General features: G+C 41.1%; 1 protein-coding gene and 1 pseudogene across 3 annotated transcripts; both read left to right on the top strand.

Moving 5' to 3' along the window:
- Positions 1-304: 304 nt before the first annotated feature.
- Positions 305-28361, top strand: SNRNP48 (small nuclear ribonucleoprotein U11/U12 subunit 48). Of its 3 annotated transcripts, XR_009604825.3 has the most exons (10): positions 305-474; positions 3793-3906; positions 4158-4218; positions 5306-5380; positions 10442-10630; positions 11075-11196; positions 14639-14727; positions 15581-15745; positions 17994-19404; positions 20135-28361. XR_009604825.3 is itself a non-coding variant. In XM_060614847.3 (9 exons), the coding sequence occupies exons 1-9, from the start codon at positions 319-321 to the stop codon at positions 18040-18042; spliced, it is 957 nt and encodes a 318-aa protein (XP_060470830.1). In that variant the 5' UTR covers positions 305-318; the 3' UTR covers positions 18043-28361. The 3 variants fall into 3 exon arrangements, 2 of the variants coding, with proteins under 2 accessions (XP_060470830.1, XP_060470829.1); XM_060614847.3 differs by having other exon boundaries at positions 305-411; positions 17994-28361; XM_060614846.3 differs by having other exon boundaries at positions 17994-28361.
- On the top strand, positions 19897-20020 carry LOC132668115 (U6 spliceosomal RNA; annotated as a pseudogene).
- Positions 28362-60948: the final 32587 nt, after the last annotated feature.

Raw genomic sequence — 60948 nt, 5'->3', positions numbered from 1 at the left:
GAAGGACGGAGAATCTTAGAGGCAACTGAGCAAAGGGCGACATAAACTTTTTTGTTTGTTTGTTTTACAATTGTGGGGGCAGGCTGGAATGCAGTTCAGAGAAGCCCCGTCGCAAACGCATCCGGGAGCAATTACACAAGTTGCAACACCGGGAAGAGACCGGGGAACACCTCTCTAAATGACAGCTCTGCTCCTTCCGGGGCCTTTTCCTATAGGCGGTTCCAGTCACGTGGCGGCATGGCCCCGCCTACACCTCCCAGAGGCCCGCGCGCGGGGCGGGCTGTTCTGCCGCTTCTTTCTGGCGGGCCGGGTGCGGCCATGGAGGGCGAGCCGCCTCCTGTGGAGGAGCGGCGGCGGCTGCAGCTGGAGCTTAGCGAGTTCGTGGAGAGCTGCTGCCGGACGCTGGAGGAGGTGACGGCGTCCCTGGGCTGGAGCCTGGATCGGCTGGACCCCGGGGAGGAGGGGGCGGCAGAGGTGAGGGCGGCTTGCGCGCAGGGTCCTTTTGGGGGCTCTCCGCCTGCGGTCTTTTCTGGCGGGGGAGGACTCCGCGTGGGAGCCCCCGCCCGTCTGCAGCGCCGTGGTGGGCGCCCGGGACCCGGCCTGGTGCGCCTCGTCGCCGGCGGGCCTCGGGTGGGGCGCGCGGGAGCCGCCGGAACGACGCGCACCCGCCACCTGTGCGGCGCTCCTAGCGCGGAGCTTGGGTTTGAGGAGGTGAAAATGCGGTGGGTGGGGAGGGGTGGCAGGTCTGGGGTTTACCTAGAAAATAGGGGAGTCGGAGTGCTGCTAGCAGACGTGTTGGCCGTTTGCTTTGTCATCTGTCACATGGATGCCGCAGTTGCACCAGATTCGGCGTCGGGAGAGAGCTTGCGAGTTCAGCTGTCTCTGCCTTAAAGTTGTACGCTTCCGCCTGGGACAGCACCGATTCTAGGATTATTAGAGGATGTCACTAAGAGATGGTGACTAGCAACTCTTTTGAACGTTAAAATTGTTTTTAAAAATGTAGGCACGTGTATGAGAGTGAACAGTCCTGATTTTTGGTTATTTTTCATGGGATGGGAGGAACGGAAGCGCTTCACTCGGATAATTCATGATCTCTAATACTCTTTCTGGGTTTATCGAGCTCTATTAATTTCTCCCAGGTTTAAATTACATGACTGACTCCCCAAAGGCAGTTAGAGTATATTTAGTTTACACACAAACAATTCACGTTTCTTAAAGTCCTGGTGGAAATTTTTAAAAGATTTTTTTTTTAAGTTTATATAATTGAGAGAGACAGAGACAGCGCGAGTAGGGGAGGGGCAGAGAGGGAGAAAGAAAATCCCAAGCAAGCTCCCCTCTGCCAGTGCAGAGCCCTAAGTGGGGTGAGAACTAACTAAACTGTGAGATCATGACCTGAGCGGAAACCAGTTGGATGCTTAACTGTCTGAGCCACCCAGGTGCCCCTAAAAAGATCTTTGTTGTTTGTTTAGAGGGGTGTTTGAAGCTGTGAATTCCATTGCGTGGATCCTACCATGCCTTTCCTTACCACTGAAATTTCTAATAACACTTAAATAGCACTTTGCTTATGCTATTTATTATATAGGTTAGTTACCTCGTTTAATGCTTCTAATTACCCTATTAGCCACATGTTATAGATGAGAAAACAAAGCCAGAGAGGTGGTAATTTGTTGCCTAGGACACACTGCTAGTAAAGGGCGATTGGGATTTTGAACCCAGGCATTCTGGCTCCCGAGAGTCTGTGTGTTTAATTGCCATGCTGCCTCTCTAAAACTTCTTTGTAAAATTCCAAAATTATGACAATTAGCTGTGAGTGTACATCTAAATTTTACCGAGCCAAGGTCTGCTATTCAAGACAGCGACTGGTTTAAAAATCCTGGTACGTGATAGTCATCATTCCTGGAATAGGTGCAGTCCAGATAGTTAATGAAGCCTCACTTTTCTGCAGGAGTGTTTTAATGCTGAAGTACAGTGAACAGTAGTCACAGGTCCTGTCGCAGAGCTTACTGTCTGGGTGTGGTGACGGGGAGTGCAGAGAAATCAGCCTACATTATCATGTGACTCAGTCTATGACTAGCTGTAGTACAGGTTATTGGAGGCTGTCGTAGGACTGTGGAGGTTTCCTGGATAAGGTGAATTCTCAGCTGATAAAAGTATGCTAAATTAGCTGGGTGAAGCACAGGGGAAGCATCAACAGCAGGGGAAAAGGATGTGACCAGATCAGGAAACCTAAGGTGGTTAAGGATAGGTAAGCATAGGCTATAGAGAAAGAGGGGGATGATGGTGGGAAGGGTCCAGATCTTAAAGGTCCTTGTGTCAGCCATAGTAAAGAATCTGGATTTTTTTTTTTTTTTATGAACTATGGAAGTATTTTAAGCCATACTATATCATCATATTTGCCATTTAATAAAATAATAATTGCTTACATTTATTGACACTTGCTATGTTCCAGGCTCTGTTTGAATTGTTTTATGTGTATAAACTCGTGTATAACTTATTTAATCTTCACAATAGATCTGTGACAGAAGTCCTGTTTTACCCGTTTTTTAGATGAGGAAACTTAGGCAAAGAAAGGTTAAGTACCTGAACCAAGTTCATGTAATCAGTAAGTAGCAGACCTGGAATTCAAAGTAGCTGCATTGTGGAGAGTGGAAGGGACAACAGATCTGGAAGCAGAGCAGTTAGGCATTGGCTGTTGTAATCCAGAAGAGAGATGATGATGTCCTGAAGTGGGGAAGTGGCAGAGAGGATGGATTATGTGGTAGGATTTCAGAGTTATTTAGTGAAAAGGACTAGGTGATTGATTAGATGTGAGTGATGAGGGAGAAGAGACGGTTTTCTACTTGAGGAAGTGGGACCTTTCACTGAAACTGGGAAACCCAAGAGGAATAGGTTTGGGGGTCAGGAGACCATGAATGTAATGAATTTATTTTTGTTATAGTGGATTGTTAGTGTTTTTAGTATAAGGTACTCAGGAGAGAATCCAGGTCTAAAGATTTAGATTTTGGGAGTCCTTAGTATATAGTAGAAATTGAAGCCATGAGATCTTCTAGTAAGTGTATATCAAACGGCACAAAGTCACTGGTTTGACTTATATAAAACATCAGCATTTATAGGGGTACAGGTAGAACAAGGAAGGCATCTTTTTTTTTTTTTTTTAATATTTTAATGTTTATTTATTTTTGAGAGAGAGACGGAGGGAGGCAGGGAGACATAGAATCTGAAGCAGGCTCCAGGCTCTGAGCTGTCAGCACAGAGCCCAATGCGGGGCTCAAACCCAAGAACTGTGAGATCCTGACCTGAGCCGAAGTCGGATGTTTAACCGACTGGAGCCACCCAGGTGCCCCAAGGAAGACGTCTTTAGAGGAGACCAAGTAGAAGGAACCAGAGAGGTAGGACATGAAGACTGTATGAGGATGACAGAAATGAACAGTTGGATTGTAACCTTCTAAGAGTTCACATATTTTAAAGAGTCTGACATGTGCTTTGGCTATAGTAGTAAGATGATTGTTAGTAACCTCCTGACTGGTAGTTTGTCTGTAAACAAATCTTTCAAAGCGTTGGTCTTTGAAGGAGTGGAGAGGGGGCTATAAAGGAGAGAGAGATTGAAGGAGGGAGGTTTTTGTTTTTGTTTTTGTTTTTAATGGGCACATACATCACACAGGGGGTTGGGAAAGAGGCCTCCAGAAGAGATGAATGGATAGTACCACTTAATCGAGTAGTAAACTTTTAATGGTATAATCATTTATTTAAATATTATGTACCCCTTTTTTTGCTTCTGTTTCTTTTTTATAGGATGACGTTGTGATATGCCCCTATGATTCCAATCATCACATGCCTAAATCATCTTTAGCAAAGCACATGGTATCTTGTAGATTGAGGAAACTGGGCTATACCAAAGAAGAAGAGGTACCCTATATTAATTATGTATATATGTCATGTAATTCCTACATTAATAAATTTACAGTATTCGGAAGATATAGTGTGAGGTTTTCTGTCAAAATAATAGTCATTTGTGGGGTGGAATGGTACTTGCCTAATTTCGCAAACTTTATTAAGAAATATTTAAATGATATAATCTTTTGTTCATGTCAAATCTTAAAATAATCAATTATCTGTTACTCAAGAATACTAATTTTTTTTTTGTTTTTACCATTTAGGATAAAATGTATAATTCTGATTTTTTCTATGAGAATGTGAAGATACCTTCAATTACTTTGAGTAAGTATTAATTTCATTATAATTTAAATTTTTTTTTTTTTAACGTTTATTTATTTTTGAGACAGAGAGAGACACAGCATGAACGGGGCAGGGGCAGAGAGAGAGCATGAACGGGGGAGGGGCAGAGAGAGAGGGAGACACAGAATCAGAAGCAGGCTCCAGGCTCTGAGCCATCAGCCCAGAGCCTGACGCGGGGCTCGAACTCGCAGACAGCGAGATCGTGACCTGAGCTGAAGTCGGACGCTTAACCAACTGAGCCACCCAGGCGCCCCAAGTTTAATTATAATTTAAAAATATCTTACTATAGGCATTGATATTTCATTTTTGAATTATCAAAAGAATCGACTTTTTAGTAGGCTTGTGATTAAGAAGGACATTTTGTACCTTGAGAGAATGTAGGATTAATTAATGTACAGTGAAAGTAGTTTGCTTAATCTGAAATTTAGAGATGAGGCTTTTATTAATAGGTCATGGAAAGCTTTGTACAGTAAGACAGATACTTTCTTTCTTGGTTATAACAAAAATCTGGCCACACAACACAGTTTGCAGACTGAGTATGGAAGTGTGTTCCAGGTGTTAACAGCATAGATAGAGGTTAAAATTTCAGGCTGTAGAATCAGAATGCCCTGATTCAACTCCTGGTTTTGTCACTAATAGATTTGTGACTTTCAGAAAGGTAATTTAACATTTTTGTTGCCTAAATTTCTTCATAAAATGGGGGATGTGATAATAGCACCTTTGTGAGGATTAAGTGATATATATGTAAAATGCTTAGAAGAGTGCTTGACGCTTAGCTAGAGTCAAGAAATGGTAGCTATTATTGGTTGCTAAAATTTGCAACACCTACTGCAGTATGCCTGATGGTAATGTTTTCTGAACCGCTTGAAGTCTTGTTACTTACTGGGTTCTGGCTAGATCTGAAAGAATTCTGCGTTCAGATTACGTGGGGAGTGATGTGGGTGTTTTGTTCTTAAGATTCTGGAAGATTTGTCAATGTGCCCAAAGAGCTTGGATTAGAAACCAATTAGTTAATTTAGTTGTGGACACTGATGATTCATTCTGTGTTTATGGGTGCTTTTTTTGACAGATAAGGACTCACAATTCCAGATAATTAAACAAGCTAGAACTGCAGTTGGAAAAGAGGGTGATTGTTATAATCAAAGTAAGTAGCATCTTAGTTTGAGCTAATTAATGATTCAAACTATTTTTTAAGGACCTGTTACTAATTTTTAAGAAAAATCTTGTGCAAACAGTTACATGGGAAAAATTAAGTTTTACATTTAACATTAGGTCAATGTGTTTGGTGTCAGCTTCATTTGTTAGATATTTTCTGCTCAAATATAGCAGAATCTCACTGGGTTGCTGTCTTAGCTAGGGTTTCATGCCTTGGAATCACCTAATAGGTGAGATTATCTTGTAGATCATTTTTATTCTAGTTATTTGGTAACTAAATCCCATTGAGATTGTCTAACCCTGAGATTTCTTTCCTTTCTTGAGAATTAGCCCATTGTTAAATGTAAGGATATTGAAACACAATGTAAAAGGAAAGGCTTAGGCTGAAAGAGAATTTGAGAATAAAGCCCAAACACAAGGTTTTCCATACAGGTTCAGAAAGTTTGTGGACCCCTTCATGCCCAGTCCCTTCTTCCAGGGACTTAATTTAGCAGAGACTAAGTTAGAATTTTTAAGTATGAGCTTTTAGGAAATGAAAACGAAATCCATCCAAAACATAGAAGTAAATGAGTAGATAGAGTTAATAGATTTCTGAACCTAGATATAACATGTAGCCAAAGCATTACTGGTTCCTTCTTATAAGGGTTTCTGAGTTGTCTTTGAACCTTCTAAAGATAGATTTCTCTGGGCATCTTACCTTTTTTTTCCCTCCCCTCATTTTTCTTTCTAGCTCAATTATATTCATTAGCCCGTAGTTAGGATTTGTTTCTCCCTTGCTGAAGTTCAGTCTTTACCCTTTGTTCTAAGCCAATATCTGGACTTGATTTTTTCTTAAGCTGCACTGTGGCTTCAGGAGGAGGAACTCTCTTACCGGTGGTGTATATTACATTGGTTCCATGCAACAGCCAGAAGCACATTTCTTGTATTTCCTGTTTTAAAGCTCCCATTTTTATGTACTTTTTGCCAAATTCTAGGGTTTTTTTTCTTTGAGGGAGACATTTGACTCTTTCTTGAAGAGATTACTGAGCTCTGATCAATCAAGCCTTTTTTTGGCCCTTATTATTGATTCTGTCTCTTACCCCCAGTTTAGTTAACAAACCAATAAAAATGTAGAGGATTTTGCTATTGTCTTTTTGGAGGGGTTAATAGTTAAAGGCCTTTTTGACTTTAACTAGTCAGATAGATTTGCTGAATTTATTTTAGAGTTGAAAGAGAACTGGAAAATCATCTAATCTGGCATCTGATTTACAGATAAGGAAACAAACCCTATCTGAGAGTAATGATAAGGTTCTGGTGTGTTTGTTCTGAAGGCTCTCAATATTTTATTTTTTTTTAAAGAGATTCTTTTTTAAAGCTGTTTTATGTATTTTGTTTCTCTTTCATAACTAACTTGAGATAATCTGGACAAATATTTTCCCCTCCATATCAGGTGAAGAAATTAGAGACACACAGAAATGGGTTAACACTCCTTCGTTAGATAATAGCAAGTCTTGGTAATAGCAAAGCTGGATTGAGGGCCAAGTTCTGAATTTTGGTACACACTCTGAACTGAGTTACTCTGTTTTCTGTTAGAAAATTTCATTTAGTGAAATTTATGGACTAAGATTCTAGCTGTTGCTCAAATATATTCATTATTTATTGTGTCTATTATAAGTAAGTACAAGGTAATCACAGACTTCAAATCTGTACCTGCTCACTGCTATTAGTAATGTTCATTGTTTGTTCTAGTTTGTAAGCCTATTTTAAGGAAAGAAACTAGTTGCTTGGCCTGGTACAAATGACAGTTTTCCTGAGGTTTTGTTTCCTTTTCTGTAGTATAAAACTATCTTACAATGTTGTTTAAAACAATGGAGATAATGAATGCTAAACTAGCACTAGCTCTAATATATGGTAATTTCTATTGTCTAAGCAATTTAATTTCTAAGCACATTAATGTATAGAAAGCCATATTAAGATAATGAAATGGGTGAGAATTTTATATATGTGGGTAATTTAATGTTCTCAAGTTTTTTAATTTATATTAACTAAGTAATAAGGTGGATTAGACATTGAATTTAGTTCTGTACAGAAGCAAAGAATTACTTTGAATAGTTCTTTCAGTAGAAAAGTTAAGAGGAACTTTTGTTTTCACACTCCATTAAATTAAACTGTTAAGAATTTTTTCTTAAATGATCTGTAACCCTCTTTTTAAAACTTTTTTTCAGCTTGTGTAGAGCTCTGCAGTTTCTCAATAGACATTATTTTTGTGACCCACTTATGTCTTAGACATTTTTAAATCTTACAGCCTAGAACAAGAATCTTTTTTAATATGTTACTGATTTATTTACTTTGAAGGAAGAATGACTAACATAAGCAAATTTACATTTTCCCATTTATAATATTTTGTGTGTCTTGTACTAAGTTGTAAGTTTTTGATAAGTTATATTTATGTTTCCATTTTGTCAGTCGTACCAGGTCTCCACTCAGTGTACAGAATTCTCAATTCATGAACTTGTGAAAGCTTGATGCAACCATGAGATGTACTTACCTATTATCAACCATGAGGTGTTAATTTTATAACCAAGATGCTAATTTTAATCATAAACAATCATTTTACATTTAGTGGCGTATCTTTTTCTTTCAGTATTATTTGCTGTATATCAATTTCATGACTATATTTGAATCATGGCCATGATTTGAAGATCAGTGTATTATACTAAACCCTTGAGAGACCCTAGTAGATTGGTTCTAGGCCTAATCTGTTCTTACCACTTGTGTGACTTGGGCAAGTCATTTTACCTCTATGGGCCTTAATTTCTTTATCTCTGATGTTGGAAATTGACTCTGTATGTATTCTTCCTAAAATTCTGAATTTGTATCTTTGAGCCAGTACCTTCTGTTAATGTTTAATATTATATATGTCATACGTTTAAGATGCTCTGTGATGGCAAAAGTGACTAAAAAGAAAGAATTAGAGTTACTAAAAAGGTAGATTAGAGTTTCAGTTTGGGTGAAGAAAAACTTCTGGAGACGGACAGAAGTTATGGTTGCAAAACAGTGTAATATACTTAATGCCTCTGAGCTGTACACTTAAAAATGGTTAGATGGTAAATTTTATGTTATATATATTTTGCTACAGCTTTTAAAAGGCTACTACAAAAAAAAGTAGAGGATCATGGAATTTAATGATTACAGCACATCTAGGTGTATTTCTAAATCCTGTAGAAGCTTGTGTTTGAAAAGTTACATTTTATGGAAATGTAAGCTTATTTGTGTTTATCCTTTTTTTTTTTTGTCAGAAATATCTATGTTCTGAATGATTTGAATGCAGTTTGTTGTTTAACTTTTCCTGTACTTTTTCTTTTTCAGTAATTGGGGTGAGTATAAAGAGGAATTAGGAACCTGAATGTACTCCTTATTTAAAGATATGCAGTATCCTTTTTGCAAATGATATCCTTTTAAAAGTATCACTCAAATTTCTAAACTTGATCTTAACCACTGTCACAGTATTAGAGTCTTTGGAATTTTCGTTGAATTTCAAGGAATTTAAGTATCCATCATCACCATACAGAAATTTAAGATGAATGAAGACAACTCAGAATAATTTAAGGAGGAAATTATATTTCTTTGTCTAAAAATAATAGGCAAAGGTTTATGTGGATCTTGTTTGTAATATATCAGTGTTTTCTAATCTTTGTATTTTTCTCCCAGATTTTTATAAAAGCCTATATTCAAAGGAATTAGGCTTATCAAAGCTAATTCATTTTTATGGTACAAAATTAAATGTTTTCACATCTGCCTTCATAAAAAAGCTTTTCATAGTGTCTACCACAATTATAGTAAAATTGATTGACTTGAAAGGAAACCCTTCAATACTAATTCAAAACCCTTCGACTAATACAAATGACCCTGTATTGTTATCCGTATCTGTTCATGGACTCATATTCAGTGTAGCCCTCCTCCTAATGTAGACAAATGTAAAGTCATCTCTTTTTTTGTGTTGTAGTGCTTAGTTGGTAGTTTGCTCTTACTTGAATTTTTCTTTTGCCTCTTTATCTGGGAAGTTAAGGCTAGACTTTATCAAATAAAAGTATCTGGGAAGAGCTACTGATCTTACTTGTTCTGTGAACCAAAGTTATTACTTTAGGGTAGTAGCTCCTATTTATTGTTTGCATTAGTAAATAATGAAGGCTAGAAAGAATTGTGTTAAAACAATTGCTTTATTTACAGTTACCATAAATTTTTATTTCTTTGAGAAAATTTGAATCTCAAAACAAAAATTTTCTTCAATGTTTAATACATCATATCAAGGTATTGTATTTACTTTCTTTCATTAATGAGCAGATTTTAGAAAGTTCTGTGACTGTTGGGGGGGGCAGTGCTCTTAACTCTTTTAAATTAATTTGGTTGTGTCAATATGCTTCCTCTTCCGAAAATTAAAACAAATTTAGTTTCAGTTTTATCTGTCTTTCTCTGGTCTGAGGAAGTTTGGGATTTCTGCTACCTAATTAATTGTGTTTTGGTCCCTGGCTCTGAGTCATTGCACAAGTGGGGTATATTTTGAATACGGAGCATCTAACTTGATGTCTCATATAAAAAAGACATTTTTCACACATTTTTCATATTTCTATAATATATTTTCAGAGGGACTACAACGTGTATTACCTATTAAAAGCATTTTTTTCCCCAGCTCTTACGGGAAAAACCATATAAACAGAAAGGAAGTTACTATTATCATATGGGTAGCCTTTTAAAAATTGTTACCCAGAAGGTTTCCTTATGAGCAAATTATCTCATGGTTATTATTGCTTGCCTTCATGGGATGTGTCTTAATGTTTTTGGAGAGAATAGCAAACATCCACAGTACATGCTTTCTGTGGGTATGGCTTTGAGGATAAAGTCACTGTTTATTATTTATCACACAGACGGATATTTTTCGTATTTTAGGGATTACTGTGAGAACAATTGTGTTAATGTTGCATTATTACAGCGCATGTTTAAAGATAAGGAGTAAATTTTAAGTCCACAATGCTTCATGTATTGTTTATTCTTGTGGTTTTATTTTTACTAGGGATTTATTCTTCATTACCTGTTGAAGTTCCTCTGAATCACAAACGGTTTGTTTGTGATCTAACACAAGCTGATCGTCTTGCCCTCTATGATTTTGTAATGGAGGAGACGAAGAAAAAGCGCTCGGATTCTCAAATTATTGAAAATGACAGTGATCTCTTTGTAGACTTGGCTGCCAAAGTCAATCAAGGTTTGAGATGAATATAATAGTTTTATATTTCTTAATTGTCATTTCGCTCTTTGAGTGTTACAAAGATTTAGTTGTTAGGCCATTTTGAGTTGAAAGAGGATGGTTTTGCATTATCCGATATTCACATATATGTTAAGATATTTACTCAGGGCATGAAATTTTGCTCTCTGTCCTTTGCATTAAGCATGTTCTCCTTCTATAAGAATGTCACTTATAGCTGTGCTGGTCTTTTAATCTTTGTACCTTAACAATCTTAGGTTCAACTAATGGAGAAAAGGAATGATATAAAACTTAGTCTATTTGTATAATATGGAGTTTTTAGGATGTTTTTGTATGCATGGAAACATGTTGAAATATTGGATGATTGCGGTCTTTCTTCCTGCTAATTAGTAAGAATTTAAAAGCTTCCAAGGATATAATAATTTTGTTTTATTCTTTTATTAGATAATAGTCGAAAAAGTCCAAAGTCTTACCTTGAAATCCTAGCAGAAGTGAGAGATTATAAAAGAAGACGCCAGTCCTATAGAGCTAAGAATGTTCACATAACCAAGAAATCATATACTGAGGTAAGCTTTACATAATCTCTTAGAGCTTTGTTGAGAACAGAATGTCCCCTCGATAGTTTTCTAAGTCTGTTCTATGGATTTCCACAGTTCATAGAGGTTTTTTGAAAGAAAATAGCTTCAAGGTGGCCACCTTGAAATACAAATACCTGATTTGTATTTGCTCCATTACTTTCAGATCCACTGTACCAGGCAAATAAGGCCTTTTCAAGGTACAAAAATCTTTTGTAAAGAGGCTGTACAATCTTAAAAAATACCTACTTTTGAGAAAGCATTGTATCATGATAAGAGCATAGATTTTGGCCTTAGACCTGGGTTTGAGTGTTGTTGTACTCTTTATCATTCGCTATTTGACTTGCACAAATTCTTTGAGCTTTTTAAGTTGCAACTTTTTCATTTTATACATTTTATGTAGATTTTGTGGGGGTGTTATAAGAATTGATTGAGATAATGCATGTGGACACAGAAGTTGGTCAACAAACAGCCGTTGTCTTTTCCTTACAGAAATTTTAGCATGCTTTTATGTACTCTTCTAAATGTTTGGGCTTAAGAAATGTCTGGTATAAATTATTTCTGTATTAATCTCTTGATGTATATCCAAAGTTATTTTCAGATGTCCTTTAGTGGATAGTCAGTTGATGAATTTTTTGGTACATGAATTACCTTGCCCAAACTCTACAAATAATCTCCTTATTGAATCTCTAAATTCTTCCCACATTATTTCTTACTTCTCTCTATGATTTCTAAGACCTTCCATAATCTGACCTTATTTTACCAAGCATTTTCTTTTGCTTTAGTCAAGCATGTCTCTTAAACTGTATCTGATTACACACATTTATTCTTATCTACATGTCCAAATAACATGTTTTCTCACCTGAAATGCTCTTTATTGTTGTTTTAAATCTTGATATAAATTTTAAGGCCCATTGTTTCCATGAAGTGCTAGTTGACTCAGTCATTTGTTGATTTATTGTTTTAATGCTCTCTGTACCACATAGCTTAGCATTTAATCTTATGCTGTTCTTATGTAATTAAAGTATATGTTTCAGTTTTATCTCTTCCAGTAGAGGTCTGGGACCTCGTCATATTACCTAAGTATTTGTACAGTCCCCTCAAATACTTGGTGGTTCGTCAGTTGTTTCTTCTCTGGTCTCAGTACCTTGTAACCAAGGGTTAGTGTTGCTGCTAGTGTTCTTCATAATTTTATGGTTAACCTTTTTTTTTTTGTTTTTTTTTGTTTAAAGTTTATTTATATAAGTAATCTCTGTACCCAACATGGCCCTCAAACTTATGACCCAGAGACCAAGAGCCAGCCACACACTTTTGGGACTAAGCTAGATAGGCGCCCTTGTGGTTAACTTTTTATTATGGAAATATTCAAGCATATGCTAAAGTGGGTGGAATAGTCTAATGAACTCTTTTGTCCCTGTCACTCAGCTTCAACAATTATCAACATTATGACCTTGTCCTCACTTGCTACCTCCTTCCTCCACATTGGTAATTTTGGAAGCAGATCCCAAATACCTTTCATCTGTAAAAACTTCAGTGTTTACAAATCTTTCAGTGATTTATCATATTCCTGGTCATGAATTTTCCAACATTTTATCTATTTCTAGCTTCATTCATGTCCTCTATAATTTTTGTTTGGACTAAACCTGAACTTTGTCAAATTTCAGAAAAAAGTTACCTACTGTAGTTACTGTGCATAACACACTGCTGTTGGGTAGGTAAAGATAAATGGCACACAGACACCACCCTTAAGGAGCTTAGAATAGTTTATACAAGTGGAACAGAGCTTTCAAAATACAGCTTGCATTCAGTACTAAAATAAAGTGAGATCAAAGCATATGAGAGAAAAGAGCGATTATTTTTAAAAGATAAGATTGGTATGGGCTTCATAGAGAAGATAGCATTTGAAGGAAAGGGAGAAGCAGGAAGGATAAAGAATGTCTGTTCATCAGCTCTTTCCTATGGCGAATCTTTGCAAGGTTAGGTCTGTGGAAACTGTGTCCAGTAATACTTGGGCTTCACGGAGTTCATGTAGAGCTAGTCAGGGAGTCATGGAGGGCTACTCGGGAAGTGCTGGAGCTAGAATTGGAATTCAGGTGTCTATGACTCATGTCACTCTCTGGATTGTACTTGGACACATCTAAGATTTTCTCAGGAGAATATGGTGGAGGAGGGGAAGTGGTGGATGAGGATATTCCAGGTGGAAGGGTTAGTGTTCCTAAAAATAAATAGAGGTATAGTTTTTGAGATACCCATTAGTAGTCCAAGATGGCTAGCATTTAGGGTTTCTGAACCTCCAGTAGGAGATAAGGCTGGTTTCTGCTATGTGATGTAGTAAAATCATGAAAGGCTTCAAAGGCTCTATTAAGGAATTTGGACACTGTTCCATTTTACTTTGGGAGCCATTGAAAGTTTCCTTGAAGTAGGGAGAAACTCAGAACTGAACTTTTTAGTGTTTGTCTTTGAGATTGCCCCTTGTCCCCTGTACCTTCTTAAAACATTTTCTAATTAGGCATGAGGGAAATGTAACCTTCTATTTTAGTTTCATCTGTGCTTCTCAGTTCACTAGCCCTGTGCTTGATGGCATGGATAAATAGGAAAGAAAGAAACTTCCAAATGGTTCTTACAGGTAAGGGGTTTATATTAATCTTATAGGAAAGTATCTGTGAAGTGACTATAATGTTTCATATTTTGTCTCTCATTTTAATTACAAGATTTTTAAAAAGCTTTATTTGTAAATAATCTCAAACATACAAATAAGTTGCAAAACTAAAAATAGTACAAAGAACTCCTAAATATCCTTTACCCTGATCACCTGTTAACATTTTGTCCCATTTGCTTGTCATTTGCACTCTCTCTTAATTTGTATATTTTTCTCTCTCTTGATCTCTGTCTATGCATTATTTTTTTTCTAAACTATTTAAGTTTCATAACCCATGATTTTTTTGTCACTAAATACTTAGCATGTATTTCTTAAAAATAGGGATACTTTTCTTAATCATAAGATAGCAATCAACTAGCAAGTTTAGCAACGATTACAGTAGTTTCCTTTTTCTTTTTTAACATTTATTTTTGAGAGAGAGAGTGGGGGAAGGGCAAAGAGACAGGAGACACAGGATCTGAAGCAGGCTCTAGGCTCTGAGCTATCAGCACAGAGCCCGATATGGGGCTTGAACTCACAAACAGTGAGATCATGACCTGAGCCAAAGCCAGCCGCTTAACCGACTGAGCCACCCAGGTGCCCCTGTAGTATTTTCATCTACCATTCATGTTGTAATTTGGCCACAGAATTTTTAATATTCTCTAAACTCATATCCCACAGTTCATTCTGTCATAACTCTTAGTAAATATTTGGATGATTGTTAGCAGTGATTTTTCTAGCTTAATTTTTTGAAAAAGCTTTCTTATCTGAGACTGGGTGCTTATCTCTCCTAAGGTGATTCGGGATGTCATAAATGTGCACATGGAAGAACTCAGTAGTCATTGGCAGGAAGAGCAGGAAAGACCAGAGGATGATGCTGAAAAGTATGTCATGGTGTTTACTGGTAAAATATTCTCTTTTTAATCTGTTACTTTATAATCATTTGACTACATTTTAGCATTTCCAAGACCATTAATAACACACTGTAGTTAATTAATATGCTTAAATTGTTCCATGTTGTCCTTCCTCAAGATTATTATACCAGGGTTTCTCTGTGACATTGCCCTTTGACAGTTTTGGAGAAACAAATATATTGATGAAATATTAACACAGTAAGATATTTAAGAGCTAGATTTCTTTAATTGTCTTCTTATATGGAATGTAAGGTTATACCTATTTTTTTTTAATGTTTGTTTATTATTTGAGAGAAAGAGAGAGTGAGAACGAGCAGGGGAGGGGCAGAAATCAAAGGAGGCACAGAATCTGAAGCAGGCTCCAGGCTCTGAGCTGTCAGCATAGAGCCCGATGTGGGGCTCAAACTCACAAACTGTGAGGTCATGACCTGAGCCAAAGTTGGATGCTTAACCCACTGAGCCATCCAGGTGCCTCAGCTTATACCTATTTATATCGATTCTGTTGTTGTTCTGATATAGAATATTCAACTTTAAGCTGGTGTGTCTGTGTGTGTTTGGTGGAGACCAGTGTTTAACTGTTCTGGGGCACCTGGGTGGCTCAGTTGGTTAAGCATCCAACTTTGGCTCAGATCATGATCCCAAGGGTCGTGAGTTTGAGCCCTGTGTCAGGCTCTGTGTTGACAGCTCAGAGCCTGGGGCCTGCTTCAGATTCTATCTCCCTCTCTTTTGTACCCCCCATGCTCATGCTCTGTCTCTGTCTCTCTCAAAAATAAACATTAAAAAAGTTAAAGAATAAAACTGAACTATTCTTTCTGTTTTTCAGGAATGAAGAAAGGCGATCGGCTTCAGTAGATTCACGGCAGTCTGGTGGAAGCTATTTGGATGCTGAGTGTTCACGACATAGAAGGGATCGGAGTAGGAGTCCACATAAAAGAAAAAGAAATAAAGATAAGGATAAAAACTGGGACTCAAGAAGAAGGAAAGAGAGGTGAGTCTAACACTGCATCACCTGATGTTGAACTGTTTACTTTTGAAAAGTAAATAGATCTGTCTGTTGTAGAGTATGTTGAGAAAATGGATTATAAGAGTAAATTACAGTACAGAGAGTAAGTAATTGATGAGAATTCATATCATTTGTCTTACGTTAGTTCAAATAACCACAGCTCTGGTGGCATAGTTCTCTATATGCCTGATTGGATGTGGGTTTCCCTCTTTTACTCCTAGTCAGTTTCCTAGTCATGACATATGGAAGTAATGTCTAGGTAGGAGGTTAACTGTCAACAAGGTGTTTGCCTAGATCTCTTTTTTCTGCTCCATCCTCCCTCCTTTTTCTTATTATTTCTTTCTCCTGCTAATTCTTGAGTTAAAGGGTATATAGGGTCAGAGAGAAGATCCAAACTTTAATGTCAAGTCAATTTTGCCCTTGTTAATAACCCTCATAGAATTTGATGGCTAGAAAAATATGAACTAATACTAAAATAATAAATGTAAGTCATTTGTGGTCTATTCCTGTATTCCACCTGCCTCTGGGCATCTGCCTGGATCTCACTTTCATCAGGTCTCTAATTGAACATACTTTTTCTCATTCTGCCCCTCTTTTCCCAGCATTCCATATTCTGATTAATGGGATCATCATCTATTCACCTAAGCAGAAGTCAAGGATTTATTTTAGTGGCTTCTATTTTATTCCTACCATTTAGTTCCTAATTGCTGTCAGTTTTACCTGAAGATACTTTACATGCACCTCCTTGTCTCTGTCCTTACTGCTGTCCATCTGGAAAATGATAGTTTTTCCTAATTGTTCTATCTGCTTGTAAGCTTGTCTTATATGGAGACATCCCTACTCTACTGCCAGAGTGAACTTTCACTCTTAAACTTTTCAGTGTCAAAATTCACATTGTTTAGAATGGCTCTTAAACCCTCCAGGAGAAGGGCTCCGCCTACCCATCATTGTATTTTGCCAAAACCCCATGAAATGCCAAAATTATGCTGTAGCCAGCCTGAATTACTTAGAGTTCCTCATCTATACTGTGCCACATTTATATCTTTCTCTGTGAGGTTCTGCTGCCTAATTTTTATTTTTAAAGCCTGCTTGGTGAGCTCTTCCTTGTCCTTTAAGACCCAGCTTAGTCATTTCCATGAAACCTGTTCTCACTGAGGCAGAGCTGATCTCTCCCATTGTGTCAGCACTCTGCTTAGCATGTTCTTTTTATTGAACTTATGTTATTACTCTCCCTACTAGACTGAGCTCCTTGAAGGCAGGTTGATGTCTTACTTAGTAACGTATGCCCAGTGTTTGTCTAATAATGGCCTCTCAAATGATATCTTTTCTCTCTTCAGGGCCAATAGTGATCAGGAATTAGTAATGCTTATTGGTTCAATAATTTTGCTCATCTCACTGTCATTCATTTCATAGGTTTCAAGCTAGCTGTGATTTTATTCTTTTCTTATAAATATGAAGTATTTGCTTAGTAATCCCTTTTGATTCACATAATGAATGGTATTTTATAATAATTATACACAAATTAACTCTTAGTTATCAGAGTTATTCTTTTACTTCCTTATGGTTTGTTCATGCTTCTTCCATTTGAGTAATTCTTGGCATCTCTGGTCAGTTTTTATTGACTTAAATACATTAGCCTCAAATATAAACATGAAATAATTTTCCTTTAGAGAGGATATATTTAGAGTTTAAATATAAACTGAGTATCAGTAGGAAATACATCCTTCTCAGTAGTGTAGGACTAATCTTTGATATCCACACTTGAGGTGGAATGAATTGTAGGGAGCTGAGATAGGAGCCAGCATAAGGATATCAGGCCATTTCTGACTTCAATATTTTATTTGAAATGAATTCTCCCCTTCTCATGAGTGTATATTCAAAATCACCTTTAAAGTGGAACTCCAAAATGCAACTTTAAAAAAATCTCATTTTGCTTGTCCCCATGTCAATTTTGTCCCTTGGTTTTAACGTTTAATTTTCTACATTTACTCTTAAACAACTGTTGAGGGGCATCTTGCTGGCTCAGTTGGTAAAGCATGTGAGTCTAGATCTCAGGATCATGAGTTCAAGTTATGTTGAGTGTAGAGCTTACTTAATAAAAACAATTACTGTTTAGTTCTAAATGCATGTTATAACTTGTTCTGAAGTATATTACTAGTGAGTTATCGTTTTAACATTGATATTAAAATGTCCATCATTTGTAATATTTTTTTTTCTACTCCTGTCATTTCAGGGATGGGGAAAGACACCATAGTCATAAAAGAAGAAAGCAAAAAATATAAATGAGGTATTTGTGCATGTATTAATTATGCTTATGCCATGATAACCAATATGCCAATATTTTAATTACAATTGCTTTGAGTAAAAGAATGTGTTTCTATGACTTGTTTAGTGCTCAGATTATTGATTTTCAGTAAGTACTTATGTTTCTAACCATGAGTACACTATCATGCCCTATAATTTTGTTTTACTTATATTTTAATAGATGATTGCTTCCTATTACTGATTTTGTTTCATTCTTTGTGATAGTTTATGTATCAGAAAATTCTTTAATTAAAGTCCGTACTTAAGCTATATAAATAATACACAAATACATTTGCATTAAAAAAAAATTAAACCTTTCAGTTAGGTTAATGTCCCCTTGGAACACCACCTATAAGCCCTGTGGCCACCCCAGGAACTACTATTTACCACTATACTGGTAAATTGTAATAGGGAAAGAAGACTTACATATCTGTCAGAAGGGAAATGGCCTGGTTAAATAAAATATGGAATAGTCGTGTGATTACTATATTGGACCTAAAAGAAATAAACTTTATCTAGATTAACATGGATAGATCTCAGAAATATAATGCTGAGTGAAAATAACAAGCTGAAGAAAGATAGATACAAGTTATACTTATGTACAATACAATACTATACATTTTCTGTGACCGTATATGTATGTAAATACATTTTTAAGGGTTTAGAAGAACCCATACCAAATTCATAATAGTGATTATTTGGGGGAGGAGTTATAGATGGGAGAGGTTAGGAGTGAAAACCAGGATTGAGAAGGTGGTCGAAGAAGATTTTAGCTTTTATCCATAATACATTAATTTTTAAAAATCAGATGCTTATGTTTCACTTGTTAATTAAAATTAGATTTTAATTAAAATTAAAAATACACTGTATTTTCTTTCATGTAAATCATTTTTATTGAGGTTTACTGCTTCTATAAAATAAAATACATCCATTTTAAGTGTAAGTTTCATTGACTTTTGACAAACTTTTACCCCTGCCAACAAAATCACCTTAATCAAGATAGAGAACATTTCCATCATCCCCAAAAGTTACCATATGCCCCTTTTACCAGGCAGTTTCTCTGCCCCCCCCTAGGCAACCACAGACTGGTTCTTGTTGATGTTGATTAGATGTATCTTTTTTAGAATTCATATAAACAGAATCCTACCATACATACCTTCTTCTACTCCACGTGTTTTTAGATCAATCCATGTTGTATGCATCAGTCGTCCCTTTATTTTTCTTAGTATATTCTGTTGTTATGATGGATCACCCAGGTGAGACTTAAGCATTAAATGTTAATCATCTCATGTCTAATAGCAACATCGTGATTCTTGGATACCCAGGATAAAGACTCCAGGGTGGGTTCCAAATAGAAATGAAACTTTAATTATTTCAATAAGTGACTGATAATGACACAAAGGTTGACTGGATTTAGATCAGATTGGCTGTTAGGCTTCAGGTATGAGAAACAACTCTCAGATTTATAAGTTGGAAATCAACTGTTCACTTGCCAATTTGAAGTCTTATTACTGCTGTTGTACTTAATTTCTAAATATATAAAATTCAGATTTAAAAATCTTAAGGATTTTGGCATTATAATGTTGAACCATGTAAAATTGCTGCTTTTGTGGGTCAAAACCATTTGAATTACCAGCAATTTTATATATTGTAACTTAATTTATCATTTTGTTTTTCAATATGATTTCATTGATTTTGCTGAGTGGAAGAAACTGAAGAGTAAGATTGAAAGGCATACTTGGGTTTCTAGTAGAAGAGAGAAATAAGTGGAAAGGAGAAGTGGGGTGGTGGGATTGGGGAAAAGTAGGATAGTATGGAAAAATGTAACCAGAGTGCCCATTTTAGCAGCACATATGCTAAAATTGAAATAATACAGAGAATAATACAGAGAAGATTAGTATGGTTTCTGGGCAAGAATGACACGTAAAATGTAACCAGGGTTCTTTACAGATTTTTAAGTATAATATCAACTACTGCGAACTATCCATTAAAATATAGATGTAGATGATAAGAGGCTTTGTTTGATCCTTGCATGTTTTAATTTTCCATGCTTGCCTCTTTATGTTTCAGACTCCTTCACTGGATTATGGCTCCTTGAGAGCAGGTTTTACATTTTTATCAGTATAACCCCCCACAGTGGTTGTCAATTTATTATCTTAAATTTTGACAAAAGCATTTGCAAGCCCCTGTCATTTAATATCTAATTTTTGATTCATAAAGTACTGATATTAATAATTACTATAACTGTTACCCATTTTACCTGTTTATTTAATCCTATTTCTGATGGTACCTTCTTGCCTACATTTATGATCTACTGGCTATAACAATATTCTCTCCTGAAGTCTTTTAAAAGCACTAAGGATAGCTAACATTTATTGAGCACTCACTATGTAGCAGACTCTGTTTTGCACATACACAAACACACACACACACACACACACACACACACACGGTGTACGTAACATAAAATTGACCATTTTAGCCAATTTTTTATGTTTATTTATTTTGAGAGGGAGAGAGAGAGAGAGAGAGTGTGTGTGTGTGTGTGTGTATGAGTGGAAAGAGAGAGAGAGAGTGTGTGTGTGTGTGAGTGGAGGAGAGGCAGAGGGAGAATCCCAAGCAGTCTCTGACAGCCTGTGCGAATGGACCCCACGAACTGTGAGACCATGACTTGAGGCAAAATCAAAGGTCTGACGCTTAACCAACTAAGCCACCCAGTCTCCTCTACCACTTTAGCCATTTTCAAGTGTATAGTTCAGTGGCATTAACATTCATGTTGTTGTACAACTGTCACTGCCATACGTTTCCAGAATGTTTTCATCATCCCAAACTGAAAATCTCTACTCATTAAACAGCAACTCTCCGTTTACCCCTTCTCCCAGCCCTTGGTAACCACCACACCACTTTCTGTCTCTAGGAATTTGACTATTCTAGGGAAGTCATGTAAGTGGAATAATAGAATATTTGTTTTTTTGGTGTCTGGCTTATTTTACTTAGTGTTTTCAGGGTTCATCCATGTTGTAGCATGTATCAGCATTTCATTTCTTTCAAGGCTAACTAATATTCCATTGCGTGTATATTCCATATTTGTTCGTCATTCATCTGTTGGTGGATGTTTGGGTTATTTCCAACTTTTGGCTGCTGTGAACATGGGTGTACAAAGATCTGTTTGAGTCCCTGCTTTCACTTCTTGTAAATGTGTACCTAGAATTAGAATTGCTGGGTCATAAGGTAACTGTGTTTAATTTTTTGAGAAACCACTACACTGTTTTCCACAGGGTCTGTGCATTTTACATTCTGACCAGCAATGCTCCAGAGATCCAGTTTCTCCACATCTTTGGCAACAGTTGGTATTTTCTGGTGGTTTTTTGTTTTTTGGTAATAGCCATTCCAATGGGTGTGAAGTGGTATTTCATTGCGGTTTTGATGAGCTCTTTATATTAAACATATTTAGTTCTCAGAAAACACTCTGACACACCATTAAATACTGATATTATCACCATTTTAGAAATGAGGAAACTGAAGCTGAAGGAACTCAGTAACTTTCTCTCATTCTCAAAGACAGTGGTGGGGCTGGAGTTCTAGTCTAGGCAGTCTTGCCCCAGGGTCCGTGCTCTTTCAGTATTTCTCTCTCATAATTACTCATGCACTGCTTCTGTCTCCGACTAGGTTTTAAAATTTTTTGAAAGTAAAATACATAATGCTTATCTTTGAATCCCCAAAGTGCTTCGTATGATTCCTTGAATAATGTAGGTAATAAATGTTTGTGGATGAGAAAATTTAGGCATAGAGATGCTTAATTATTTTCCCAACATCATACAAACAACACAACAAAGACTGGAACTAGAGCCCCTGCTCTTAACCACTATATAAACTTTTATTTATTTATTTATTTATTTGATTTTTATTTTTTAAGTAATCTCTACACTCAACATGGGGCCCGAACTCACAACCCCAAGATCAAGAGTTGCATGTTCCATCAACCGAGCCAGCCAGGCACCCCTATACAAACTTTTATTAACTGTGGATACTTTCTAATGGATTCCCATCATGTTAATGTCTGCCATTTCATAGCAGTCTCTGTATATCCACCAAGTTCTCTGAACTCCTTTATAAAATCCAAAAAAAAATGAACATTTTGCCGCCTGCCATTTTGTTAAATTCAAGCTGATCCATAAATGAACTTGCTTTGTATCTTGATACCCTTTAATTGTGCACCAAAGTTCATTGCATCAATCAGCTTTACATTTCACATGAACTCATAAAAATCAAAATCTCACAGCACCTCCCCAAATTAAGACTGCTTGATAGTTAAATGATAGATTCTTAGAGAAATCTTAGCCAACATAAGGAAATTGGAAACAACTGAGGAAAAACTCAGACCTGCTTAATCCCCTGTCTGCTGCTTCCCATTTCCTGCTTATCTTGAGGAGGAGGATGTGGGTATGGTTTTTCAATCTACCATAGGATAATGGTGCTAATGCTGAAACTCAAGAGAGAAGGGATCTGTGAGCAGAAAGAAATTAAGGAAGCTTCTCAAATATTTAGACTTGGTTGCTTTAATGTACTTGTTGTCAAGGTGGCTGCTGTGCAGAGCCCAGGACACTGATTACATTCAATAGGAAACTTAACTCATCACTCAGAATTTAATTAGATCAATGATCTCCAGGTATTGGCCACTTTTGAGTAAGGCTGATTGGATAATCTCAGGCCTTTTAGTGAAAATTAGTTGTCAAATGGTAAATTTTACATAAGATGTTTTAAATTGGCTTTGAAAAATATTTTCTAATCACCTATATATTCTATCACACAGAAATATTAATACTATAAAAGTGTGTGTAGGGTTTTTACCCATGTCTTTGAGGATGCTTTCTTTTAATGTTTAGTGAGTTCATAAAGGTCCAAGAGGTCTGATGTAAAGCTTTGTTGCGTTGAGTATAAAAAAACAAAATCTACTTGTAGTTGTTTGAGTATATTTATAAGGCTAATTTCTTTTTATGTAGCTTGCTTTTGAGTTGTTACAATTGAGCCAGCAGGTGTGTTAATTACTAAACTAAACCTCACTTATTTGTTACATTAATGATTGTACTTCCTACTCTGGTCACAAATTTGGGAATTTGGTGTAATTGAAAGTCCTCACAGCTTTTGGATATTTAGATTGGGACCAGGATTTGTATTTCTGTCTTTCAGGAAAGAAAAAAGTAAGATTTGTCGGATGTAAGGGGCTGCATGCTAGATTCATCTGTACTGAGTAAGTTGAGTCAGTTTCCCATTCAAAAAACCAGTATGGCCACCTAAGAGAAAGGATGCTGCCATAAAATAGAATGTAAACTTCTAAGCTTATTTTTAGTTCTTTGGTTTAGTAATAAAAGGCAGGAGGCACTTCCACTTTAAAAAGTTGCTGCACATAACATCTGGACACTATTAAATTAAGGAAGGCTGCAGGCTCCAGAGAGTCCTGCCTTCTGAGGATCATACCTTGTGGCACCAATTAAGGGATTTGGGGTTGGGTTGCTTGAGTACTGTGTTTATGAGGCTCATTTCCCATAATCATGGCGCTTTGGTAACCCAAGTTCTTCCAGCTCGAAGTCATGATTCCTCTTTTAGAATGAGAAAGCTAATTAAGGGGAGATATAGGGAATACAGAGAGATGGGCTTTATTTGCTGTTGCTGACACTAATATAAATGAAACACTTTTAAATAACAAATTCTTCACATAATGGAAGGAATACCCTATCAAAGGGACCACTGTGATGAGTCAGATGGATACAGTATAGGTCTGCCTCTTTCTTCACTGTGACCCTGGGTGAATTAATCTTTCCATGCCTCCTATTCCTCATCTGTAGATTGAGAGTAACAGTATGCTCTCAAGGGTAGCTCTGAGGTTTCAAGATAATGAATGTGATTTGCTTCACCTGGTGTCTGATAGATGTTAAGTACTAAGTACCTGCCATTAGTATTTGTAGCATACTTGTGAATATTTTCTTTCTGCTCTGCCTCATATGTCTTGCTTGGCTTAGAGACCAACCTCTCTTAGGCCTTCAGAATTCTGTCTGACTATAATATTGGCACATAAGCCAATACATCGTTGAAGACTCTGTAAAGAAGTGTATATAGGGAGGTGCTTCACATTACCTACCTCCAGGGTATATATACAGCTGGTACGCACCTGAATGGCTGACCAGTGTAAAAATACTGAAATGCTTCTAAACTGCCTAGTAAATAACTGCTGTCTCCCATTTCACTCTCTTGCCACAGAGTTTCCTGACTCTCTCCTAGGCACCGCCATGATCCAACAAATAAGGGCTGATGTCTAGCACAGCTGTCGCCTTCAGCGTACCCTGCTCCAGAGCTAAAGCTGGTTGGTGGCTGTTCTGATTAATTGTGACTATGCAGTCAGCCTCTCCCCCAAATAGAGATACCATTGTTAGTATGGAATGTATTATTCCATTTCTCACTTTTTCCTATATAGTATGCTCTGTATGTAGGTTGTGGTATTGTGGGAATACCGATCGTGGACATGGTTACACATACTTGAATCAGCCACAGCTGTCTGTAGACAACAGTAGCACAAGTGTGGAAGGGGGAATTGGAAGTATATTGTTGTAAGGGTTTCACACTGTACATGTATAATAGTATTTGAATACAGACTGTGGTAAGTAAATATATATAATAAACCCAAGAGAAGCTGCTAAATAAATAAAACACAGAGGAATAGCTAATAAACCATAGTGGGGAGGAAACAGAATCATTAAAAACAATCTAAAAGAAGATACAAGGAAGAAGAAGAAAAGAACAAATAAGACAAATAGAAAACAAATAGCAAGAGGGTAGATTTAAACCCACTCATACTGACCTTATTAAACATTAAGTGTAAATATTCTAAATACTCAAAAGACAGAGATTGTCAAATTAGATAAAAAGGCAATACCTAGCCATATGTTATCTATAAGAAACCCATTTTAAATATAAGGATACAAGTAGGTTAAAAATAAAAAGATAGGGAAAATGTGTCCTAACACTAATCAAAAGAAAGTATATTACAATCAAAGTAGACTTAGAACAATGAATGCTACCACAGATGAAAAGGAACATTTCAAAATGTCAAAGAATTCAGCTTATCAAGAGTATGTCACAATCCTAAATATATGTGCACCTCATAAGAGAGGTTCAAAATACCTGCAACAAAGATCGGCAGGACTGAGGGAGAACCAGGTAAATTCACAATTACAGTGGAGATTTCGACTCTCCTCCCTCAGTAATTCATAGCACGGGCAGACAGCACATGAGTGAAGAGAAGAAGAGAAGAGTTGCACAACACTGTCAACCAACCTGACCTGACATTTGTAGAACACTCCATCTGGACAACCAGCAGAATATTCTTTCCAGACACACTTGTGATAGTGACCAAGATCATATTCTGGGCCATAAAACAACTCTCAGTACATTTGAAAGGATTGAAATCATACAAAATATGTGCTCACATATGACCACAACAGAATTAAACTAGAAATCCATAACAGATATCTGAAGAATCCACAAACATCTAGAAACGAAACAGCCTACTTCTAAGTAACTAATGGGTCAAAAATTATAAGGCAAATCAGAATGTGTTTTAAACTGAATCAGAATAAAAACAACATCGAAGTTTGTGGGAAGGACATTTATGGCATTAAATGCTTAACTAAGAAAAGATGAAATCTCACATTAATGATCTAAACTTCCACCTGGAAACAGTAGAAAAAGATCAAATTAAACAGAAGGAAGGAGACAATAAAGAACAGATGTCAGTGAACTAGAAAACTGAAAAGCAGTAAGGAAAGTAAATGAAACCAAAAGCAGATTTCAAGAAAATGTTGAAAAAAATTGACAAGCCTCTAGACAGATGGATCTAACCAGATTCTAGCCGAGAGGAAAAACAAAAAAAAAGACACAAATTACTGATACCAAGAGTGAACATGGAAATGTTGCTATAGATTCTATAGACTTTAAGATGATAAAAAGGAATGGGTACCTGGGTGGCTCAGTTGGTTACGTGTCCGACTCTTGATCTCCGCTCAGGTCATGATCTCACAGTTTGGTTTATGAGATCAAGCCCTGTGTTGTGCTTTGCTCTGACAGCACAGAGCCTGCTTGGGATTTTCTTCCCTCTCTCTCTACTCCCCCACTTGAACTCTCTCTCTCTGAAAATAAACACTTAAAAAATGATAAAAAAAAAAAAAGTATTATGAATAATATGCTAATAAATTCAACACCTTAGATGGATAAATTCCTTGAAATATACAAATCACTTAGGCCCACTTGAGAAGAAACATCATTTGAAATCATCTTATATCTATTCAGTAACTACATTGAATTCAGTTAAAAACTTTCCAACAAAGAAAACTTTAGTCCCAACTTTCCAACAAAGAAAAGTTCAGTCTCAGGTGGCTTCACTGGTAAATCCTACCAAATATCTGAGGAGGAATAATATCAATTCTTCATAAACCCAGATAATGGAAGAAGAAAACTCCCAGCTGTCCCCCTGATAACAAAATCAGACAAAGATCTTACAGGTAAACTGTTGACCAACAGATCTCATGAGCTTAGACACCTTAACAAAAAGTTGGCAAAGTTTTGCAAACAAATGAATCCAGCAGCACATTAAAAAAAAAAAAAAAGTATGATCAAGTGAGTTTTATTCCAGGAATTTAAGGATGGTATATTGAACATCATTGAACATAAAGGTAATTCACTATATTGACAGACTAAAAAAGGAAAATCCTATTATCCTCTCTAGATGCAGGAAAAGCAGATAATAAAATTCAGTACCTATTCATGGTTTTAAAAAACAAAACAAAATATTGTCAGCTAACTAGAAATAGAGGAGAACCTCCTCAACCTGATAAGGGACATCTACAAAAACCCTGGATTTAACATCATAATTAATGGTTAAAGAATGAATAATCTCTTAAGATTGGGAGCAAGACAAAGGCATCTGCTCTGCCCTTTCTGCTCAATGTTGTACCAAGGTCCTAATTGGTGCAATAATGCAGTAAAAAGAAAGTGTATAGATTAGAAAAGATGAAGTAATGTTGTATTTATTCACAGGTGACATAATCCTCTATGTAGAATCCTGTAAGGTATTTATTTAAAAAAATCTACTAGAGCTTATTTAGCAAGGCTATATAGTCAATATACAAAAATCTTATAATTTTTGTATGCTAGTAATGAAAATTAGAAATAGCATAAAAAAACATAAAATATATGTAGAGAGGTAAAATGTGTGTAAGACCTGTACACTGAAAACTATAAATCTTGCTTAGAGAAATTAAAGAAAATTTAAATAAATGAAGAGAGATGCCATGCTCATAAATCAGAACACTCTAAATGTAACATACCAATTCTCATTAGATTGAATACAATAGATTCAATGCAAGTGCAATGAATTCCCAGCAGGCCCTTTTTAGAAAAAGCATAATGTATTTTTTATTATAAAGTATACATAACATTTACCATTCTAACCATTTTTATTTTGTATGTTTATTTGAGAGAGAGCACATGCACATGCAAGCAGGAGAGGGGCAGAGAGAGAACCTCAAGTAGGCTCTGCCCTGTGAGCGCCAAGCCCAAAGTGGGGTTCCATCTCAGGAACCTGTGAGATCATGACCTGAGCCAAAATCATGAGTCAGACACATAACCAACTGAGCCACCCAGTCCCCAAACCACTTTTAAATATACAGTTCAGTGGCATTAAGTACATTTACATTGCTGTGCCACCATTATCGCCATCCGTCTCCAGAACTTTTTCATTTTCCCACACCAAAATTCTTGTACCATTAAATAGCTCCCTATTTCCCCTTCCCCAGCCTCTGGCAACCACCATTTCACTTTATGTCTCTGACTTTGCTACTCTAGGAATCTCATTTATGTAGAATCATGGAATATTTGTCCTTTTGTGTTTGGCTTATTGCACTTAGCATAATGCCCTGAACGTTCATCTATGTTGTAGCATGCTAGCAGACTGGCTGGCCTGCTTTGTTTCTTTGTTCCTTTCCTTTTCTCATTCTTCCTTTCTTTCTTCCTTTCCCTCCATTCTTTCTTTCCATTCTTTCATTGAAAGACTGATTTAAAAATTATATGGAAGGGGTGCTTGGGTGACTCAGTCGATTGAGGATTCAGCTCTTGATTTCAGCCCAGGTCATGATCTCACAGTTTGTGAGATCAAGCCCTGCATTGGGCTCTGTGCTGACAGCATGGAGCCTGCTTGGGATTCTCTCTCCCTCTCTCTCTGACTCTCCCCCTGTTCACTCTCTCTCTCTTAAAAAAAAAAAAAAAAAAAAAAAAAACACAAATATATATGTGTGTGTGTGTGTATGTGTGTGTGTGTATGGAAATGCAGTGGACCTAAAAGAATCAGAACATTTTAGAAGGAAAAAGGATAAAGTTGGAAGACTTATATTACCCAGTTTCAAGATTTATTATGAAGTTACAGTAACTAAGACAGAGTGGTATTGGCATAAGGATAGACATGAGTAGAACAGAAGAGCAAATCCAGAATTAGATGCACAGAGATGTGACCAGTTGATTTTTCAGAACCTACTGAGATTCAGTGAGGAAAGGATAATACTTTCACCAAAATATGCTGGAACAACATGATATCCATATGAAATGTAATGAACCTCAATTTTTATCTCATACCACATCAACCTGAAGTTTATCATAAACTTACATATAAGAGCTGAAATATAAAACTTCTAAAAGGAAACATAGCAGAAGTTATTTGTGACCTTGGGTTAGGCAAAGATTTATTAAATAGGACACATAAAAGATAACAGAGAAAGCCATTAAGTTGGATTTCATCAAATTAAACGTTTGCACTTGAAAAGGCAAACTGTAGAATGGGACTAAGCATTCACAAAACATGTAGCAAAGGACATAGCTAGACTATGTAAAAAACTCTTTAGAAACAACCTCCCAAAAATGGACAAAAGATTTGAGTAGACACTTGACAAAGGAAGATACATGAAAAATAAGCACATGAAAAGATGCTGAACGTCATTACTAAGGGAAATGCAAACTAAAACCACAATAAAACAACACTACACACCCAAGAATGGCTGAAATTAAAAGACTGATAATATCAAGTGTTGCTGAGAATGTGGAACAACTACAATTCTCGTTTAATGCTGGCAGGACTGTATAACTGTACAGTCATTTTAGAAGACTTAGAGTGTTTTTTTCTTCTTTTTAAAAGTTAAATGTACATTTACCATACAGTCCAGCAGTCTTTTTCCTAGACTACTCCTAGAGTGTTTCTGTGTTACCAAGGATGAAACATATCCACACTCAGACTTGTTCACAGATATTCATAGTAGCTTTATTCACAGTAGCTCCAAAGTGGAAACAACTGAAATGTCCATCTGCTGGCAGATGGATAGGCAAATTATCTGTCCATTCAATAGAATACTACTCAGCCATAAAAAGGAGTGAACTACTGATACAGCAATGGATGAATCTCAGAAGCATGTTAAGTGAAAGAAGCCACACATAAGAGTATATATACTATATGATTCCCCTTATATACAGTTCTAGAAAAGGTAAAACAGTGATAAATCAGTGGTTGCTAGGGGTTGGCGGGAGGAGGAGACTATAAAGTAGCACAAAGAAGCTTTTAGGATGATGGAAATATTCTGTGTCACTATTGTGGTGTTGGTTTTAATAAGACTGAATACATTTGTTAAAACTTTCCAAATCACACACTTAAAATTGGTGAATTTTATTTTATTGAAGCTATGCCTCAGCAATGGGAAGAGAAAAAAAAAAAGGAAAGAAAGAATATGATAGCATCCCCCCCCTCCAGGAGCTCCCAGTCTATGTAGGGAGTCAAGATAGTCTGGAAGAAACTTAAGGCAACGAATGATTAGGAGTCAGGTATAGTTCAGTTAAACATGTTCTATCACACCTAGGACTGGTAGCTGTAACCCCATGCCCTGGGATGGTTATCAGTAATGCTCGGTTAAGCCATGAGGGAAGCAAGTCCAGCTTCCTTCGAGGAAGGAATTTAAGAGACGTTCTTCTTAACAAGTCAGCCTGTCTTACTTTTATCAATCTGGAAGGACCCTGGACTCCCCTGGGTAAGGCAGCTTGGAGCAACTGTACTTCAACTGGAATATGTACAGTGTATCCAGCCTGGTGCTGGGAATTTGAAAGAAACACACTTTAGGACAATCACTGGGAGAATAGAAACCAACAGTTGAGAAGTACTGGGAAGTTAACAGTATAGGTGAAGACACAGACTACATGTGGAAAATTGTGTTATTCTACATGAAGAGTATTTGTGGGCATATGCCTGTGGGTCATGGGTTTTGAGTAGCAGTCTATTGGAGATGAAGTACCAAACTTAGTGGTTCTAGTAATAACCCTGAAGCAGAAAGAAACTAACTCTGAGGCCGCAAAGAGAAAGGGATCTAATTTGAGATGGATGCTGAGACTTAAAGAGGTGGAAGGAAAAGAAAGAATTTTCTCCCTGTTACAGGAGATATATGTGGACAACCCACTTGAGAAAATAGCCTCATCACCTAAAAAATATTACAGGTGTAAAGAGTTTGATTTCTTCAGAGAAAAAGTAGAATTTGGAGGCAAGGAGGCAAAATTGATAGCTTTGTTGAATCATGGTTTTATCAAGAATAGATACATTTCCCATAATTTTTTGCCAGGTTAGAGTGTGACTAGTATATACAAGGCAAGTTATTCCAGGAGATTCACGAAAAAAGGTCTGCAGCTTTAGATTGTTTTATTAGAGGTGATCATCAAAGACAATGATTGGGGAGGATGTTGACAGTGAGGGAGGCTGTGCATGCAGGGGTCAGGATGTATGGGAGCTCTATACCTTCGCTCAATTTTGTTGTGAACCAAAAGTGTTCTAAAAAATAAAATCTATTTTTAAAAACAATTATTTGTAAACGTGGCTTTGTTTGACAGGGTAAGAATTGAGTTTGGAAATTTTCAAAAACTTCTTGGAGGTCAGTTTTCTGAGTAATATATAAACATAAAAGGAACAGTGTGCCATGTTTTTCTGGCTCCAGACCCGCTTCTTTTAATTGAAGCACATTAAAAGTCAAAATGAAAGAGCCAAGTCTTGATTTCGGAGCATTGGGCTTTCTGAGTTAGGAGAAGCTGGTGAGCTGGTCTCTGATGAAGGGAATAGCTGCTCCCAGGAGGCTCTCCCGCCATCTCACCCTTCCTTACCTGTCTCACTCGTCAGTGTAGGGCCTGTGGCCCAGCCCCTGTACTGTCTGTGTGAGGAGAGGGGTTGAGCAGCACTGGGTATCATCCGGGTGCCTGAGGGAATTGATGGAGGGAGTGGGGCACAGGTGAGCAGACAGCAGCTAACTGCCTCTCAGAGCTCAGACGGGACAGGCAGGCCTCCGGATTTGGCATCTCTTAGAGGGTCATGGAAGTGTTAACCATTGTTCTTTTACCAGGAAGCTGCAATGAAAAGTGTCAGGACTTCTGGCCTCCTCTTCAGTTCCCTGAAAATTCTCTAGCTATGGGAACATTCCAGAAACTGTCAGGAACATCACTGAGACACACATCTAGACCGGAAGTGGAGGCTGGTAATAACAACAGTAGCAACAACAGCAATGATGACGGCTGTCATTGGGCACTTGTTCTGTCCGAGTACCGTGCACCTAACATGCATTACTTCACTTAATCCCCACAACACCATATGAGATAGGAACTGCTATCATTCCCACTTAACAGATAAGGACCCAGACTTAGAGCTCCAGGGACATGTCCAAGACTGCGCAGCCACCACAAATCAGAGAAGTGACCCCAACTCAGAAGTGTTTACCTTTGGAACATCTGCCCCTAACCACCGTACTTACTGTTGCAGTCATCTGAAAGTGATCGCTTGCTTTGCTTTGGTCTGGAGTTAAGGTAGATCATGCCTGATCCGAGGGGACTGGACCAGAGAGAGGGGCTCAGGAGTGTGGAAGGATTCAATGCCCTTGTCAATGGATGTGGGCTGGATGTGACAAATCAGAGGTATTCTCTTATCTCCAGATGTGTCTGCCTCGCCCAAATTCCCATCTTCCCAGCATGACCTGCAAGCAAATAAATGTCTAATGTCTCATTATCAGAACTCAGAGTGCAGTTGATTTACACGTTTCTAAATAGTATGTGTGGAAGTAGGCAATGACCATACTGTGCTTCTTGTACCCTGTTCAAAGCCTTGCCCATGTGGAACTGAGCCTTCTCTGGTGATCTGTGAGTGTGGCAAATCCTGCTACAGAAGGAAGAACGATTTACAGTAATGATGCTAGAGTCTGCTAGAATGCAAGCTCTATGTGAGCAGGGATTTTATTTGTAAAAAGTTGTATCTCCAGGATCTAAAACATGTAGGAAGTGTTCAATACATATACGTTTAATAATAATTACTAACTCTTCAAAGTACTCGTTCATCTACTGTAATACTTGAGTAGGAAGGATAGTTTCTTTTTTTCTTTTTTAATTTTTTTGTTCCCCTCGCATTGTTGAGAAGGTGTGAGGAAATTGAGCCTTAGGAAAGTTAAGTGAATTATCTTGGTTCCAATAGCTAATTAGGAGAAATAGACTGGGGCCCTGGCTTCCCATTTCCTATTCTGAGTTCTTTCCTATCATTATCAGTCTCATTGGAATATGTTATTTCTGCCCATAGTGGGTTATGCTTTTATTTCTGTGATTTCTGCTTTGGGTCTACTGGCTCCAGGGTTCAGAGGAAACATGGTCATTTCCTGTGGCCAGTTTTGATTGTGGTGAGCTACATGGGCAATGTTCGGAGTGACCGCCATGGCAGAGTGACAGCTGGGCATGCTCACGTCTTTCTGAACAGAATAGTGCTGTACTTCATTGATTCTAATATAAATACCTCTCTTACTTATTTTAACATCTCTGAAACCTGGGGCGTCTGGGTGGCTCAGTCAGTTAAGTGTCCGACTTCAGCTCAGGTCATGATCTCGCGGCTTCTGAGTTCGTGCCCCACGTTGGGCTCTGTGCTGACAGCTCAGAGCCTGGAGCCTGTTTCGGATTCTGTGTCTCCCTCTCTCTCTGCCCCTCCCCTGCTTGCACTCTGGCTCTATATCTCTCTCAAAAATAAACAAACGTTAAAAAAAATTGTTTAACATCTCTGAAACCTGAACAGGTTTGCGATCACTGTTGTCACAAAGACATTGAGTTTTTCTAGAGAGGATATGTGTCTGCTTCTGCCAGTGCCCTAGAGGTGCTATCACCCTGAGGTCCTTCAGATTCAATTCTTTGCTTGAAGAGAGCTCAGTGCAGACCGTCAGGGTGATTTTTCCCCCTTCCTTCATCCAGTACTGTGGCTGAGCCTTGCTGTCCTATTCTGCGGGAGGAACACTCTTTGGTTGGTGTTTGAGTTCTATCTACGTGGGTGTCACCTATTATTAGACTTGCCATTTGGGATACTTTTCTTTCTTAATGGTACATAAAATAATGGGCCTCTTGTGATTGATGACTCTTAGACTTGATGACATATGGAGCTTCCCTTTACTGAATTCTTCCTATTCATGAGACACTTTGCATACATGTCTTAGGTTCCTTGGGAACAGTGTCTGAGACTGAGATTTGATGCTGAGCGTGCTCTCAGGATCTGCACCTGTGGGATGGGGAAGGAAGCCTGACTGGCCAGAAGGGGAAATTTAACTCCAATGCAGTCAGGACAAAGGCCTTACCTGATCCTAGAGGGAGTAGGGATTCTGAGACTGGGGTGATCCTTCAGAGCTGTCTCTAGCTGGGGCAAGCAGCAAGCAGACCTTTATACTCCCACATCCAGCATTCACTGGGTGCAAGCTCCACCTTCTACCCAACACCCTGGATGGGCTGTAACTTTGGACGCGGTCTCCCTTGGACCAAAGGCAATTTGGGGGAGTATGTCAGATAGTGGCTATCATCTGGTGGCTGGGGAAAATTGCCTCCATTCATAGGGGAGATCTGGGTGGCACACCACAGCCAGCAGCACATATATCATCTCATTCACTCTTCACCCTATGGGAATTACTGTCATCGTCAATATCCAGTATGCAGATGAGGACGCTGAGGCTTGGAGAGATTGAGCAGCTAATGTAAGTTGCTGAAGATTCATATCCGGTCCTGACATTAAGACTCAGCTCTTGACCATGAAGCTTGAGGGCTGCACTCTTGGCATCTCATAGTACATTCATTGGTAGAAAAGAAGGAGGGAAATGTGCATGTCTGGCCATAGTAAGAATTTCTCTGTTGGAATGAAAAAAAACAGTAAGGCTAGGTTTTACACAGAAGTGCACAGGAGGTAGCAGGGACTCACTATGGTAATGAATGGGGGCAGGGGGGTGGGCAGCCAGACTAGCTTATTGCTCTACACTCCATGCAGTCTATGCCTATGTTTTTTAATTTTTTTTTTTTACATTTATTTATTTCTGATAGAGACGGAGCACAAGTGGGGGAGGGGCAGAGAGAGGGAGACGCAGAATCCGAAGCAGGCTCCAGGCCTTCGACGCGGGGCTCGAACTCACAAACTGCGAGATCATGACCTGAGCCGACGTCGGACACTTAACCTACTGAGCCACCCAGGTGCCCCAGTCTATGGCGATGTTTTATCTCCTGCCCTCATATTCATGGAAGGTGCTAGAGAAAGTAGCTTAGTCCACACTTTAGAAGTGAAATCATTAAGGCCAGGGAAGATGGTAGTTTGCCCAGAATCATGCGAAGGGGTGACTTGATGACCAGGGCACAGATGTGTCACCTTGTCCCTGTGCTCCCCATGTGTATCCCAGTGGAGGCTTCTTTTTTTTCCCCCAAATATTCTATTTTTTTTCTATTTATTTATCTTTTTTTTTTTTTTTTTTTTTTTTTGAGAAAGAGGAAGCAGGGGAGAGGGGCAGAGAGATAGACTGAATCGCTAAGCAGGCTCCACCCTCAGCATCCCAGGCAGAAAGCAGGGCCTGTGTTCCGCAGGTTTGGTTCTTGGGGAGATTTCCTGGTTTTTTGAGCCAAGGGCATTTCTCTCTGGAGAAAACCACAGTAGCAGTGGCTTCCTTATCATTGAATCTCTGCTAAGCCGTGTGATCCTGGATCTTTGTCACTCAGCAGCTTCCTGATTCCCCAGCTCCTGGTTGTGGCCGAGGTAGCAATTCTCTTGGCGGGCCAGTTCTCAGGTGTTGTTCTGGGATTTATTCCTGAAAAGCCAGCCTGGGGCCTGTTCCTCCAGCCTTTTTCAGTAGTTTTGTAAGCACCTACCCCCTTAATTAATAGCATGCACTGTCTTAGGCCATTCAGGTTGCTGTAACAGAATGCCATAGACTGGCTGACTGAAATAACATTTAGTTCTCACAGTTCTGGAGGCTGGGAGGTCCAAGATCACAGTGCCAGCACATTCAGTGTCTGGTGAGACCTGGCTCGCTGTGTCCTCACATGGTAGGAGGGGCAAGGACTCTCTGGGGTCTCTTTTATAAGGGCACTAACCCCATTCACAAGGGCTCCACCCTAGTGACCTGATCACCTCCCAAAGGCCCCAATGCAATTACCACAAACTGGGGATGAGGTTTCAACATATATATTTTGTGGCGGACACAAATGTTGTCTTTAGCATGCATCTTATGATTGATGCCTCTTAGACTTGAAATATGGTAGCTTCTCTTTCTTGAGTGCTTTCTACTAATGAGGCACTTTGCATAGATGTGTTGGGTTAGGTTCCCTAGGAGCAGAGTTTCTTCTGTGGGGTGCCGAACAGCAGCTGAGGCACCGTTGTATTTGACCTTTGTAACTACCCCACGAGATAGGTACTGGCTGGTCCCAGTTTCACAGCTGAAGAAACAGAACTCACATGGCTCGAATGACTTGTCAGTGGGAATGCCGGTTGCAAGCCCAGGTACATTCCCTCCTTACTGTGTCACCCCATCCCGCCTTGCATGGACTACGTGGTCACCTGGTATTTGCTTATCCTGTTTCTGGTATGACATATTTGTGAGAGAAAAATGACAGCAAACTCATCTTCCAAAGTACTTCATTAAAAAAAAATTTTTTTTTAATGTTTATTTATTTTTGAGACAGAGATAGAGCATGAATGGGGGAGGGTCAGAGAGAGAGGGAGACCCAGAATCCCAAGCAGGCTCCAGGCTCCGAGCTGTCAGCACAGAGCCGGACGCAGGGCTCAAACTCACGGACCACGAGATCATGACCTGAGCCGAAGTCGGACCCTTAACCGAATGAGCCGCTACCCAGGCGCCCCCCACAGAGTACTTCATTTTGTGTTGTTATTCGAAAAGTATCTTTGAAATGAAATTTCTTAGTTTTCTGCTATAAGCTTCTCCACAAATGTATGATACTCATTTCCTCCTGACTGCAATTACATTTCTTGTCTTTCCTTTTAACAGAATCGGGCTCATTCCCTGAGTCCCACCCAGAAGGCTTCCCACTCTCTTCACTGAAACATGAAAACAGCACCTCTATCATCTCATTAATCATTTAGTGTATATTTTCAGCGTTCTTTCCTAGATCATAAACCCTTTGAAAAAAGGAACAATTGCACTAATATGACAGCAATAATATTAGCATCACTGTAGGGCACCTATTTGTGCCAAGCACTTGATGGGCATGACCTCTCCTCCTCCTCATAGCACTGCACAGTGGACGTCATCTTGTGACCTTGTCACTTGGAATTTTGAATCTTACTGGAAGGGGGTGAGTGGGGTTTTGTCATGTGTCAACCCTGTGGAAGCCTCCCTGATCACGTCTCCCTCCTCCCACCCTGCAGACATCCACACTCCTGCCTTCTGTGGTTTCCATGCCCTCGTTTCTCTACTGTTGTTCCAAACATGTGCCCTCAGACATTTTCAGTCTTGGCTTTGAGCTGTTCTGCGTGTCTTCTTCCACCACTTACTTCTTCGCTCAACGGTATGTGGGGTGCAGCCTCGCTCCTGTGTGGAGTGTGCTCACGGTCACTCTGGTCTGTGTCCCGCTGTGTGTGCGTCCACACTTCCTCCTGTTTGGGGATGTTTGGCACTCCTGGTGCTTGCTGCTGCAAACACTTTCCTGCAAGTATTCCCTGCTCATCTCCTAGAACACAGGTGAGCACTTCTCCAGAGCACAGACCTCTGGAACCGCTGGGTCTGCGTGATTCTTCCCAGTTCTGTTTGCTGGCAATTCAGATGCATCTGCACCCCTTCCCTGACCATCCTGAGGGGACAGGAGGCCTTGCTTGTGGCCTGAATGTCTGTGGTCAGGTGCCCTGGGGACGGAGGAGGAGAGGAGGAGGAGAGGAGGTGTGGACGGTACTTCCTGCCGGCAGCCCAGGGAGGCAAAGCAGGGACAGACTAGCAGGGTGGTGCCCTGGCACCTGCTCTCCGGGGACCTGGAGACCGGGGCCTCAGGCTGCAGCATGGCGACATCACAGAATCCACTGCGTGGTCACTGCTGGGCTGTGGGACACTAGAGGATGTTACATTTGGAGGCCCTTTGGCCTCGGTTCCTTCGTGGACCCGCACGCAGTAAGCAAAACCGTGTGGCTCTGGGGGCGTTGTCCAAAGCCTGGCTGCTACTGCGTGCTGCTCTGGCTCCTGCTGCAGGGTCCAAGGTCGTCAGATGTCTGGCCCCGGATGTCAGCCTCGGCCACCCTCTGCAGTCACCTCCCTGGCCTGTGTGCTCCCCCCGCGGCCTTAGACACTCGCCCAGCCCTCAAGCCCACGGTTGTCCCGTGACCCCTTTGCCCAGGGCTGGCTTTGACCTTCCTGGAGGAGGAGCCTGTGCCACTGGCCTGTCACCAGCAGGGCCTGGATGGGTGATGTCAGGGCCCCCCCAACCCCCCACCCTCCAGCTAGGGAAGGGCCAGACTGGGAGGGGGGGCGCTGTGAGCAGAAGAGCCCTGGGGGCTGCCCCTGGGCTGCTCCAGCCTCTCCCTTTGTCGTGGCTGGTGGGGCAGCCAGAGGATGGTCACGTGGGTGAGGGGAGCTCCCCCTCCTGGGATCCCCTTCTTCCCCATTTTCCCTCCTTGGCCTCGACTCCGCGCTGAGACCTGGCTTCCTCCTCAGCTGCTCCTGTCGCCTCCCTCTGTGAGGGTGACATGAGGCTCCCATCTGGCCATCCACCTGCTGGCGTCTCTGCCCCTCTTGCAGTCCCATCGTGCAGCCCTTGGAGGGTCGCGCTGCCCCTGCAGCCCTTTAGGGCCCCCAGGGGCCTGTGCTGCTGCTCCCGTGGCCGTTCTGCCTCCCCCCTTCCTGGGCCTTGGCAGCTGCTCCGTCCTGGGCCTGCAGATGCGGGGGCCTCTGTGCTCACGGCCTGGCTGTGGGGCCTGTGGCCGCTCCTGCTGCTCCTCACAGCGGACCTCTGCCACAGCTGTGCACTTGGTGACTGCGGGAGGGGTGGTCGCGCTGGGCATCCCATGAGCAGAGTCTGTGTGGGGACACGTGGATTCCCTCCCTCTTCCCTACTGTCCCCTTCCAGCGCAGCCAGAAGAGGTGGCCTCGGACAGCTCAGGGAGCATGTGGAATTCAACTTTACCTTTGTCTCCTCTCCATGGAGCCCTCGGCTTATCCTGAGAGGAGGAGAAAGAAATGAGGTCGAGAAGACAGTGAGGCCAGAGCATCTCAGATGGAGAGCATATAAGGGAAGACCCTTCGAGGCTGTCGAGTCCGTTGTCCTGGGGAGTTCGGGGAGGGCTCCCTTCTGCGGCACGCCCGAGGGGCAATCTTGGACAGCAGGAGAGCAAGACGGAAGGTTCTGCTTGTTCAGCAGGAGAGCGTGAAAGTTCCCCATGAAAATCGTTCACTGTTCTGTTTTGCACATTGTGCTTGTGTCTGTAGAACCGATTCCTACAAGTGAGACTGCTGGTCAGGGGGCGTGCTCATGCACACGTTACAGGTGCCCCCCCCCTCTCCACACACACACGTTGTGCTGGTATGCAGTGTAGGGCAGTCATGGGGAGACAGACTGCAGCTCAGACAAACCAAGGACTTTCTCCTGGTTAAGATGTCTCACAACCGCTGAGACCGTCTGCGTCGGGGCAGGAAGTGTTCCAGAAGTGCATGGATGACCAGGGTGTTGTGGAGGGGATTACAACGTTGGGAAATGCAGCTTCGTGTCATGCTCTGGAGAACCCCTAGGACTCTCCAGTGTGGCATGTCCCCCAGGGGTGACTCTAGGCCCTGAGCCCTTTCAAATGCGATACATTTTCCTGGTGGGCCCAACAGGGCTCAGGGGCTTCGCAATATCAGCTGTTGGCCGCATTCCCATCCTCCTGCACCTGCAGACTTACAGCTGAGCTCTGCTTACTCTGCCCCAACAGGCGTGCCTACTGTGTCCTCAGCTGGGCTGGCCTGGCCCTGATGCACCTCCCCTGTGGTCTCAGGTGAGACCTGACCTTGACCTGGTCTGACCTTTCCCCATAGACCGTGAGGTCTTCCTGGTGTCTGAAGCGGGGACACTATTGCAGGTAAGGTACAGCCAGTGACAGACTTCAGGTGTAGCTGCTGTCCCTTATGATTGTGGATGGAGATCTTGAGAAACCTCAAAGAAAGGAGGCTGGTTAGTGCTAAGGTCGTTGTGGAGCCCCTGCCCTGTGGCCTATCGTCTGTTCCTTCGTTGGGCCAGCAGCATGATGTCAGGTAGTGGGCGATGGGGCTGGTCATGTGATGCCCCTGCCACCATTTATCGCACCCAAAAGTCACTTCTCTCCCGTTGGTCTGAACAAAGTCAAACGTTGGTGCATGCGTGAATATATCTGTCTCCCCTGCCTGGCTGCCTCTGCGGGTTCCCGGGGAGGTGCTGAGCATGTCCACTGCACAGCTGGGGGCTGTGTGATGCAGGGACATCCATCTGTTGCTCAGGACTATTGAGACAATTCTGCATCTGGCTTTCATTTCCCCACAGGGCCTGTGAGAGTTAACTCATTTTCCTCTGGCACCTCAATCCACTGACTGGCTGTGCTCATCTGCCACTGCCCTCTGTGACCTGCCCACCACACAGCCTTTCTCCTCGACCCCTGGCAACAACCTCTTCAGAGCAGGGCCATCACCTGCAAGGTGGTGGGGTGGCAGGCCTTGCCCCTCGGGGAATGCATGCAGGAAAGGGGTACACATCTATTTATAATCTCTACTTCATTGATGAGAGAATCAAGGTGAAGAGCCACAATTCTGCCTATGTCTCATCATGTCTGAGATCTCTGGGTAGAACCAGAATTCCCTACAAGGGGCTGGAAGTGCCTGGCTATCATAGTTCTGATCCTACTGTGGGTCATTAGTAAATACTGGGTGAACGATCTTTGGTCATTATGTTTTTGTGACCCAGGATTTCAGTGTACAAGAAAGCCAGTGTGGCCTTAGGGACCTGGTCACTGAACACTGGACCTGTGTGATTTGGTGCCACTTTCCAAACGTTGGCCGGGGGACCTGAACTGGGCTGGCTGTATCAAGATCATAATGGGGGCTAATAAAAAATACAGATTTGGGGGCTCCATCTCTGAAGATCACAATTTACATAAAGTCTGGGATAGGACCTTGGAATCTATATTTTAAGCAAATTTCCCAGATACTTCTGATGTCAGTTAAACTTATCAACTAACTGGATTGAGAAAGCACAGAGAACAAAAGTGGCTAATTAAAGATTGGTAGGAGGGCGTCTGTAGATTATGATGATTTTTCTTGACTCTGTGTTAGAGGTTTGCCGACAGAAAGGAAAAAGAGAAGCAGAATTTTATGGTGTCAGCCACACTGCTTGTGTGCTTTTGTTGGTGTTGTTTAATTAAAGTTCACTGACTCTGAAGGAACTGAATGCAAATTCTTAGATAAACTCCATCTTTCAAAAGCACTGCCTACTAAAGCTGTGGTTCACACACCTCCCTACCCCCTTCACATACAATGTGTACCAAATGAATACAGTTTAAGGAGGGAAAACTTTCTGATGAACAAGAAGAGGTCTTGGGTTTGCTTTTTGCAGGTGGAAACATAGAACCTTGCCCTGGGCTTAACCCTCAGGTATTTTTCTTGGAAAGGATGGATGAAATGAGTACTTAAAAAAAAAAAATTTTTTTTAAAGACTTAAATTTTTTTTAATCTTTATTTATTTTTGAGAGAGAGAGAGTGTGTGAGCAGGGGAGAGACAGACAGAGAGGGAGACACAGAATCCGCAGCAGGCTCCAGGCTCTGAGCTGTCAGCACCAAGCCTGACACGGGGCTCGAACTCACAGACCGCGAGATCATGACCTGAGCCGAGGTCAGACGCCCAACTGACCGAGCCACCCAGGCGTCCCTTAAAAGACTTTTTAAAAGACTTTTTCACATCTTAGAATGTTTAAGGCTAGAAAAGCCTTTGGAGCTTATCTCATCATTTCTCCCCCCTCATTTTATAGGTGAGGAAACTGAGGTTGCCTCACATATTAGTCTCTCCTAATGCCGACACACAGACTTCAATGACAGAAATTTATGTTTGCACAGTTCTGGAGGCCAGGGAGTCCAAGATCAAGGTTTGGCTATGCGGTTCCTGGTGGGAGCCCTCTTCCTGGCTTGTTGACAGCCGCCTTCTCACTGTGGCCTCACAAGTCAGAATGAACTCTGGTGTCTCTTCCTACAAGTGTACGAATCCTATCAGATCAGGGCCCCACTCTTATGACCTCATTGAACCATAATTACCCCCTCACAGGCCCTAACTCCAAATGTAGTCACATTGAGGGTCAGGGCATCAACATTTAGATTTTGGAGGACATTATTCAGTCCCTAGGATCCAGCTGGTGTGGAACAGGACCAGGCCTACAATCCAAGTTTCCTAACTTGAAGTCTCACTCTCTTCTGGATACTCATAAATATTACTTCTCTTGATCACACTATCGAAATGGCACCCTTATAGATTTGAGGGAGTTAGTATAGGCTTCTTTAATCATCCATACTGAATCTACTTTGTTGCAAGGCAGGGGTTGGCAAGCCACTCCCCACAGTCCAAATCCAACTAGACACCTGCTGTTTGTGAGCTAATAATGGTTTTTACATTTTTAAATGGTTGGGGGAAAAGTCAAAAGAAAAATAATATTTCATGACATGAAAATCCTATAAAATTCAAATTTCAGTGTCCATAATGACTATTTCTTGGAACACCATTGTACCTAACTGTTTATATATTGTCTATGGCCATATGGGAGCTGTAAAAGCAGAGTTGAGTACTTGCAACCAAGATAGTATGCCCTCCAAAGCCTAAAATACTTATCATCTGCCCCTTTTTGGACAAAGTTTGCCCACCCCTGATCAAAAAGGTTGGGTTTTGTTTCTAAAAGAATGACTAATTGTGTGTGTGTGTGTGTGTGTGTGTGTGTGTTTTAAAATAAGTAACAGCGTCTTCCAGCTTTTATTCTGACAATTTTCTGGGTGTCCTTTCTGGATGTCCATGTAGCATATCCCTATAACCCCAACGCTTTTGTGGGGCTAACCTCGTAGATGTTACATTGAGCCCCATGCTCAGGAAGAGAATCTGTGCTTGGGGTTCAATGCTCTGCCATTATCGTTCTGAAATTCTTAATAGCTTTTATCATTGAATTTGTGTCTTGTTAGAGTAGTCCTATGGGACACTGGGGCTTAGAGCCCTGGTTCACTCTCACCTCCCACCTCACTGAGACAGCCCCTCATTCCCAACCTTGGCCCCATGAGAGCTTGGGCGCCTTCACCCCAGTGTTCCTATGGGAGTCAACAGTTGACCAGTGACCATCCTCATGACTGAAAACAAATAAAACCCATTATGACGGGTCAAGAAAGAGATCATGAAAGACAGGAAAAATCTTTTTGGTTTGCCTGCTTTTTGAACAAGGGCTCTGCATTTTTATTTTTCCCATGGCCCTGCAAATTATGTAGCTGCTCTGTTCTTATGACTCATAGCCTAGTGGTTTTATTGAATATAAAGAGCTATTTGTCCAAATTAGAGAATGTTATAGCACATAAAAAGGGAGATAAATTACACTTGTCTTTGCTCTTTTATTTCCACTCCCAGTATTAGCATTTTAAAATAATCACTCTTTTGATTTACTAACATTCTTTAATATTTATTTGGCAATGAATCAAGGCATTCATTTGGGAATTAAAGACTAACATCATCAAAAGTTATGAATTTTCCTCTTGGTGCAGAGTTTAGCCATATTACAGATAATTAATAAATGTTTCTTTTTATGGTCTTTCCATTTAATAATGATCAAGTGATACACGACTTTACTGTTTTGAGAAAAAAATGCAGAAGTTTTAAAAAACAAGTTACTTTTGATGAAATGAACTATGCATAACTTGAAGGACAACTGTTTTTTAATAACAACTTTGATATATTAGAGATCAAACTAAGTGCCTACAGCAGGAGCATAGCACATTTACACATTAATATAATAAGCTCTCAGAATCTCATTGTCACACAGCTTCCCAGGCAATATTGATGAAAAGGTCTGATAGTTGTTCACTGGCCAGCCTTGGAGAACCACTGCCTGATTCATCGATCCATTGGCTTAAAGGGATCATGTTTTAATACAGTTCATCCTTCTTCAGGGGTCTTAAAAATTGTGATCTTTGAGGGGCACCTGTCTGGCTCAGGTAGTGGAACGTGGAACCCTTGATCTCAGGGTTGTGAGTTTGAGCCCCACATAGCCTGTGGAGATTACTTAAAAAAATAAAATCTTTAGGGGCGCCTGGGTTGTTCAGTTGGTTAAGCGTCCGACTTCGGCTCAGGTCATGATCTCGCAGTTTGTGAGTTTGAGCCCCGCGTTGGGCTCTGTGCTGATAGCTCAGAGTGTGGAGCCTGTTTCAGATTCTGTGTCTCCCATTCTCTCTGCTCTTCCCTGCTTGTGCTCTGTCTCTGTCTCTCAAAAATGAGTAAACGTTTAAAAATAATTTGAAAAAATAAATAAAATCTTAAAAAAATTATGATCTTTGAGGCAATTGTTTGATTAGAGGTTGGGGGAAGAGGGAGAAAGAATTATCTAGAAAAAAGCAGCTTGTTTCAATTATTCCTTAGAGGGGAAGGGATGTATAACAAGTAGAGAAGATTTCTCTTCATAAAGGACCCAGATGAATAAACATGGTATGTTTATGCTTTTAACAAACATATGTTTAGATGAGTGAATTTTTAAATAATTTTGAATTTTGGTGTGCCTGGGTGGCTCAGTTGGTTAAGCCTCTGATTTTGGCTCAGGTCATGATCTCACAGTCTGTGAGTTTGAGCCCTACATCGGGCTCTTGTGCTGACAGCTCAGAGCCTGGAGCTGCTTTGGATTTTGTGTCTCCCTCTCTCTCTGACCCTCTCCCACTTGTGCTCTGTCTGTCAAAAATAAACATTTAAAAAGTTTTCTTTAATAATTTTGAGTTTTACTTTCATGTTAGAAGCTCATATCTTTCTCTATTCATTGGTCTTCCAGGGAAGAAGGCAACAATTCATGAGGATTCTTGATTATTCTTGATTATTAAGCAATTGGGCAATGATTCTTGATTATGGGGCAATTGGGCAATGCTTTTTCATTATTAGACAGTTCAAGATTTTACTAGTCAATTTGTAGTTGATATACATTTCCTGCTTCTACTCCCATAGCGTACTTCACCCCCATCAACATCTCCATCATAAGCAGTGGCAAGGGATTAGAAATGAAATACAAGCACATTCAGTGTTGCTGTGCTCAGCTTAGGGTATAATGTCAGGATGCACTTAATATAATCAGTGTCTTTGTGGTTGTTAATGCTCTCTGGCTTTAAAATGAAATGCAAAGCAAAACTCATAATCAGATAGCAGTCAATCACACTCTAGAGAGAGTTTCCATAAATGTATTCTCTCTGCTGGGTTTTGAAATTTTGGAACATATCCCTCATCATAAAATGAAAGAACTTGCTTACCTTAAAGGTCTTGGGTTTCAGAATGCAGATGATGGTATTGGAGTGGGTTCTGATAGCATAGTAATCATACTACCCTTGCTTAGGCTGGCTCTAAGCCTGCTCTGGTCATTCTGAGGTGTGTAGGGGGAACTGGTTTCTTCTGTCTGTCATCTCTCTGCTTCTGTGAAAGGACCAGGATAGAAGTAGGGGACAGACTTGGATGCTGGAGCATCAGGAAGTAGAAGCCAGTTAGGGCTGGTACCAGCTGTGACCAAGAGCAATTTACCTTTGGCTGTGGGGTAGGTTCGTAGGGAACTCTGGATTGGAGGCGTTGGGCCTCTCCAAAAATATGTATTAGCCACATGGCATTAAGAGACACTGTAGTTTTGGGGGCACCTGAGTGGCTCAGTCAGTTAAGCATCCATCCGACTTTTGGCTCAGGTCATGATCTCACAGTTCGTGGGTTCAAGCCCCACGTCCGGCTCTGTGCTGACAGCTCAGAGCCTGGAGCCTGCTTTGGATTCTGTGTCTCCCTCTCTCTCTGCCCCTCCCCTGCTCACACTCTCTCTCTCAAAAGTAAACATTAAAAAAAGAGAGAGAGAAAGAGAGAGAGAGAGATACTGTGGTTTTCTATAAAGTATGAAGGCCAAACAGAAGATTAGGATTTAATTGCAATTCTTTTACCAACTAGCTTGGCTTTAGGGAAGCAGTATGACTTCTATGAGTCTTACTTTCCTTATCTGTTAAAAGGGGAATCTCTAAGATCCTTACTGATGATATTAGTTTAGGTCTATTATCCTATTAGGAAAACGGCCATTATCATCACTGATCAGAAATACTGTAGGATTAACAGAGCATGAAAAGAAATACTGAAAACATGATTTGTTTGCAAGGTATAATAAAGAATACATCTGGTTTTTGTCCCCACTTCGTGGCATAGAGCTTTCAAACCCCTGGGAACTTCCAGAGTGACAGGAGTGTCTTTGTTATGCTAAGGAGACAGTTCCTGGTGGGTCCCAAGGTAGCTTCAGGACAGGATCTGGTCACCAGAAAAACCCACCACTTAAGAGTTGGAACTTTGGGCCAGCCTGTCCTCCACTGGACGGGAAGAGAACTGAAGATTGAGCTCAGTCATGTGGCCAATGATTTAATCAATCACGTATAATAATGAAGCCCCCTATAAAAAACTCTGGACATTGAGATTCAGTAGAGCTTCCCAGTTGGTGAACATGTTGGTGTCCTGGGAAAGTGGCGTGGCTACATTCCATGAGGAGAAGGCATGGAAGTTCTGTGCCCTGTCCTGTCTTCCCTGTCTTCCTGCCCCCAGACCCTGCCCTATGCGTCCCTTCATTTGGCTGTTTTTGAGTTGCACCCTATATGCTAAACTGTAATCAGAAATGCATGTGGCCTGGGAACCCACCTTGTGGCTGGCATCTGAAGTGAGGGCAGTCTTGTGGAGGATGGAGCCTTTAAGCCTGTGTTAGCGTGATATTAACTGCAGGTAGTTAGTATCAAAATTGTGTTGCAAGACACCCACTTGGTGTTGGAGAATTGGTGTCAGTTTGCTTAGAATTAACATGAATTATAATATTTTATGTGGACTTTCCACCTTTGTGCTTTATTTCAGTAGAACCAAATAATGACTGTATTTGTAACTGCATATGATAATTTATATATTTAATATAAAATTATTTGATTACAGTCCTAGACTCTGTTCATGGATACCCAGCCTTTAGTTTATGTTCATTTATTTTGGTCATCTTCTTACATAGTATGTTCATGACTTAGAAAGGAATAAACAAATAAAACTGAGGGAGTGCTTTAAAAAATTTTTTTTTTTGGCTTAAAAAAATAATGCATAAGTCCTCAGGTATAAATGCAAAATTATTAATTGATAATTCAGATGGTAGATGTCAGTGTAGAACTAGAAGATAGAAGTGTTTGGAGAAAGAGTCCAGGTTCTGATGATTTGAGAAGGAAAGTGTCTGTGATAGAGACTAGATGTGTTCATCAAACTTGATTTTTCTCTACTTCCTGGGCACGTGAGAAGATTTCCCAGATGTTTAACGGTTATGTTAGGACCATATGAGTAGTTTTGGCCAATGGGTTATGAGCAGAAGGAACAAGTGTCTCTTTGAACCAGAAGGCACTTAATGAGCAGGTGTGAATGCTCCATGTCACGTCAGACTCTGAAGCAATGTTACTATGGTGGCATCATGAGACGCAGATCGTCTGGCAGCCCGGATTGCTGAGTGACTACAGCACGTGGGATGTGCAACTGAGGAAGAAATAAATCCTTGTTATGTGAAGCTACTAATAGTTCAGGATTAATTTGTTACCATAGCACACCCTAGGTTATCCTAACTAATGTAGTGGCTTTGGGTACGTACTTTTTTAGCATTGCTCTGAATACCTGTCCTGGGTTGGGCTCTCGAATGAATCGTGAGATTCTTGGTGGAAGATCTGAGCTGATGTAAAAGAACAAAGAGGCAAATGTTATGATGTGTGCATGTTAGAAATAAGGGGCACTATTTAGCCAGGGTTACATGTTGGTGTTTCACATAGTGACCAGATATTTGAGCTGCAAAGACCCTTAGGGATCATTCAGCTCACTAGCAGACATCACTGGTTGCATCCCTAAGTCCATTCCTCACCCTTGCTTTCCTGCTTACAGAGCCCATGTGCTCAGGGAAGGGACTCCCTGGCTCCTTGGTCTAAGCTAGTCATGTGACCTAACACCTTCCCCCATTGATTTAGGAGTGGTCATGTGACTCTGTTCTGGCCAGTGTCACGTAAGAGGCCATTTCCTGGGGGCCTCCTGGGGAAGGCTTTTCTTGCTCTTAAAAAGTGATATGTTAGAAAAAGCACTCACTTTTGTACCTCAGCACATGGCTGTGTGAAGCATGATGCTTGGGACATAAGAAGATGAACCCACATACTGAAGGCTGCAGTGTGGTGAGAGCTTTGGTTCTTGGTGACAGTGTTGAGACTCAGAACGAACCAATCCTGGAAGAGCCCTGCATCTGGACTTCTCAGTAATCGAGATGCAGTGTCATTGTTTTTAAGTCATTGTCACTTGCATCCCCAAGCCTACTATCTGGTGTGCCGACTCCCATCACTTGACATTTTACAGGTGGAATCTGCCATGTGTGGACTTTAACTCTGTTTCACTATTTGTAAGTTCTAGAAGAAATCTGTATATAAAATGTTATCACTGCTCTTGGGCGGCTCAGTTCATTAAACATCCAACTTCAGCTCAAGTCATGATCTCACAGCTTGTGGGTTCGAGCCTCGTGTCGGGCTCTGTGCTGATAGCTCAGAGCCTGAACCTGCTTCGGATTCTGTCTCCACCTCTCTCTGTCCCTCCCCCGCTCATGCTCTCTCTCTCTCTCTCAAATATAAATAAACATTAAAAATTTTTTTAATGTTATCACTGCTTAAAAAAACAGCTTTATTGCTACAATTTACATGCCATATATAATTCTCCCATTTAGAATGCACAGTTTGATGGTTTTTGGTATATTCACAGAGCTGTGCGTCCGTCACCACAATCAGTTTTTGAACATTTTTATTACCCTGAAAAGAAACCCCTGTACCCATTGGTGGTCACTCACAGCTTGGGCTGTCCTAACAAAATACCACAGACCGAGTGGCTTAAAAATAGAAATTTATGGGGGCGCCTGGATGGCTCAGTTGGTTGAGCGTCCGACTTTGGCTCAGGTCATGATCTCACGGTCTGTGGGTTCGAGCCCCCAGTTGGACTCTGTGCTGACAGCTCAGAGCCTGGAGCCTGCTTGGGATTCTGTGTCTCCCTCTCTCTGCCTCTTCCCTGCTCATGCTCTCTCTCTGTCTCAAAATAAATAAAAAACATTAAAAAAAAAATAGAAATTTATTTCTCACAGTTCTGGAGACTGAGAAGTCCCAAGATCAAGGTGCTGGCAAAGTAGATTTCATTTTGAGGTTTCTTCTCTGGGCTTGTAGGCACTACCTGTGTGCTCATGTGACCTGTTTGTGCACGCTCAGAGAGAAAGAGAGCAAGCTTCCTGGTGTCTCTTCATAGGAGGACCCTAATCCTATTGTATCAGGGCCCCGCTCTCATGGCCCCATTTAATCTTAGTTACCCCCATCCCAGTCCTAATCTTCAAATATAGTCACACCGGGAGTTAGCTTCCATCTACGAATTTTGGGGGAACACTATTCAGTCCCTGTAGTACTCCGCATTCCTTTCTCCCTGCCCCCGACCCCTGGCATCCACTAACTTGCTTTCTGTTTCCACAGAAACACTGGCCATCCATTGTTTCATAATTGGTATGATTTAGGATCCCGCTGCTCTCCACCCAAATTCAGAACAGGATGGACAGAGGGGCCAGATAGAACAGTAATGTTGGCTTTATTAATGCTGATACTCTAAGAAAACACAGCTGAAGTATGGGGGACCCCGATGGCATCCCACCCCCAGCTGTCCGCACAGCTGGGCAAATGCACGCCCCTCCGTCAGGCCCTGTTCCTGTGGAGCAGGCACCTGCCTTGTGCAGGCGGGGAATCCCCAGCTCCTCCTCCTAAGCTCACCCATCCGCCCGGCGTGTCCCCAGGAGGAGTGAAAGGGGCAGAAGGGGACAGAGAATTTCCCATGGAGCCTTCACAAGAGCCACACCCCAGCAGCAGGAGCTATGACAATTTCACTTTTAGAACTTCCCTTGTGTCTTGATTTGTAGTCATTTAAAAACTCTCTCAATTCCATGTTGCAGTAACATTCGCTCCTCTGAGGTGTGTGAAATCCACATTCCTAAAGCTAAAGCTACAGGTCAGTCTGTGGCCAGGACCCCTTTCCTTTCTTGCCGTGGGCAAAGGGTACAGGCATGTCTTTCCCCTCACAACACCTTCAGCCAGTGGTTTGAATTCCATTCAGACGTGGATGCTCTTCCAAGGCCTCTCTATTCTCAGAGATGATACTGCCCGTGGGCGGGGCAGGGGCTTTCCACCCTCTGTCCTGTGCACGCTCGCTCCCAGCGGGCCTCTGAGTGCTTGGGTCCTCATCCCAGCTTTATCTTGTTCCTGAGTGAGTATCTGACCCGTGCTAGGAAAATACTGTCATGTGCTGATCTCAGATGGCTGCACGAAAATTCAGAACTAAAAGCAGACACTGTCATGCCTAACACAGCTTATCAGGGTTGATTTTCTGTACACGTATTTATCTATTTGCACATAGTTGTTACCCAGGTCAATCTTGTCCTGGTAGCAAGGCACTTAGGTTCCTCCAGAAGGACTGCTTTGATAAAGAAGAGCGAGGGAGATTAATGAAAAAGGCATTGATTTTCTCTCTTGAGGCAATAATCCCAAAGATTCTTTGTCTCTTGGGGGATGGAGTCATGGTGCTGGCCACAGAAGTGAGGCACAAGAGAGGAAGTCTGGTCTGTGTCTTACACCGCCCGTGTTATCTCCACACTCACCCCTGTTATCTCCACATTCACTTCCCCCACACCCACCTCTATTATGTCCACTCTCCCACTCCCGTTACCTCCACACTCACGCACCCCCACATCTTCTCACCGTGAATTCTGGAATTGCCAATCCTACAACAAGAGCCAAAGAGACTCTTCACGCAAATTTAAAAATGCAAGAGGTGGTGGTAACTTTGATAACTTTAACTTTTTCTGTTTACAAGCCATCTTCTTCCTGCTTTCCTGGAGTTATTATGCAGTTCTTGAGGCAGCCTCACTTACACTGAAAGTTGCCTCCTGGCTCAGGGCTGTGGTTTTTCCTCTGCCTTTACGTCTTACAGTTACTGAGTTACTGAGACTCTTCCTAAAGATCAGAATAGGTTCCACCTCTGTAATTGCTTGGTGTCGTTTAATATTTAATACACACATTACTCAAGATCAATGTGTGTATTATGACTCAATACACTTAATGTGTGTATTAATTACTCAAGATTAATGTGTGTATTAAATATTAAATGTTTCACCCTTACTTTCCGAGTTCATCTTCCTACCTAGTACAAGGGCACCATGTCAATGTGTGTGTGTGTGTGTGTGTGTGTGAATGTATACACACATATGCACACTCATATACACTGCTGTGGCAGATTTATTAAAATCTTACAGATGGGAGTTCAGATTGGATTCCTGATAAGGCGCCGGGGCCATCATGATGAGGGAACAGACACTTCTGTTCTTCCTCTGACGACTGAATGTGTCACTTCTCTCCTTCTGCCTCTAGTCCTTTCCCTAAAACACCTTCATACCCACCATTCTCTGTATTCAGAATGTGCTGAGTATGACCAGAGGAAAATGATTCTCTGATCTCCCTCTGAATCTGGCTAGATAAAATTGTCTATCAGGGAGCATCTCCAGTATTGAAATTTAACTCATCCCATAAGGGTCTTCTCAAATGACTCCCGACCTTTTTGGCCAGAGCCATTTCCTGGCGGTGTTGCTTTGTATTATACTCGCCAGAAATCAAAATGCCTTGAACGAGTCTTCATCCTCACGCTCGATACCTCTTTGTCGAATGACGGCAGGGATGTCGTCCCCCTGGACAGAGTCAGTGCCTGGCTCTGTGTCTTGCTCCTTGATGATGCTCAGTTCAGATTTCTCCAAGAACAAGTGACTGTTGACATGGCACCTGCTGATGTTCTGAGCCCTGGAATGAGGGAGAAGTCCCCGTTTGTGCCTCAAGCAGGCTGAGGATGTGAGAGGAGACACAGATACCAAGCAAGGGAACCAAACGTGTGGGTGAGCCCTCTTTGCATGATTTCCTCCAAATTTTATTCTTGCGCTGGTTTCATTACGCCACAGAAGCCCTTATTCGTGCAAACTACCTCCTTCTGATTGCCTGATACAAAAAGAGTTTTACGTTACACAAACACCTTTTCCACACATTGTAGGAAAGGTGAGAAATACAAGCAAGGCCCCCCGAAATCACGTGTAGCCTAACTCTGCGTCTCAGAGATTCTACTGCTGTGTGTGGTGTGGTCTTTGTCGCTTCCCCTCTCCCTCCTCCAGCACACACAGCGAGCACCCACTGTGTCTGTGCCTTGTTCCACACACCATTCCGGGGACACCGCAGTGAACCGGAGAAGGTCCCTGCCGTCATGGAACTCACAGTCCACAGACTGGACAAAGAAGAAAACTTTCAGGGATGCACAATCCTGTGCAGACAATCGGTGTGCCGTGATAGTGATGGACTGGGTGACGGCTGTGGTCGGGAAGTGAGGAAGGCCTCCCCCAGGAGGGGACATTTGAGCCATGGCCTGACTGACAAGGGGCTGCTAGCTATGGGCAGATGAGGTGCGGATGACGCATTCCAGGCAGAGACCCCCCCAAGGCAGGGACCAGGCTGATGCGGCAGGAGTTCGCTGAGCGAGGAGAAAAGGAGGCAGTGGTGAAGGCTGAGCAGTCCTGAGGGGCCAGACCTTGAAAGGCAGCCCGTGACCTTACAGGCTATGGCCCTGAGTTGGGATTGGATTTAGATATTTGAAACATTCTGGTCTCTGAATGGAGAATGAATGGAGGGCAGAGAGGGGTCAGAGAAAATCAGGAGAGGATTGCATTAGCCCAGGTGAGAAAGCAAGGACCACTGTTCTTCTGGTGTTTGAAAGAAAAAATGGACATACTTTTATTTATTTATTTATTTTTATTGTTATTAAAAAAAACTTTTTAATGTTTAGTTTTGAGAGAGAGAGAACTAGTGGGAGAGGGGAAGAGAGAGAGGGAGACACAGAAACCAAAGCAGGCTCCAGGCTCTGAGCTGTCAGTATAGAGCCTGACATGGGGCTCAAACCCACCAACTGTGAGATCATGACCTGACCTGAAGTCGGACGCTTAACTGACTGAGCCACCCAGGCACCCCAAAAATGGACATACTTTTATAAAACATCTTTGTATAGACTTAATGTATTTTTGAATGACCTTACGCTGTTTGTATAACTTTTAATCCACCACTAAGCTTCCTATTCATATTAGGAACACATTTCTTTGTCATTTGATGTTCTTCAAGACACCATTATAAATGGCTAGTCATTATATTGATATGTAACCATGATACGCCCCAGCCTCATGAACAGATTTGTGATGACAAAGAGAAGGTATGCATTGGACTCTCAAGGTCCCATGAGACTAGTAGACCGGGAAAAGAACAAATACATTTAAAGTAGATTCTCAATCACAGTCATCATAATGGTAATAATAGTTACCATTTACTAAGTGATTACTATGTGCCTGGTTCTGTTCCAGTGCTTTACATGTATTAACTCAGCCAGTCCTCTTCAGTCCTAATCTCTATGAGGAAGGCACTCTTATTCTCATTCTTTTAAAAAAATTTTTTTTTAATCTTTACTTATTTTTGAGAGAGAGAGACAGACAGACAGAATGCGAGCAGGGGAGGGGCAGAGAGAGAGAGGGAGACCCAGAATTCAGAGCAGGCTCCAGACTTTGAGCTGTCAGCACAGAGCCTGATGCAGGGCTTGAACTCGTGAAAGTGAGTGTGTGACCTGAGCTGAAGTCAGATGCTTACCGACTGATCCACCCAGGGGCCCCCCCATTCTTTTTTTTTTTTAGTGTTTATTTATTTTGAGAAAGAGAGTGGGGGAGGGGTAGAGAGAATCCCAAGCAGATTCCCCACTCGGTGCAGAGACCCACACGGGGCTCAATCCCACAATGGTGAGATCTACCTGAGCAAAAATGAAGAGACCCTTAACTGACTGAGCCACCCAGGCACCCCTATTCTCATTCTTATTTTATTGATGAGAGCAAGAAAGCACAGAACAGTACGTCTATGTGAGGTATTTATCTTATCAGTTGATCCAAACGAAATTTCGTTTCTTTTTTAAAAAAGCACAACAGCCAGAACGTGAAAGCAACCCAAGCTCCCGCTGACAGATAAATGGATACAGAAAATGTGGCCTTACGTACAACGCAAAATTATTCAGCTTTAAAAAGGAAGGAGGTTCTGACACATGTTACAACATGCATGAAACTTGAGGACATTTTGTTCAGCGAAATAAGCCAGCCACAAAAGGACGAACACTGCACGACTCCACTTACATGAGGTCCCCAAGGAGTCAAATTCACAGAGACAGAAGGTAGAAGGGCAGTTGCCGGGGCTGGGGGCGGGGATGGGGTGGGGGATGGAGAGTCAGCGTTGAATGGATGCAGAGTGTCAGTTTGGGCAGATGAGAAAGTCCTGGTGGCAGTGATGGTTGTGTAACAGTGTGAATGTACTCCATGCCATTGGACTGCCCGTAAAAATGGTTAAAGTGCTTAATTTTATGTATATTTACCCACAATAAAAAAAAAATGCACACTTCTTTCTCCTAAGGAGTTCCTGGCATTTTCTGTCTGAAGCCTTCAAATTGAAACATCACCAAACTTAATAAGAGTGAAACAAATTTGTTTGGCTTAGAGGAGTATTCCTCCATCCTTCCAACATTACTTGGAATACCCTCAGACTGAATATTCTCGGCTTGGAAATCTTTATCTATAAAAGGAAATGTTTTCAGAGGGTGCAGTTTGAAATTAGGGGATGACAAGGAAACCTTTTCCAAACATAACTATGTCGTTTGTTAACTGCGAATGAAGTGGCAAATAGAGGCATTTTTAAAGAATCGTCACCAAAGCATTATGCTGCCCTTGTGTGAGGAAACAACAGACCTGCTTGTCCTGGAACATGAATTTTGGGCTATTGGAACGCGGTGTGCCTGTAGCAGACACCGTTGGTGGCTGACCTACATCTCCCTGGCCTATCCCTGGGGTTGCCTGCGGACAGTTCTTGTACCCGTCCATGGCCTGTGCACCTGTCTTTGCGTCTGCTGGCCTCTGGTGACTGCTTTGCCTGGTACACGCGAGCTAGAAGGGTCAGAGAGTTTAAAACTCCCAGAAAGCATGGGACTGCAGGTGGTGGGTAAAGACCCCAGCCCCCTCACTCTCAGGGGTCCCATCTGAGATGTGCTCTGCTCAGAGAAATTGAACCCAGTCGCCCACAGTGGAAACGCATTGATATATCCCATATTGAATTTTTTCTTCCTTCATGGTTCTTCCTGGGGTTTCCTCCCAAAGCAACTATTTGGATCCATATTCTTTGTATTTAAAAAAAATTTTTTTAAACGTTTATTTATTTTTGAGATAGAGAGAGACGGAGCATGAACGGGGGAGGATCAGAGAGAGAGGAAGACACAGGCTCCGAAACAGTCTCCAGGCTCTGAGCTGTCAGCAAGAGCCTGACGCGGGGCTCGAACCCACAGACCATGAGATCATGACCTGAGCTGAAGTCGGACGCTTCAACGACTGAGCCACCCAGGTTTCCCCGTATTCTTTGCATTTTTGATAAATGTTTCTATTGTGGTAAGATATGCATAACATTAAATTAAACATTTTTACCATTTTTACGTGTACAGTTCTGTGGTATTAAGCTTATGCATAACATGTTCTGACACCACCTGAAATGCTGTCCCATTAAACAGTAACTCCCCATTCTCCCTCCCCAGACCCTGGCCCCTGGCAAGCACACTTCTCCTTTCGGTCTCCATGAAGTTGACCACTCTGGGCACCACATCTAAGTGGAATCATATAGTATTTGTCCTTTTGTGGCTGGCTTAGTTCACTAAGCATAATGTCCTCAAGTTTCATCATGTTGCAGTATATGACAAGATTTTCCTTCCTTTTTAAGGATGGGGAATATTCCATTGTATGTGGACATCGCATTTTGTTTATTGATCCATCATCCAGGGACACTTGGGTTGCTTTGGATCCCCATTCTTATTTCAAGGATATGGAGTGAAACTGAGATGTTTTGAATTCTGTCCAGGAGGGAATGTGACAGTTACTGGAAATTGGAATCAGCTAGTTAAATGGAAGGATCCCAGAAGTCCTTGTGATGTAGACCCCTCATCTCAGCCTGAAAAGGCATCTACACTGTCAATATGTGGGAGCAGAAGTTAAGGAACATGGGTGATGTGCAGAGAAAAACGAGTTCAGTCTTAAATATTGGACCCATTGCATATGACCTTGCAGAGGGTCCAATATTTAAGCAAGGTTAAGTGTTAAACTCTGTCAGATGTCAGATGGCTTGTGAATATTTAAGTCCTGAGCTACAGAAGAGGTGTATATGCAAATATCACAGACTAAAAGAATGTAATACCAAGCAGATTTATCCAGTCAGTGCGATTTTCTTTCACAATATCTAGGATACACTTCTACAAGTGGTTCTCATGGATTTGTAACTATTTGGGACCCAATTACCAGTTCACCTGCATGCCCTTCATCATGGTGTCACTTGCCTTCAGCAAAGGGGGGAGGAAATACGTGACACGGGACATCCTGAAGCTGGTGTTTGCATGCACTAGGAACCGCTGCAGAAGCAGAACCACTTTCACCTACTTCTCTGGTGAAAGTAGAAATTACCTTTGCAGAAAGCTGTGCTTGTTTCCTGCAAACATGCGCATGTCCCAGAGAGGATACTTTATGGTGAATACGGACACATTGTGTGCTTGGATTCTCTCTCTTTTGTATCTTACAAGGAACTTGTTTAGAGTGAGGAGTACTTGTGTTCCTGTGCTAGAACCTGAAATAAAACTTCTCTTTGGAAATTTTTTCCCCAGAAAGTGTATTTGTTACATACAGAGAGTTTGAGCTCACATGCCCTTATTTTATTGTTTTTTTTCTACATATCTCATTTTAAACTATTATATCTATACTGTGTTCCAAATCAGAGATTTACAACCTTAAAAAAAACCATCCCTGTGCACAAGTGGGTGGGAAGGAGGTTACTCACTATGTCAAAAACTAGGAAACAGGAGGAAAAGCTATAGTATCAGAAAGAGGGTTCCCTCTGTGGGTCTTCATACTGGGGAATTCTATGTGGTATTTGGAAAGGACCTGAAATAAAGCAAACTCTAGTAGAACCAGAACTTTCTACCTTCAAAGCTGAACTATTTTTAATTTTTTTAAAACTAAAATTTAAAAAATGATTTCCAGATTAACTGGGATATAGTTGACATATAACATTGTGTAAGTCGATACATTTCTATATTGCAAAATGATTGCCGCCATAGCATTAGCTCCATCCTGTCACATAATTACCGTTTCTTTCTTGTGCTGAAAATATTTGAGATTTACTCTTAGCAACTTTCAGGTATTATAGTACAGTGGAAGTGTATTGTAATACAGTACTATGTACAGTATTATGCAGTATTATAATGCTCTCCATTAGATCACCGAGAACTTTAATCTTATAACTGGACGTTTGTACCCCTTGGCCCCTCCCCCCAGCCCCTGCGACGCCCCACTCTATTCCATTTTTCTATGTAAAGCCAAACTATTTCCCTACTAATTGTACATTGCCTTTTGTTTGACCTTATTTTATATACATATATACTATATAATTATATGGTATATTACTATATATTGATATATATTATGATATTATCATCTTTTAAGGATTTCTTACCAGCCTGCCTCACTTTTGCTAAGCATAAGCATAAGCATGAGCCTGGGTGGTCCAGCAGCAGCAGGAGCCCAGGTGGTGGAGGCAGGGTTAGTTGAAAGGAGAAATCTCCAAGGAGCAGCTGAAACTCACAGGGCTTGGAGCTGCTCCATCACTGGACCCATGGTATCTTCCTTTCAGGACTTCCTGGGTTATTAGAATAGTGGAACCAGCCATACGATCTGGTAAAAGCATCTGTTAAAAACAATGGGCTTCAGGGGCTCCTGGATGGCTCAGTTGGTTAAGCATCCAACTCTTGATTTCAGCTCAGGTCCTGATCTGGTAGGTTTGTGAGTTAGAGCCCTGCGTCAGGCTCTGCACTGGCAGCATGGTTGGGATTCCCTCTCTTCCTCTCTCTCTCCTTACCCCTTCCCCGCTCTCACTCACTCTCTTTCAAAATAAATAAAATTTCGAAAAAATTAACACACACACACACACACACACACACACAAAACCAGTGGGCTTCAGCTAAATTAATTCTGATCGCTTCTTCCAATCTTCAGTCATCCTGCCAGGTTGGAGAGCCACAGGGATGCTTGAATCATGGGGAACTTGTGGGGTACCTATTGACTGTGAGGTAACCAACCAATGTTGGGACTGCAACTCCTTGTCCGCTGGTCCACCATCGAATGAAACGGGGATCACCTATTTTAAAAACATGTTTTCACTAAATCTCCATCCAGGTCTGCTCTCCCACCTGGAGTGCTCTACCTAATTGCCTGATAAAACAGTCATTAAATTAACTACAAATGGTAGTGCTTGGCTGTTTCTGACAATACTGAGATCAGTCTTTGGGTCCCAGCTGTTTAGGAGCAGGGGAAGGAGCGGGAGAGCCTTGGGAGGTGTGGTCCTTCTCTGCCTGCTGACTTAACCTTCCTCATCAGAGCTTCCACAACTGCTGCACCAGACAGCAAATGAAAGGTGACCCAAATGACAAATAAAAGTCAGCAGAGTTTATCTGGAGGAGTACAAACCTTGAGAGACTTTTCATTTGATAAGACCTTTTTCCCATGTAAAATGGGGTCTTGGATACATAGGAATTGCTCAGATTTTATCCTAGAGATTATAAAAAGGAAGCAGAAAATAATGAGAGTTCCATTTCAGTAAAGATGCTCACACTGATTTCATGTCTAAAGAAATTGAATTATCAGATTACAAGTCTGTGGGGGGTTTTGTGCTCTTTAAAAAGACTGGGTGCCTTAAAAGAGAATTTCTATTATCTTTTAAGGGCACTTAATACTAAAAAGGAACCAAAAATGTTCCAACCATTGTTGGAACACTACCTATTCAGATGGAACTATCATTTATAATGATTTTTGCTCTCACAAGGACCATCTTGAGTGGCTGTGCTGTGCTGGTGGTCCATGCTGGTGGGAGAGCTCCTTTTTTCCAGACTCTTTAATTCCTGTGGCTGCGTAAATGCACAGCCATCTTGGTGGGAACAAGCCAACAGATGCTGGCACCATCTGGGTGCCAGGGTCAAAGATTGGAGGAGAGAATGAAACACAAAAAGGGGGAAGACGTAAGAGTGGCATTTATTATTTTTCAGGCTCCAGGGAATTCATTTGAAATAGCACTCCCCACCACCACGAGGCTTTCATGAAAAGGATCTGCAAGGCCGGCCATCAGCTCCCGAAAGCGTCCCTTACTTGGCGTTTTCCATTTGCCTCAGAGCCACGTACATGTGTGCAGGGGAAATGTTTTCCATCCTCTTGGAACATTTGGGATAGTTGAAGTCATTGTGCGGTTAAGTACTGATTGGAGCTGGCAGTAAGAGGAAATTTGCTTTTTAAAAATGGAAAAGAAAACTCCGTTATTTGGAAGCAGCAAATATATTTGAGCAGCTCTGTTCTGCCTGGTGAATGTCTCCAGAAGCGAACAGTCCTGGGATCCATGTTGAAATGGAAATGATGGTCCAAGTCAGGGTGATTCAAGGTCAGGATCAGGACTTGAGACAGTGCCCCAAGTCTGCTGTTTAGAAACCATGCCCCAAGCCTTCTCCTGAAGAGCTTTCAAACATCTTTTCACGTGAAAAGCGCTTAAACAAAATGCATTTTACTTCTCCTTAGTGTTACCCAATCTTTCATTAATTAGCTTCGTAAGCACTCGCCTCTGCCCATAGGACCTTACTTAATACGCTACACTAGGGATGAAAAAATACGTTGTCATAGCAACTGGAATCAGAATCCTCGCAGGAGAGACACAGAAGACTTCCCTCTGAACTCCCACAGCACTTGGCCTAGACTTTACAGTTTTTTTTGTTTGTTTGTTTTTTAATATGGTAACATATAACACAATTTGCAATTGTAACTATTTTTAAGTAGGCAGTTCAGTGGCCTTAAGTACATTCACATTGTTGTACAGCCATCCCCACCATTCGCCTCCAGAGCCTTGTTCATCTTGTAAAACTGAAACTCTATACTTATTAAAAATAACTCCCCATATTTCGTTCTTTCTCATTGCCACGTAGTACTCCATTGTGTATATAAACCATAATTTCTTTATCCATTCATCAGTTGATGGACATTTAGGCTCTTTCCATAATTTGGCTATTGTTGAGAGTGCTGCTATAAACATTGGGGTACAAGTGCCCCTATGCATTAGCACTCCTGTATCCCTTGCCGTAAATAGCAGTGCTATTACTGGGTCATAGGGTAGATCTATTTTTAATTTTGGGGGGAACCTCCACACTGTTTCCCAGAGTGGCTGCACCTGTTTGCATTGCCACCAACAGTGCAAGAGGGTTCCCGTTTCTCCGCATCCTCTCCAGCATCTGTAGTCTCCTGATTTGTTCATTTTGGCCACTCTAACTGGCGTGAGGTGATATCTGAGTGTGGTTTTGATTTGTATTTCCCTGATAAAGAGCGACGTTGAGCATCTTTTCATGTGCCTGTTGGCCATCCGGATGTCTTCTTTAGAAATATGGCCCTTTGTAGCAACATGGATGGAACTGGAGAGTGTGATGCTAAGTGAAATAAGCCATACAGAGAAAGACAGATACCATATGTTTTCACTCTTATGTGGATCCTGAGAAACTTAACAGAAACCCATGGAGGAGGGGAAGGAAAAAAAAAAAAAAAGAGGTTAGAGTGGGAGAGAGCCAAAGCATAAGAGACTGTTAAAAACTGAGAACACACTGAGGGTTGATGGGGAGTGGGAAGGAGGGGAGGGTGGGAGATGGGTATTGAGGAGGGCACCTTTTGGTATGAGCACTTGGGTGTTGTATGGAAACCAATTTGACAATAAATTTCATATACTGAAAAAAAAAAATAACTCCCCATCCCCCACCTCTCCCCAGGTCCCTGGCAACCTCCCTTCTATTTTCCACCTTTATGAATTTGACTCTTCTGGGTGCTTCAGATAGGTGGAATCATACAGTGTTTGACCTTTTGTGTCTGGCTTCTTTTATTTAGCATAATGTCCTTAAGCTTCATCCATGCTGTAGCCTGCGTCAGAATTTCTTTCATTTCAAGACTGATAATACTCCTTCCTTTTTTATGGCTGACTAATATTCCGCTGCAAACCACATTTTCCTTATCCATCCTTCTATCGATGGACACTGAGGTT

Source organism: Panthera onca, chromosome B2 (assembly GCF_046562875.1).
Source record: "Panthera onca isolate mPanOnc1 chromosome B2, mPanOnc1 haplotype 2, whole genome shotgun sequence".
Classification (NCBI taxonomy): domain Eukaryota; kingdom Metazoa; phylum Chordata; class Mammalia; order Carnivora; family Felidae; genus Panthera; species Panthera onca.
Note: the sequence above shows the minus strand (reverse complement) of the source record. Positions and strands in the feature narration are given on the sequence as shown.

Bases quoted from the DNA above. Each gene is read 5' to 3' on its own strand.
- SNRNP48 (XM_060614846.3), top strand. From the start codon at position 319: ATGGAGGGCGAGCCGCCTCCTGTGGAGGAGCGGCGGCGGCTGCAGCTG. The intron at 5,381-10,441 runs GTAAGTAGCATC...TATTTTTACTAG, and splicing joins GGGTGATTGTTATAATCAAA to GGATTTATTCTTCATTACCT. The intron at 15,746-17,993 runs GTGAGTCTAACA...CTGTCATTTCAG, and splicing joins TCAAGAAGAAGGAAAGAGAG to GGATGGGGAAAGACACCATA.